Source organism: Festucalex cinctus, chromosome 5, assembly GCF_051991245.1.
Source record: "Festucalex cinctus isolate MCC-2025b chromosome 5, RoL_Fcin_1.0, whole genome shotgun sequence".
Lineage (NCBI taxonomy): Eukaryota > Metazoa > Chordata > Actinopteri > Syngnathiformes > Syngnathidae > Festucalex > Festucalex cinctus.
The window spans coordinates 28,240,650-28,309,320 of record NC_135415.1 but is presented as its reverse complement, the minus strand read 5'-3'; the positions used below and the strand labels follow the sequence as shown (position 1 = coordinate 28,309,320).

The window sequence follows — 68,671 nt, the reverse complement described above, 5'->3', positions numbered from 1 at the left end:
AGGCGCATTTCGAGGCCGGAGTGGTTTTAAAGGAAATATTCACTCACTGGCTCAAGTATTTGGAAGGAAACTTGCGAGCCCGAGCCGCCTTTCTGGCTTGGCTTGCGTGTAACGTGCTTATTAACTCGAGCCGGGGAGGGACGCGGCTTAATACAGGGGTGTCCAAACTTTTTCATTTGAGGGCCACATGCAGAAAATCTGAGGGACGCAAGGGCCACATCATGTTATGAAGAGAAATTGTGTTTAGTCCTAAAAATTGTACAAATTTACTTGTGCTTTCGCATATTTAGAAAAATGGTACAAAACATAAGCTAATTTATTTGTAATATGGTAGTAGGGATATTATAGTTTCGGAATTTTTTTATTTTAGTTATTTTGTTTTGAGTTTTGTTTTTTAAATGTAGTTAGTTTTAATTAGTTTTCAGGGTGGTTCTGTTAGTTTTTATTAGTTTTAGTTCTTTAATAAATGCTTAGTTATAGTTTAGTTTCAGTATTAGTTTTTTGTTTTTTGTTTTTTAAATGTGTATTATTTGTGCGCAATATTTAAAAAAACACCATGGGAGTGATGTCATCTGAAGGTGCTTTTTTATTGGCTGCTGCTTGATGACGTCACTTCTGTGTGACATACTTTCAAACGTCATCATTCCGGTTTATATCAAAATAAATCTACTAAAAATCACATTTAAAATCATCCCCAAAGGCTCATGCATTAAATTAGTTACCAAAGACTAAAACGAAGGAAATGTTTGCTATAATTATAGTTAGATTTAGTTAGTTTTGTAAACATAAAATGTAGTTTGTTAGTTTTTGTTTTTTAAAAAGCATTTTCGTTTTTATTTTATTTGGTTAACAAAATTGTTTTTTGAATTTTCGTTTTAGTTATTTCATTACTTTTAGTTAACTAAAATATTTAAATATTTAATTTATTAAATTTAATGGCACCTGTGTTTTTCGACACCCTCCCTTCTTACTTTGACCATCTCCAAACATTTTTATTTTTGTTAATTTACTTTAACTGAGTCAAATGCCATTTTTAGCATATGTCGCGGGCCGCTAAAAAATGGACGGCGGGCCGCAAATGGCCCCCGGGCCGTAGTTTGGACACCCCTGGCTTATTAGGATACGTACTCATACGTACATGGCGCTTGAACCAGAAGTTTGCAGTTCAAGTTCACGAAGGGAGCGACCGGTGAGGAGTGAACAAGCCAGGACGGCCCGGCAAGGACGGATGGAGCGAGCGAGTGAGGATGGAAGAAGTCGACGGGGGTTGAGAGATTTGAGGGGGAGGCGGAGAACGGGGACGTTTCTCAGCCCTAAAGCCCCCTCGGCCAGAAACAACAAGCGGGCCTTCTCATATTCAAATAAATACCAGGCCAGTGGGGAGCAGATAAGGAGGAGGAAAAAGGGGGCGAGAGCTCGCCTCTTCCCTCCACTGAAGTCTATTTAGGAACACGGACGGCAAGAAAGACCAAAGCACTCGGTGACGTATTTATAAATGTCCTTGCGTTTAATACCCGCTTTAAGACGTATGAGAGGGACAAAGGCCCCACCGGATCAGGACGAAGAACGCTCCCGAAGAACGCTCCCGAATTAATTTGGGGAGATCACGGAGGCCCCCAAGGACCACATCATCGGCCCTTTGTGGCAGGAATGCCAACTATTTACCGGCGCTCCAAACGGGCTGCGGAAAGACGCCAGGTGATGACGTCTGGGCGGCAGATAGGAAAAAGGAGACTTTTCAAAACGCTAAAAGCTTCCCACTTTTAAAACAAAGAGGAAAAAAAAAAAGGGAAGAGAAGGACTCGTTTTTTGAAAAGTGATCTCAACTCAAGACATCTCCGCTTCCCAGCACACGCACGTTGCAGTATCAATTCTGTACAGCAGGGGGGGGTCCAAACGACGGCCCGGGGGCCATTTGCGGCCCGCCGTCCATTTTTTTTGTGGCCCGCGACGTATGCTAAAAATGGCATTTGACTCGGTTCAAATTAAATAAAAACAAAAATGTTTGGTGATGGTCAAAGTAAGAAGGGAGGGTGTCGAAAAACACAGGTGCTATTTAGTAAACTAAAACTAACGAAAAAACTAAAATTCACAAAAACAATTTCGTTAATAAAATAAAACAAAAACAAAGATGCTTTTTAAAAAAGAAAACTAACTGAAACTACATTTTATGTTTACAAAACTAACTAAAAGAGAACTATCATTATAGCAAAAATGTCCTTTGTTTTAGTCTTTGGTAATTAATTTAATGCATGAGCCTTTGGGGATGATTTTAAATGTGATTTTTAGTAGATTTATTTTGATATAAACCAGAATAATGACATTGCGCACGAGTAATGCACTTTTTTTTTAAACAAAAAACTAAAACTAATACTGAAACTAACTAAACTAAAACTAAGCATTTATTAAAGAACTAAAACTAATTAAAAAAAACTAACACAACCTCCGTGAAAAATAATTAAAACTAACTAAATTAAAAAAAAAAAAACTCATAACAAAATAAAAACTAAAATGACAAATTCCAAAACTATAATAACCCTACTGTCATATTACAAATAAATTGGTTTATATACTGTAGCATTTTTCTGAATATGCAAAAGAACAAATAAATTATTTGTACACGTTTTAGGACTAAACACAATTTCTCTTCATAACATGATGTGGCCCTTGCGTCCTTCTGATTTTCTAGATGTGGCCCTGAAATGAAAAAGTTTGGACATCCGTGATGTACAGTAAATTTTACTCTAAACTGAGACTGACTTGGTCCCACTCTAAATGGAGTAACATTTAAACTTGGAAGAGTAAAATGTTCAGAGTCAATTTTACTCAAAGTATTTTTAGTGTGTACGAGAGAATTTGGTCTATCACATTAAAAGCAAACAAACAAACAAACAAACTATTAAAGATTTAGTAATGTAATTTTTGCATCGAGAGGGTTAACCAAATTTTACTCGACAGACGGGGGTTGATGAATGAACTCACAACCTTCGGCTTGGAAGACTGCCACTCTACCACCTGAGCTATGCCACTCTTACTGTTTGGTTACATCTAAGAGGAGACCAGACATCATTTTTGGTCTCAGACTCCAGCTGACACGTGCAATATACTAACACACAGCAGGAACTCAGAGACTCGATTGGCCGTCTCCCAATCTGAAAGTTGTGGATTTGTTGAGTGACTTTTTTATTATTATTATTATTTTTTTTAACTCTCATCATATTTACATAAAAATTTTGTTTTTTAAATTTAGTTAGTTTTAATTAGTTTTCAGGGTGGTTCTGTTTTTATTAGTTGTAGTTCTTTAATAAATGCTAAGTTCTAGTTTAGTTATTTTCAGTATTAGTTTTAGTTTTTTTTTTTTTTTTTAAATGTGTATTACTTGTGCGCAATATTTAAAAAAAAACACCATGGGAGCGATGTCATCTGAAGGTGCTTTTTTATTGGCTGCTGCTAGATGACGTCACTTAGTTATAATTTCGTTAGTTTTAGTATTAGTTTTAGTTTTAGTTTTTTTTTTTATTTTTTTTTTTTTTTTTTTTATGTATATTACTTGTGCGCAATATTTAAAAAAAACACCATGGGAGCGATGTCATCTGAAGGTGCTTTTTTATTGGCTGCTGCTAGATGACGTCACTTAGTTATAGTTTAGTTACTTTTAGTATTAGTTTTAGTTTTTTTTTTAAATGTGTATTACTTGTGCAGAATATTTAAAAAAAAAACACCATGGGAGCGATGTCATCTGAAGGTGCTTTTTTATTGGCTGCTGCTAGATGACGTCACTTAGTTATAATTTCGTTAGTTTTAGTATTAGTTTTAGTTTTTTTTTAGTTTTTTTATGTATATTACTTGTGCGCAATATTTAAAAAAAACACCATGGGAGCGATGTCATCTGAAGGTGCTTTTTTATTGGCTGCTGCTAGATGACGTCACTTAGTTATAGTTTAGTTACTTTTAGTATTAGTTTTAGTTTTTTTTAAAATGTGTATTACTTGTGCAGAATATTTAAAAAAAACACCATGGGAGCGATGTCATCTGAAGGTGTTTTTTTATTGGCTGCTGCTAGATGACGTCACTTAGTTATAGTTTAGTTAGTTTCAGTATTAGTTTTATTTTTTTATTTTTTTTATTTATTTTTTTTTATGTGTATTACTTGTGCAGAATTTTTTTTTTTTTTTAAAACACCATGGGATCGATGTCATCTGAAGGTGTTTTTTTTTTTATTGGCTGCTGCTAGATGACGTCACTTAGTTATAGTTTAGTTTCAGTCTTTGTTTTTTTGTTTTTTTTTCATGTGTATGTGTGTAATTTTATTCTACTTAGAGTGTGACCAAATAGACTCATCTTAGAGTAAAATGTACTCTACAGAACATACCGCGTGATGTGCATTTCTCTGTCGATATAAAAAACATAAATAAAGAAAAGACAACGAGCCTGCTGCTCGCTGGATCTCCAGTGTTGGTTTGGAGTATGGCAGCAGCAGGGGCCCATCTTGGAGCCTGTTGAAGGGCACAGTTGGCAGCTGTCGGGCTCGCATGTGGAAAGAGAAGCCGCCCCACACCCTCAAAAACAAACAAACATGCAATCCCACAGCCAGGTATCTGCAAAAGGGGGATGCCAACATGGTGCACTTTTCTTTCATGTGTGAGAAAATAGATTAAACGGCTTGGAAGGTTACATTTCATACAAGAAAATATCGGAATAGGCTCATTTCGGTGACATTAAGCAACATGAACGATTAACTATCAGTAAGTTTTTTTTGTTTTGATTTTTGGTTTTTTAAATACAATCAAATCTATAGTGATCTTATGTGTGGGAATGTGTGCTGGAATTTGCCTTCAACGATCACCAGGGAATGATGATTTTCACCTTTGCTCAGCCATTGTGTTCATTTCTATTGTGTTTTTATGCACGTGTCCTTTTATGATGACCCCCCCCCCCCCAAAAAAAAAATAAAAATACAAAGCGAGCTGAACAGGAAAGCCACCTTTATATGCCAACAAGGAAATGTGTTTCAGGCCATTTTCCCCTCGTTTCATTTCGATCCTTTTTTTTTTTTTCCACAGAAATGACGAGAAATTGTTCTGGCAAACAGGATGGGCGTGGCCTATAGTTTTCCCAGAACGCTCAAATTAAAATGTGCTTCGTGATTTTAGCAAAATGTTACCTTTATTAATATACAGTATTTATCTGTCTTCATAGCTCCTGCATTAATTTACTTTTTAAAATAAAATAAAAAATCAATCAAGTTATGATTATTTATTAATATCTGAAGAAGAGCACATGCTCAAGGAAGATTGGCACGTACGTTGGAAACTAACAAATAAAGAAAAAATATATAAATAAACATCAAGATGTGCTTATTTTTCTGGAGCTGTTGGATATGTTTGACTGTTTTTTTCTGTCACACTTTTATAAATTAATTTATTTTCACTTCTCTTCGCTGGTGAATGAAAGTGTTCTTAATTAAAACAGTTTAATATTTAACAACAAAAACATTTTTAGAATACAGTACCAACAAATGAGGCGGTGAAGATTTAAAGTAAATATTTTTTGTTTTGTATTTGTGTTAAGCGGGTATTTGTTTATTTGTAGTTGTAGTTAAAGAGTAATAGCAAACTGGGTATAAGAGAACTATTTTATTTTGAAAGATAACTAACTTTTATTTTCTTGACAGTTTATGTCGATTGGATTCTTGTTAAGGTGAATAACTGAGTTTTTGAAAGGTACATTATTTTTGCACTCTTATTGTTACATTTGGGGACAAACTTCTAAAAGAGAAGTGATGTAGCAATATTATTTGGTTATATCCTGACGCATTAACATGTCGCGCAGTGTGACGTCATAAGTAGGAGACCGACGCGCTGTTCGTTCGTAATAACGTCTATGAAACAGTTGAGTGTGTCCTCGTACATATAAAACAGCGAACTTTAACAAAGATGTTTTCTAAATTTCAGGTGATTAAAAACAACAATGAAACTTTACAACTTATTTTCTTCTGAAAATGACGACACGAATCACTTGAACGGAGTGTTGCTTATTTATTGATTTTTTTTTTTTTTTTTTCTTCAAGCCGATGACCAAATGGAGAGCCGATATTTCCCCTCAGCACATACCTGCGTGTATTTCATGCATCCCGGCGGGGATCGGGGACACCCCATGCAGGACCCCTTCTGTCAGCGGTCAACTGTTCACTTCCTCTCCTGCTAATTCTGGGATGTTGGACTAATATTTGGATATAGGCTTGGGTGATATCGGCGGAGCACGTCGCCCGGCTTTATGTTTGTGGGGGCATCATCAATTGCGACCTTTATTATCCGACAACATTTCATGCAATTATTATCTGACAGGTTTCAATTAAATTAAAGAAGTGGAGCGTACACATGATCAAATATTCATCCAGGGAGATTTATTGTCAGATAAGAGTAGAGCGACAGAATACAAATCCCTCCCACTGGGTGTCTTTCATGAGACTATATTCTGTTTAATGAAAAATACAACGAAAAAAGTAGCAGCCAATGAGCCTTGACGTTTACGAGATACGCGTCGTTTAATGAGGCATGAATGGGATCTGTCATGTTAGCACAACAAGACGCACACGGGAGTCCCAAACCTGCCTGATGATGGCTCGGCCTCGCTTGGAAAAGACAACACGATGAAATTCAAATGAAAGAAAGACATTTAAGAAAGAAAGATATTCCACACATGTTGCAGATTTGACTAAAATATAATTGAATCATTATTTCGTGCGTAATTACGCACACAAAAAAAAAAAAATGGAGAATAGTCCATGCATCCAAGTTGTTTTAAACCAATATTGTACTGTATTCTAAATGATTTTTATTTTGAGGGATTTGATGGTTAAAAACAACGCCAAAACTTTATTATTTAAGCAAACAGAAATCCGAAATATAAACCAAGGGTAAAAATGGCTCACTATTCAAATTGAAATATTTGATAATTGAAATTATCATCTCATTCTTGCAGATAAATTTATGTATTTATTTATCTCTTTATTCACTACTTCTTATTTATTCACTGATGTAAAATGTATTTACTTGTTTAAAAACAAAAAACAAAAAAACTATTCGCACTTCAAAATGTTTGCTTTGCTCTTGTTTACTGCAAAACTGATGTTTATGTGCAGCACTTTGTATACAGCAACGCCTGTTCTTAAAGCGCTTTATAAATAAATTTATTATTATTAATAAAGTTGAGTTGAGTGTTTAGTCGTGGCTATTATTATTATTATTATTATTATTATTATTATTATTATTATTATTATTATTATTATTATTATTATTATTATTATTATTATATTGTTGTTGTCGGTCGGCGGAGCCTTTTTTAATATGCTGGCAGAACGACATCAAACAAATCTATCTATCTATCTATCTCGTGTGGTGTTTGTTGATGCTGTCTGCCTCCTATCCAAAATAAAGCGAGCTAATCCTCGACCTGCTTTATCCCATTAGAACCCCGCTGTTGCATCCGCACTTCATGCATGTGTAAATTAAACTCGATCCGGTTAATGGCCAACAAAACACTTTTCGGGTTTGGACATCCAAGTCCAACACGGCCGAGCTGAGAAGCCACAAGACGAGGCGAGGGGTGCAAAGAGGTCAAGTCCAGCTCGCTCCAAGGTGTCACATGTGTTTAAAAAAAAAAAAAAAAAAAAAAGTGTTTACTGACTGCCACGCGTCTCCGTTGCAGGCTTTACGCAAAAGTAGAACAGATTGCCGCGTAAATCTCACATAAATCCTCATTGAAATGATGGGAAATATCATCATATGGCGTCTGCATCACTTTTCCGTCAATGTAGCTATTGCAATTAATTTTCGAATTATTTGTTATTTTTGTTTGTTCAATTAAATCATATTTAAATATATAAATTGTGTGTTTATTTCACCCAAAATGTTTTTAAGTGCAGTGCACGACGTTTTTTTTATTTCAGTGCAATTTTGTGGAGAGGCCAAATAAGGTTTTACTTTTTTTTAATTATTAATTTTCTATTGCACCCTATATGTTCATATAATAAATCCTGCATGAATAATGTATTTAAAAAAACATTATCAATACAGACGTGTGCCAAAGTAGCAATTTAGCAAATTCAGTTATTACAAACTCAAGTCATAAAAGTTGTACAGTTAAAAAGTGGGCAAAAAAAATCAAGTTAAACAGCTCAGAAAAATACATTTTCAAACTACACAAAAATTCTGACATTTCTTAAAAACGAGGATGCAAATCAATTCAAAAGAATTGCATTGGAAATGCACCTACACTTTTTTTTTTTTTTATAAAAAATAAATTAAAAAAAGGAAAATAAAAAAATATATATAAAAAAAGGAAATGCACCTACACTGTCATACAAATTTATTGAAATGTTGAACTCGTATTTGGAGGAGAGTCCCAAAATTTAAGTATCATATAAAAAAAAAAAATCCAAATACCATTTTGATAAATGAATATTTGGGGATCGTTTTACCTCCATGTTAAAAAAAAAAAAAAAGAAAGAAATAAAAAGGGGCGCGTGCGCTCTAGCCGGTCATTGCAGTGAGGTGGACGCCATCCAAAATGAGTGGCAAACTTTTTTTTTCTTTTTTTTTAAATAAAACACGCCGAGCTGCACACACGCACGCACGCACGCGCACACGCTCGCTCGTCTTCCTCGCAAGGGGTGGGGGGTGGGGGGGGGGGGGCGTGTATGTGGCTGCTGCCTTTCTGCCATTCTCGTATGATGCAGTTTGTGCCGGAGGCAGGCTGGCTTCAGCCTTCGCATGACGACACCCGCAACCGCACACACGCGCGCACGTTACGCCGAAACCGAACACAACACGGAACTCGGATCTCGGATCTGCACGACATGCTTCCACACCGGCGAACCTGCACTCCAGGTTCTTTTAAATGAACCTGGGGACGTTTTGGGGATTCATTTCCAAGCAGACGTTTTGGCCAGTGCGGGCATGTGAGAAACTTTTTTTTTTTTTTTTTTTTCTCGCATGTTCTTCGCCTTCTCCTGCTGCTGCTGTGTGGAGAAGGCGGCGGACTGCTTTGCCCTATTTAACTTGAGCCCCCCCCCCCCTGCCTATGGACGACGGTGGTCCGCTCTCTCCCAGGGCAAATGCTTTCAGTATTGCCTCTCTGATTTGCGCCGCAGAGCAAGCAGCAAACGCGGCGTTTGTCGTCAAGCGGAGCGTCGACGGGAACAAGCAGAACTGCCGCACGATGCATTACAGCACCGTCACCCGGGAAATGGAAGGTAAACGAGTTTGTTGATGATCTTTAGCACGCGTGGCGGAACGTGACATTCACAGCCCAAACTTGTTTTTTTTTTTTTTTACTTATTACTGTCATTCGCTTTAAAAATATTCGATCATGCTGCAAGTTTAAAAAAAAAAAGGAATTTAAGCGGTCACGTTTAGGGGGGAAAAAATACATTCAATAAACATCTATATAGTGTTGTTGAAATCGTTTTACTTTTCCAAGTCTTAATTGCGCGGTGTTTAATTTAAAATCCGCCCAAAATGAAGCCGAACTTTCGCTTTCAACGCCATTTTAAATGTCGACACAATCCGAGTAATAAAATGAAAACAAAACAAGAGGAGAAAATCCGTGTTATCTTTTTTTTGCAATTATTTGCCCACCAAGCAACATTCATCATCATCATCATCATCGTTTTCATTAATTTCAGGCAATACTATTAGAGTTGAACACAACAGCAACAAGTCATACTGTAGTTTCATAATATCAACAGGAAAAAAATAAATAAAGAGAAAAAAAGAGGAAAATTTGATTGGGAAGAAGAAAACTTATTTAATCCCCCCCCCCCTCTCTAATCCATAAAAATACAAATATACAGTACTTCCTGCAAGTTACAGTATTTCTATCTCAAAATGTTTTTATCAATATAATGGCATACCATTAACTGAATTATTAAGTGCTAATAATGGTGATGTTATCATAGGTAACAGATATTACATTCTTATGGTTCACACCAACAATGGTAACACATTCATTATATTAGGGCTGCACAATATATCGAAAAAATATCGATATCGCGATATTGGCCCTTGCAATATGCATATCGCAAAGGCATGCATGCAATAAGTTTCATACGGAATTTTATGCTTTTTATATGAATTTGACCAGTCAGATGTTAACTAAAATGTGCATCGCCATCCAATAGTTGAAAATTATCAAGACATAATTACAATTAATTAACTAAGATTACATTAAGGTTGCTTATTTTGTCGCATGAAAAATGTTTTTTTTTCTTTCATTAGATAATCAAAATGTAATTTCTTTAGGTACATGTTAAATATCGCAATAATATCGGCAAGTATATCGCATATCGCATGTTTTTCCAATATTGTATATAGCCTTACATTATATAGTCCAAGAATAAGACATAAACATACATATCAACTTTTGTAGCAATAGTAGCAGCAAGGACACATTTGAAACAAATATTTATACATTAAAGGTCCTCAGCTGCTGCATTTTGTTTATTCATGTAAATCAATGTTGATCGACTCATGCAGTCACTTGTTTACACTGCTCACCTCCTATTGTTTTTTTTGTGTGTTTTTTTTGTCAACTGGGGGTGATGCGCCCCCCCCCTCCCCAATCCAAAATAGTCCCGGAAAGCTCATTAAAAAGAATGGGGCACACTCGTGTGTCAATCAGGCGAGGAGAAGGCGCGTTACCTTTGCCAGTTCCTTATCTAAATAGAAATAAGAACCGGTTTTATCTGGAAGGGGGGGGGGTGCTCCGCGTCAGATAAGAGAGCAGTCCAACTCGCACATGCGCGCACACGCGTTCAGCAGTCAGCAGCAGCAGCAGCACAACAAACAACACCGAGGAGAAAAAAAAAAAAAACACATTGCGGGATTCGCTCCATTTTGGACATTTGGATGATATCTCAGGGGATTTATAACGGAAACTTGACATCTTCATTCGCAACATTTCTGCTGTTATATTTTTTTTGTTCTCTACTGAAGAGCGATTAAGTAAATCAATCTGTTGTTTTTTTTCTGTTTTTTTTTTTCTTTTGGGATGATTTCAGCCATATCCAGCCCGTGGCTGACGCAGCTGTCCCATTTTTGCGATGTTGCAGCCTTCACGACGAGCAGCCTGAGCAGCCTCAACAACACCCCGGGGGGCTACCACCTGTCCCCGTCCCCCGGGGACCCTTACAGCCAACACGAGGCCCACTTCGAGCCCTGCCCGGCCGCTCAGCCCAACTACGGCTACGCGGCCCCGCCGAGCGAGCCCCCCGAGCCCGCCGGGACCCCGACTTGCTCGTCGTCCTCGCCCAGCAGCAAGAACGTCGTCAAGAAGAACCCCAAAGTGGCCAACATTAACGTCCAGCTGGAGATGAAGGCCCTGTGGGACGAGTTTAATCAGCTGGGCACCGAGATGATCGTCACCAAGGCGGGCAGGTGAGAAGCATGATTTTTTTTTTTTGTGTGTGTGTTGCATGCGTCAAATCCAAATAATGTATTTTTAACTCGTTCGCTGCCTTTGACAAGTATACTTGTCAATTGTCATTTTTTAGAGCGGGAGATAAATGGGGGCTAATCTGACTAATGCTCCACAGTAAATATCAAACTTGGAAACAACTTTACTGATGCCCAACCGCCTTCCTTTCCTTACAGGGTACTTCTGTGCCCCGCCATGTTGTGGTTTTCATGTATTTGTTAAGTTTTGGGTGTGTCTGATCCTGGGGGGGCTTTTTTATTTTTTATTTTTATTTTTTTTATTGTATTATGGATGTCCAGCACTTTGAGTTGCATTTTGAATGTATGAAAGGTGCTCTATAATTAAAGTTGATTGATTGAGATGACATCATTGCCCCATTTTATACGAAATAAACACAATTTCAGAGTCCAAAATGGCAGTATTTTGGCAAACCTACATTTTTCTACTGTCAATTATTTTAAAAAAAAACGGGACGGGACAAAATGTAGGGAGTCTATTTTGGTAGATTCTGTTTATATATAATTATTGAACCTAATATATTAAAAATGTTGAAATGTTCTCAATTTGGCTGGCAGTGAATGAGTAATCGTTTAAATCTGCATTCTAAGTTGTTTCCTATTAATTTTTTGATCTTAAATTAATTTGTGAACATTTTTGTTTTTTTCAAAATTAAAACATATGTAATCACTTTGGAGGTTTGCAAGCATGCGTGTGAGCAGCAGCATGCAGGGGCAGCGCTCGGGAATCATTTTTGGTGATCTAACCCCCCCAGTTCCAACTTTTAATGCTGAGTGTCGAGCAGGGAGGCAATCGGGCCGGGGGATTAAACCCACGACCTCCCAGTCTCAGGGTGGACACTCTACCACTAGACCACTGAGCTGGTCAATTACAAGTTGCTGATTTTTGCATGCAGTGTTGTTTATTTTTAAATATAATTGTCATTTCTTTTTTTGGCTTACTCCATTTTAATTGACTTTTAAAGCCTCTTCAATTGTGGTAATTGACAGTATAGTTGTGCCAAAAAATTGATTCATAAAAGAATCGAGATTCTCATTTATTAATCGAATGGATATTAATATCCAAAAATCGATTTTATTTCAATTAGAACTGAAGAAGAAGGGGAAAAGGCAGTTGTGGCCCACATGCTGTTTTTGTGGAAAAGAGCACTTACAATACAAAATTAATAAATGTTTTTTAAAAAAAAAAGACACTTTAATGTCTCTATTTGTAATTTTGTCTTGCAAAGCAGACTGGAGTCGATCATGACAATGTTGTGCATATCTGTCAATTGAAGCAGAAATCATTTGTCAATCAAATCATTTTGAAACAAAAATCGTTTGAATCGAGAATCGATTCTGAATCGTAGACCCAAAAATCGTAATGGAATCGGGAGACAGTCAAAGATTCCCAGCCCTAATAGTTATAGCCTATATAGTTTTTTTGCACATCATTCATTCCGACCTATAGGGAGATCAATTACAAGCGTATTTTTGATGTTCAAAGAGGGACAATAAAATATAAGGCCAATATTGCAAATGGATGGTAAAGAGAGAATCATGTTCAAGATGATATTGAACGCGAGGCTCCTCTGCGTGGTGCATGCAGTGTGACAAGTTGCACTTTAAGGCTCCTTCAGCCCCAAGCAGCCTAAACAGTGACGTCAATTGAGCGTCGATTTCGGCGTCCCTTTCACTGACACGGACATTAGTCAGCTCGTTCAAATGGTCGAGCAAACAGCGCACAGGTCGAGGAGGAACAATTCAAAATCCAGTTGGAAATCCACTCAATGCACTCGCGGTGTGGAAATGTTATGTCATAAATCGACATGTGTGGTCATGTGCGTGGAAAGGAGAAAATGTCAATGCGAGAAAGTGAAAAGTTGGCTTGTTTAGCGAGGGCATATGTGTCTGGAAAATATCAAAAAGTTTAAAAAAAAAATTGGTAATTTGTACTGCAAAATGGCAAATTAAAACACAACAAACTATCACGTCATTTGCATTCACTTTTGGACCTTTTCTGCTACTTTTCTTCTCCAAATAAATGCTTGCAAGCACAGAAACAATTTAGATTATATGTGGAAAATGTTGTTGACTTCTTTTTCTTGCACTCATGTGCAAATGAAATTAAATTAAATTGTCCACCGTGCCATTGTACTCTATAACTCCTCACTTGGGGGAGTGCACTTCACTTCACAAATATGGCACTTTACTGTACTTTAATTTATTTAATTCAGTCTCCGGTGTAATAACCTTATTTATTGATTGATTGAATTTTTATTTTTTTTTATCTTATTTTTCTTCTTCTTATTATTATTATTATTATTATTATTATTAATTCAATCTCTGGTGTAATAACCTTATTTGTTTATTTATTGAATTGTTATTTTTCTTTTATTATTATTATTGTTATTATCATTATTATTATTCATTCAATCTCTGGTGTAATAACCTTATTTATTGATTGATTGAATTTTTATTTTTCATTTTATTATTATTATTATTAATTCAATCTCTGGTGTAATAACCTTATTTATTGATTGATTGATTTTTTTCATTTTATAAGTATTATTAATATTATTATTATTAATTCAATCTCTGGTGTAATAACCTTATTTATTGATTGATTGAATTATTTTTTTAATTTTATTATCTGTTCTCATTGCTGCTGGACATGTAAATTTCCCAGAGGGAGCCATCCCAAATTGATCAATAAAGTCTAAGTCAAAATTATCCTCCGTGTTTACATTCACCTAAATGAATATAGCAACTTGAGAAATGAATGTACATTTTCTCTATTTGTGCTCTTTTTCAGGCGAATGTTTCCAACATTCCAAGTGAAAATATTCGGGATGGATCCCATGGCGGATTACATGCTCCTAATGGACTTCCTGCCAGTCGACGACAAACGTTACAGGTAGCTTGAAATTCAGTCTCAAAAACTGCACGCGTGCAAAATATGCATGCAGAGAAAGAAAGAAAGAAATCAAACTTCCATGAACCGATTTGAAGAATAATCATAATAAAAGAACTGTGGTGATAAATGGCCGCATGGGTCCCCGCCCTGCAGGTACGCGTTCCACAGTTCCTCGTGGCTCGTGGCGGGCAAAGCTGACCCGGCGACCCCGGGAAGGGTCCACTACCACCCGGACTCTCCGGCCAAGGGCGCCCAGTGGATGAAGCAGATTGTTTCTTTTGACAAACTCAAACTCACCAACAACCTCCTCGACGACAACGGACACGTGAGTGCAATTCAGATTGGAGTTTTAGTTGATTTACTGTACTTATATGCTATACTTGCTCAAATGTATTGATTTTTCTTGTTAGTTTTATGATCTTTATTTTATTTTTGTTTTACCTGGCTTTATTATTGCATGTCGATTTTTACTGCAGAGCACTTGATGTGCCGCAATTTATTTTAAAGTGCTTGAACAAATTCAATTGAATTAAGTTGATGCATGTCGTGATCAAATCAAATCAAATATAGCCGGGGTGCATTTTATTTATGGATTTGAGATTCTAATAACCCTTCAGTCTGACTCATTGTATAAGAAATTATACATTATCTTCCTTATTGATTATTATTATGATTAATGATTTATTATTATTATTATTATTATATAAATATTATTATTATTATTATTATTATTATTATTATTAGACTTGACTTTATTGATCCCTTTAGGATGGCTCCCTCTGGGAAATTTACATATTAGTTATTAATAATAATAATAATAATTATTATTATTATTATTATTATTATTATTATTATTAGTGGTAGTAGTGGTAGTAGTATTAGAATTACATTATTATTAGATATTATTATTATTATATAGATTATTATTATTATTATTAATGATTTTTTATTTATTTATTTTTTTTTAGAAAAAAAACAATCATTAATTAATTAATTTCCAAAGCTTGGATTCGAACCCGAAACTTCTCCATGCATTTCACGTGAGACAGTCTTGCTCACCACTCTGCTGCCATAAAATGTGAACATTATGTTTATTCTGAATATTCACTGAAACTGCTTTGTTGCAACACTCAACTGATTTTTGCCGTTGTGTGTTATCGAAAAAAATACATCCTCATATCTTTAAGAAAGTTTTAATATAGGCATAAAAAACATTCCATCCTTCCAGGATTTCTTTATTTTATTTTATTTTTTTAAACTCTCCTTTCCTGTCAGTGTTATCTCGGTCAGATTGCTCATGCGTTTTTTGTTTTTGTTTTTGTTTTTGCAGATCATTCTCAACTCGATGCACCGTTACCAGCCCAGGTTCCACGTGGTCTACGTGGACCCTCGCAAGGACAGCGAGAAGTACGCAGAAGAGAATTACAAAACGTTTGTTTTCGAGGAAACTCGCTTCACGGCGGTCACGGCCTACCAGAACCACCGGGTGAGAAAAATCACTCGTTGTAACGTTGAAAGCTTCCGAGAAACTTGATCTGACATCTGCTGATAAAAACAAATCTCGCGATCAAACACTGTGTGAGATTTGATGACTATCAAGCGCATTTGGTGCTTTATTTAAACGAACCGATCATTGACGTGCAAATAATGACATCATTTGAGCACATAATTTGAGTCATAAACTTACATTTATAGTTATGATAGCCTATCTTAAAAGTTACGTTCACTGAAAATAAAGTAGCAGTAACAACTGTGCCTTAAAAATTACGTTTAATATCATGTGTTTGATTTTCTTTCTTCTTTTCTTTTCTTTCTAATACTTTTACACAAATACAGTAGCCTACTACACACTAACACTTAAAGCAACTTTGTGTCTGAATAAATAAATTAATTCCAGATGCAACATGAAATGCAAACAAAGTTTCTATATAAAAAGTTAAGCTTGTAATTAGGGATGTTCGATACCACTTTTTTCAGACCGATACCGATACTCAGACCCTCAGTACTCACCGATACCGATGCCAACTGCCGATACCAGTAGTACATTTTGACAAAAAAAAAAATCACTCAAAGATATTTTTAAACAAATATATTTCATTTCATTTTGACAAAAAACAAACAAAAAAAAAACAAAAAAAAAAGCACAGTCACTCTTCAATAGTCTTAACGTGTTGTTCCGATACCGTTTTTGGCTCCCGATACTGATACCGATACCCAGCTTTGCAGTATCGGCCGATACCGATACCATCTCCGATACTTTAGTTTTTTTTGTTTTTGTTTTCCTCAACATGAAAAAGCTGTCCTGCCATTGGTTCAGAGCATTCAATGGCCAATAGGATATCTTAGATCGGCATGCAGTGAACATGTCAGTGAATGTCCTGCACGAGCAAGACACAACATGCTGCACCCAAAGTCCTATATTAGCTTTGGAATTAATGGTATCGGCATGTTACTTGTGAGTAGTCACCGATACCGATACCACTGTTTTAATGCAGTATCGGCGCCTCTGCCGATACCAGTATCGGTATCGGAACAACACTAGTCTTAACGCTCAAAATAAAACACAAAAAATGCTCTTTTAGTTCAAGATTCACAATTTTGAAGTATTTCCAAACCGGTGAAGTTTTGGTGAAAAACTGCTGCAAGCTAGCTAGCGCCACTTACAGGCAAGGAGGACTCACTTAACGTCTTCCCCCTCTGCCATCGCTTGCTTGTACTCGTCTGCGTCACGAGTACTCGAGTACTTGAAAAAAGGCTGGTATCGGCCCGATACCGATACCTGGTATCGGTATCGGGCCGATACCGATACCTGGTATCGGTACTCGCCCATCCCTACTTGTAATACAGTCTTGTAAAGTCTGTGCAAATTACGCAATGGTTGTTGATACTTTAGCTCCAATTTTGACACGTGACTGCATGAAGTCATTTGTTTTGATTTTGTGACTTCAGATCACCCAGCTGAAGATCGCCAGTAACCCTTTTGCGAAAGGCTTCCGGGACTGTGACCCCGAGGATTGGTGAGTTTTTGTTTACACTTTTACAACAAAAAAAAGTCCTTTTGACATGTTTGTACATGATACGAGCAAAAGTGGACATTTGCAAGCATTAGGAAAAATAGTCGAGTGGTTTGTTTTAACATACGTGTGCGTCCCAGTTGGGTGGAACTCGCGTGTTAAAAGTACACGATGAAGGCTGTGAGCTTTGGAAACCACCGGATATTGTTTCAAAGATTATCATCCGCTTTTCAGTCATTGATAGATTTGCAAAAATTTCTCCATACACAAAAAAGGTCCGCACATCTGGTACGGAAACAAAGTGACTCCATTTCTTCCAAATGCTGTTCATTTTTCCCCTTTCAAGCTTGAACTAAACAGATTCCTCTGAAGCGTAGCCTTATTAATCACTGAATAGCATCATCTGACTGACTTTCGACTTTCATCGTTCTATTAAGCATGTGCCTCCTTGTACTTGGGTCCTCAACATGACACATATGGCTTTAAAACAATAAACCTATTTTAACAAACTGGATTCTTTTTATTTCTTTATTGAGCATTTCATGCACAATTTCACACCATTATTTTAGTCATTTGAAATGATAAATATAACATATACAGGACTGTCTCGGAAAATTAGAATATAGTGATAAAGTCCATTATTTTCTGTAATGCAATTAAACAAGCGAAAATGCCATACATTCTGGATTCATTAGAAATCAACTGAAATATTGCAAGCCTTTTATTGTTTTAATATTGCTGATTATGGCTTACATCTTAAGAAAATTCAAATATCCTATCTCAAGATGTCAGAATATTTCCTCAGACCAAGTAAAAATAAATAAATAAATGAATGAATCCAGAATGTGTGACATTTTTGCTTATTTAATTGCGTTACAGAAAATAATGGACTTTATCAAAATATTCTAATTTTCGGAGACAGTCCTAAATATAAATATAATTTTGGTTTACATAACGTGCCAAACGGACGTCCACATGACCTAGTTTGAACCTGATTTCAACTTTGGATAGACGTTTTATATATGTCACCCATCTACGTTGAAATGACGTTGACGAATGTAACGTCTTTTCTACGTATGCCCACTACGTAGAAACGACGTTGTTTCAACGTCGGCTTGCTCGTTGGGACGGAAGATCGGATATTGCAGGAGGATGCGAGACGCACGTTGCTGTTCGAACTCACATCATCCATATATAACCATCTGACGAAATTGTGGCCATGGCGTCCATGAACTCATTCGCTCCCAGCCGTTTTCACATTGCGCAATCCCGTTCACTCCCGGCCGTTTTACTGGATTTTGACTGATTTTGCAAGGCCCACAGAATATTGTGTTCTATTGCTATAAAAGCATGGAACCTATCAAAAGAAAGATTAAAGTCTCTTCTTTCATCAGGAAATTATGTTTCTATCTGTTTCCGTTTTGCAGCAATTAGCATTCGAAGAGAGCTAAGTTTCATCAGTTTTCACAAATCTATTTAAAATTGTAAGTTATTTAGCTTTTTTTCTAGATGGCCCTGGTTGATCTCCTTTGCTCTGCTGCCACCTGCTGGCCGTTTGTGTAATAACTACCATTTCTGCAACCGTTCTTTGCAGTTGAGTGGCTGCTCCATAAAAAACAAACCAAACCCCCCCCCCCCAAAAAACGTATAAATACGTATTTGGGACACAACATTAAAAAACAAAAAAAAAACAAAACGTATTTACATGTTATTGGGAGCAAATGAGTTTAATGACTCTCGTCTTTCCTTCCCGCCAGGCCCAGGAATCACAGGCCCGGCTCCCTGCCAATAATGAGCGCTTTTGCCAGAACAAGAAACCCGATGTCATCTCCCCCTCAGCAGAACGGCACAGAGAAAGGTCCGCAGCTTCCCTCTTTGTTCCAACGTCAGCTTCTGCCTGCCAGGCTGCTGACCGACATCAAACCAAGTCGGCTTCTGTCTTCCTTGCTGTCAGCGTGGGGGCAACCTTACGTCCAATTTACGGCTTCAAAAGTGACATTATTATTATTATTATTATTATTAACTTTTTCATCTACTTTTTGAATATTTTTTATTGATTTTTATTAAACCATTAATTAATTTGAATAGAATTAAATAATATTTTATCTAAAAATAAACATGTAAAAAAAATTAATAATTTCTGCAAGTTTTTTTTTTTTTTTTTAATGATCCACAGGGAGCCACAGTAGAGGCACTGAAGGGCCACATGTGGCTCCAGAGCCGCAGTTTGCAGACCCCTGGTATATGCAAACAAGTGCTTGCTGGTACCTCATGTGATAAGTTGTTCCGTTTTTCAGATGACAGCCGGCGGGAATACGAGCGAGAGCCCGGCGGCACCCCCATCCACGCTGACCCGGCTCACCAGCTGATGTCCCGAGTCCTCAGTCCCGCCCTGCCCGTCCCGGGAGGCCTCCACGCCGTCCCGCTCACCGGCGGCCGCCCGAGTCCTCCGCACGACCTGCGGCCAGACCCGCACGCCCTCCCCCCGGACACCCTGCACCACCATCCCTACAAGTACCCCAGCACCTATGAACACTACCTGGGAGCCAAGACCAGGCCGTCCCCTTACCCTTTGCCCGGCATCAGAGGACACACGTACCACCACCACATGAACCCGGCCACGGCTAACATGTACTCGGCAACCAGCGGGCCCGCGAACTACGACTACGGGCCCAGATAATGGCTGCTAAGGGCGCACTGCATTGTGGGAATGGAGCCAGCCTTGAAACTTTTTGATGCAACCTGCAGGGTGTGTTCACAGACTGAAACTCGGACTCGTAGAAACTCCTTTCTGCTGAATAAACCCTGCTGTATTTATTTGAAGAATCTGCGCAGGAAGCACGGACGCAAAGAGGTCTTGTGTTGACCTATGAACTCAACGGCAATTGCTCCGAATCGGCCAACCTGGGGCAGTTCAGTCACTGAGTCAGCAGGCCGAGGAGAACACGTTTGATCACAGACTGGAATTGAATATTTTTTATTTTTTTTGTGTTGAATGCACTTTTTGATTTGCCTTGCTTCTAATGCTTTCAAAAAAGCCATATGTCATATAATCCCTCAACCTTGTAGGTAGACAACACGTTTGCATGCCGGGCTCATCGGAGCGGCTGTGGAACCACATCAAAATGTTTGTCGTCTGCTGACGAGGGTAAAAAAAAAAAAAAACAAGTTGGATCATCAGAAGCTTGTACCGTGGCACTGACTTGCAGCAATTCAAAGGAAATAAATGAAGCAGAATGACTGTTCTGTGTCTGTAAAGTGAATATTAAATTCTGATTAATCTAAACATGTTTTGTGCGGAGCTTCCATTGAATTCTATCCAGTTAGCTAGCACAGCTAACTGGATAGCTAGAGAGTTCGCGAGCTATCCAGTTTGCTAGCACAGCTAACTGGATAGCTAGAGAGTTCGCTAGCTATCCAGTTAGCTAGCACAGCTAACTGGATAGCTAGAGAGTTCGCTAGCTAGATAGCGCCATAGCGATGTCTCGCTAATTGATATTTAACAGGCTAACTAGCTAGAGCAGCGTGAATACGGCCCACATCAGGCCCACAAAGGAGGATAATAATCTTCTGAAAAGTAAAAAAAAAAAAAAAAAAAAAAAATTAAAACATAAATTCATTATTTCACAAGCAATTCTCAGCTAAGCAATGCAGCCTGTGCCCTGGATGTCATTAGTTGACACACAACCTAAAAGTTACGGTTGGTTTACAAATAAATAAAAATAAAAGCATAGATCATCATAAATCAATACAGTAATTGGCTAAATACAACACATTCAACAACTGGTAACACAAACACATTACAAATAGAAACGTCCTTATAACTTCATTAACGGTGCCACACAATGCATTCTGGGAAAAAAATATATATGCAAAACCGGTAGATATATCACGGATCATAGTTCCATTTGCATTCGTGTTACTTTTTGAAACAATGTATTTACAGTTGAGCCCAGCAATCTAGGGCTCACCCACAAATAGCGAAAATCTGCGTATGATTGACGCCAATTGTTTTAAAGTTATATACCTTGATTTTACCTATCCAGCCGTGCACTATTTCCCCCATGTGGCCCCTGCAGAGCTAATATGACACCCCCGAGCTTGATAGACAGCTTAATCAACATATACGAGGGGTGCACCATATATATATAAAGTGACTACAATTGTACTGCATATCGTGTGCTTCCACCAAAGCCAACATGTTGTTGTTGTATTCATATGTGCCATAAAAATGTTAGCATCACCACCAGCCTGACACCAAGCAGAATGATTGTTCTGTGTCTGTAAAGTGAACATAAAAGTCAAATTACTCTAACCACGTTTTTGCGTGGAGCTTGCAATGAATAACAGCTAGCTAGCTAGCTAGCCGGATAGCTTCAGGATCTGTCTGTTATTATGATGCAAAGAGAAATGTTTCATTTTCAATACTGCATTTTTATTTTTGCTTTGAGGTCAGGTGCCAATTAGGGGAAGCCAAGTAAAAGAGCCTGAGGGCGTCTGACCTCTGACTGTTTAATGGCTTGTAAAGGTGTCAAGAGGTTAAATAATGTTTCCATTCATTTAAACTCAGGCTAATTGGTTGTATCGTTTTCTGTTTTGTTTAGGTTTGCTTTTACAAAGGCTTTCGTGCTATTTTCCATGGCTGAATTAATGTCACCTTAGCCACCAAAATCCACGCAAGTTTCACCTTGCGTGATTTAACATGATTATTTTTTACTATGTTCAATTTGAAGAAAATCATATTTATTTATTTAAAGTTTTATCGCATCCGATTTTATTCGCGGGCTTACCATCGCCGTCCGGGTTAGCAAGCAAGGACACACGCTGGTCAGCACAACATGCGGAACCTGTTTTGTCTGGTCAGGAAGCGGCGGTCTGGAGACGTGTTGGCCGCCTGGCGCGCTCTGTCGCCGGCTTGCAGCTCACGCTGAGGCTCGCGCCGCCGGATGGTGCAGTAACAAGAATCCCATGTAAAGGTATTTTTCTCAGTTAAATGACATTGGTCAAAAATATTTTTCAATGACATTTTCAGACTTGTGAGTTACCAGAGTTGCACAAAAAAATGTTTTATTTTTAAATAATATGAATTATTTCACTTTCATTACTCCACATCAACTTACATTTAAAAAATATATATATAGTCGTAGGTCGAGTAATCACTATATTACATGTCACAGCCAGATTTGTTAAAATTGAAAAAAACAAATTGACTTAACTTAAAAATGAATAAATACTCTAACTTCCCCCAAAAACTAATTATACAAAATAAAAACTACTTTTCCAATCCCATGTTTTCAACTTGTATACATCGATTATGCCTGTATCATTTAAAGTACTGCATATTATTAATCACCCATGAAATCTGATTGAGAAAAGAGAGCTGGGATTTCTGAAGTTGCCGGTGACAGGATGCCAAGGATGTGCCATTGAAATATGAGGAGATTGATGATGGATGACAAAGCAACTTGAAGCATCATGTCACACTTATATCTAAATGTGGAACATCTGCATGCAGCCGCTATCAGCAGCACCACAATATGTCTGGACTGTTATTTAAAAACTAGTCCTTATTATATACTTATATCTGGCACATGGTTCATTAAATATAATTGAATGCATGAAAAAAACATTTTGTTCTCCCTAGCTCACATGAAAAGAATATATATATATATTAGGGATGTAACGATAAGGTCAATATCGTGATATCGTCCATTTGTGCAGTTCTAGCACCCTATAGTGGCTGGTTTATTAGTGCAATTTAATTTTCATTAGGGATGTTTTAACCTTCTATCTATGCTAATTGTCAGATGAAGGGGAACCTAATTTGCTTGTGAAGCGATCAATGTGTGCTCGCATTAGCAAGCGAGTGTCTCAATATTGTTATTAGAGATTGTAGGTGATTTATATGCATTGCCGTTATGTACAAAAGCACAATATTGTGATCTTATTTAAATATCTCCAAACCCCCCACAATATTGTGATAATTATAATATCGTGACACTGTCGTATCGTGATGTTTGGATATCGTTACATCCCTAATATGTCCATGTATGACATCTATATAAACTGAATGTTTGGTACACAAACTGCAACACCACCCTCGCGAGTAAGTCCTTCCCCAAAGTTTAGCTGAACTTTGACCCTCAAAGCCAAAGACGACACACGTTGGGCGATAAGTGAAGCGCTCTATTGTAAGCGGGAGGTGTCCTTGTCCATTTATTGACTTCCTAAAAGATCCATTATGAAGTGATTTACGATGTCCACCGGCCTCCAGTCCGACCGAGCAGCAGGTCGCTCGCTGTCTGTTCCATTCACAAGACGTCTGCACCAATGGACCCGCCGTTTGATTTATCAGACCAAAGACGGAAGCTGGCCCTCGCCGCCGCTGCTGTTTGTTCAAAGCCAACATGAGACGTAGGAAGTGATTATGAATGGGAGATGTCAGCGGAGAGGTCAGGGACAAAAGGCATGGACGGACACCTCTGCGGGGTACAAGGAAAACATGTCCTGAAAACCAATCGAGTGAGGGCGGAGAGAAGTTCATGCGTCCTTTATGATATTTACACTTGCTGAGGTATACGACGAATACATTTGCTTACCTTATTTTGCCAAACAAAAGGTGGAAATACATTGATTAAAAAACTAACTAGGCATTTTGATACAAGTGATTTCAATAGATACAAAATAAAATGTTCAAAATCAAGAATAGATTAAAATCTTTAATAGCCTACATTGAAATTCAGTTTTACAGTCAAACGTACCATCATGCAATGGAGCAAAGCAGCTTGTTGGTCAACTTGTTTTTTGCTCCTCCCTGCGGTTATTATGCTGGTCTCACTATTTGAGTTTCCAGGCCAAAAAAAAAGGCCCAAAAAATGAAAACAAACTGAAAATACGCTTTATGTTTAAAAAACTGTAATTATAGCAAAAATGTCCTTCGCTTTCGTCTTTGGTAATTTAACTCTTTGACCGCCAAAAACGTTTAATGACGTATTCTAAAATCCTAATGAATGCCGCCAAAAACGTTAATTTACGTTTTTTTTTTTCTCTCTCAATGGGCAGCGCAACGTCTTGTGCAGCGCTAAATTATGCTAGTAATTAACTGATTAGAAAAAGAGGAGGATGAGCGAGTGCAAATGTAAACGTCCAAAGAATTAACACATAGGTGCTATTAAACTTTGACGGGTAAGAAATGTTGATTAAAAAAAAATCCTTTTTAACTAAACGATTAATCCTGATTAATCAAAATTCTAACAAGTGATTCATCTGATACAAAAAAAAAATGTAATCGTTTGTCAGCTCTAATATTAAAGCAAAGTCTCTCTCTGCTCTCCAGCTGTGATTAACCTTGTTTGACAAATACGGCTGCGACGTCTGTGCTAAGCAAAGTCCTGTTACAATAACAACACGGGATTACATCGCTGCTCTGGTGCGTCTTACGTTTCATATTCAAGTCCATTGGAGCAAATCAGGTTTGTAAATAATAATCACATAGTTTCATCTGGTTGGCATATTTTGCTGTGACGTGTATTCAAGGGAGGTAAAGTTTCACCGGCATTATGAAGAGTTAAAAAAAAAATATATATATATTATTAGCGGCATTATATACTGTAGATTGGGCTTAGCCAGTGTCAGGCCCGTCATTGTATATTGACCAGAGGCTGATGCGTTGGTCTTTGGATCCGGCAGCCAGAAGTCTTTCGCTGGGGTCCTCGTGGTCGGAGAAGGCGACGCTGAGCACCATGTCGCTGTGGTACTGCAACACCGCAAGAGGTCGCAGCTTCTTCCAGCCAAATATTCGGACCCGGTGGTCCCAGCCTGCGGACGCTAACAGTTTAGCGTCTCCTCGAATGCTCAGCTGGGAAACGCCAGGGTTGGTTAGAGTCACGCAGTCTCGCGGCTACAAAGGAAATAGAAATGAAGTCAGTCAGTCAATCAATCAATCAATCAATCAATTGCAAGGCTTTTCAGTCAAAAAAAAAAATCATTTTGGCAATGCAGTTGGAAATGAATTGTTCAACCTCTGTTTTTCATGGTAAACACTTTTTCGTGATTTATCTGTTTTTTTTTCTTTCCCCCCCCCCCCAAGTATTTTGGGGACTTTAAAATTCTTTAAAAATAAATAGAAAATTTCCAGTACATGTATAATAGCTGTCAATTATATATGGATGTTTTAGTGGGCCGGCCTGGGCCGCATCTCCCGTGAGTTAAGTTTCAACGATTATTTCACATGAAGCATCTTCATAGTGTATTGTGAACCGTATTGTGTGTGAAAGTGAAAGTGGGTGGATCAGTCTTGACAGCGAGACCTGTTGCGGCCCAATATTGATCCATATATAAGGCGCACTGGATTATAAGGCGCGTGGTCAGCTTCTGAAAAAATTGAAGGCTTTTAGGTGCGCCTTATAGTGCGGAAAATACGGTAATCTATTTTTTTTTTAAAACCCAACACTGGTAATAGGTAAGTAATGAATTAATGACAGCCAACTCTAAGCAACCCAAACAATGACAGCGAGATGATCAGATGTTGCGATGACAGAGGTCCTGATTTCTGCTGATCCTGGCCCGTAAACTCCCGAGTCTCAATCATCAAGCATAAAACGTCACTGCGAGGGCCATGAGCAAAATCTGGTTTGGAGTCGCGCGGGTGGGGGTCTCCAACCGGGGCTTGGGTTACCCTCGTCACGGTTTGCAAGCGGGACAGAACGCCTTCCCGGTGAAATGCTCGTTTGCGGACGACTTGTTGCTTTAAGCGCCTCTGATCAATTACATTTGCACTGAAAGGTCTGCTCAGCAAAAAGAAGCCCACCTGATTAATACGCATTTGGCAACGTCTGCCTGCGAAAGATTAGCCACAGCTATTTTCCCTGCGTGAGCTACAGAGTTTCAAGCAGTCTTGCTAACGTTTGACATCTTCTAACAAACGATCCCAATCCGAAGGACCTTTTTGGAGGTGGGCATTCCTCGCGAGAGAAACGTGCTCTTTCGCTAGCTGGGTCGCTCTATGCAGGCCGCACATCTGGATTTGGTGGGGGGTGGCTGAAATCCAACTGGACAGCGTAAAAATTGACTTCATGGATTGTGTCTAAGGAGACTAATGGCCTCGCAAAGAAAGATATGTTGCCGAATTTATCTGCTCCTGTTCCGGCCTGGAACTATACACAAAGCCGCATGTGGGAGATATAAGCCAGGTACTCACTGCCCAAGTGGATAAAGAGGAATGCAAGTGAAAGAGAGCAGAGAGGAATGTCATTGATCAGAAAAAAAGCAAGCTTTGCTCACAAGTGTGATTTCACTTTTTTTTTTTTTTTTTTTTTCCCCCTGGATGAAGATATTAATCAAGCCATCGTCACTAGTTCCAACAGTGTCAGCGTGTGGCTGCTTGGAGCAAACAAGGCAAGGCCCACTGATGCAGAGAAAAGTTGGGGGTGACAGATTGTTTGGAGCTTTGTTATTACCTCAAGAAGTTGGTATGCCGCGACCTCTCTCCATCTGGTTTCAATTACAGGCCTGATAATGATGGCTTAAAGTGTCTGTTTGTGTTTGTTTTCCATCCCAAAATTTGCGCCGGGAAAGGGCAGTTGTAAGCACTAAGTATTAGTGATGCAAGTAATGGACATTTAATCAATTTCTTTATTTTCAGTGTGATGAGAAGACTTTGTTATTTACAACTGAGCTTATTTTTTTTTCTATCCCGTAACAAATGGAAGACTATTCTAACTTCTTCAATTAGCATACCATTGTCAATATAGAATTTGGCTTTTTTTTTTGCCGTTATCCATAAGGGATGTCATGATAAGGGCAATATCGTGATATGCTGATATTAAAACTGCCATAATATCGTCGTCGTCATGTTTACAATATTTAAAAGGAACACATCTGCTAAAAAAAAAAAAGTCAGGTTGATTTCCATTTGTGCAGTTCTAGCACCCTCTAGTGGCTAGTTTATTAGTGCAATTTTCATGAGGGATGTTTTGGCCTTCTATGTTTAAAATCTATGCTAATTGTCAGATGAAGGGGAACCTAATTTGCTTGTGAAGCGATCAATGTGTGCTTGCATTAGCAAGTAAGTGCCTCAATGTTGTTATTAGATTGTAGGTGGTTTATATGCATTGCTGTTATGTACAAAAGCACAATATTGTGCATTTTTTTTAGTATGAGCTTTTTTTTTTTTTTTTTTTTTACAATATTGAGACTTTTTTTTTTTTTTTTTAAATATCGCCAAATACGTTCTATTCTAAATGTTACGTGTCCCAAAGACGTAGTTCTACGTTTTTGTTTTTGAGATTTATTTATTTTTTTTTATGCTAGAGCACAGAAGGCTTTGATGAAGCCTCTCAACTGCAAACAACAGTTGAAGAAATAGTAGTTATTAAACAAATGGCCAACAGGTGGCAGCAGAGCAAAGGAGATCAACAGGGCCATGATGGAAAAAGCTCAAATGCTCACAATTCTAATTAGATTTGTGAATAATGATGAAACCTAGCAATATTATAATGCTAATTGCTTCAAAACGGATGCAAAACAGATAGAAATATACTTCTTTTTTTTTCCTGATGAAAGAAGAGACTTTAATCTTTCTTTTGGTAGGTTCCACGTTTTTATAGCAATAGAACACAATATTCTGTGGGCCTTGCAAAATCAGTCAAAATCCAGTAAAACAGCCGGGAGTGAAGGTGATTGCTTCTGTGAAAATGGCGGCGAGTAAATGAGTTATGATGGAACCCAGGGGCAGTAATAACAATGAAAACAGCAGAGGCCCCAGAATTGAACCCTGTGAAACACTCTACATATTATACATGTGAATTCACATTGCATATATTCGTCTGACCACTTTCTTTTTTTTGATCAACGTAGTTAGTATGAAAGGATTACAGCATTTCAGCTGAAATGTTCAGCTTCCTCGCTTGTCTTTGGGCTACCAGTTTCTGAAGACATTCTTCAAGCCACTAACACATCCAACATAAACTCACACTTGATCATCTCTCTGTAGCATCTCCCGGACATAAGAAACATTCAGGAGCGTCCAGTTGGCAACCATCACTCGAACCTTGCTCCACTTTTCTCCCCTCATCTTCCATGCTGGTCCACTGAAACATCCCATCATCGCTCACTCACTCGAGCCTATCGACTTTTCACAGGCATTTCTGACACACCCTGGCCCTGAATCACACTCAAAAAGGAGGAGGAGGAGGAGGAGGAGATTACAGCCTTTTGTCACCTTGCCTGTCAGAGCTGTGCTCCGGTTGACAGGAGATGGATGTGTCAAACAGGTGAGACGTTCCATTCAGAAAAAGACGTATGGGCTCTCAATACCTGTAATTTTTATGACGGGTCCACCCGCCGATCCGTTGGCGGCTAAATGAGCTTCAATTTGTGCACGAGTCTGATTCCTTAACTACAATGCGCTACAAGAGATCACAACAGGTGTGCCGTGGGATATTTTCGAGTTATTATTGAAGACGTCCGTCCGCGTCTTTCTTCCATTTCTTGTGATCAATGAAACCAAATTTAGTAAGTGTGAATTTGTGAGTACATTCAGACAATATCATATAATTGCAATACCAGTATGAGTGCTCAACTCTTGAGAAGTCACTGATACCAAGTACTGATACACTAGTACTTTTCATGCCTAAAATAAAACTAAAAAAAAAACAACAAAAAACAAAACAAAACAGCGACAGACAATTTTAAAGAAATATCTATTTATCTCAATATAGCATTTTAACTTAAAATTTCATGAACTTAATGGCAAATTTCTAATATCTTTTGTCCATATTTTACATAGAATACAGAGTACAATGAATTGTAATAAATAAATACATTAATAAAATGTAACTAATAATCCATTAACCAGAAAAAGTTCCAATCAAAATATGTGGTTGTACATTTTAATGGACAACTGTCGGGCATGAATGACGGCCTTCAGGTCTTGATCGTAAAATGGCCACAAGAGAGTTACTGATATCGGCTACTGTCGTGAGTACCTTGAAATAAAGCTGTTTATCTATTGGTCCAATAGAATCTCCAATTTAAACATACTGTATGACTACAAGACTACAATGCTTTTAAAAATACTTTGAAAAAAAAATTATTCTAGGTATTGAAAAACGGACTAGTTTAGCTTTATTGGTATGTCTTAAATATTTCTTCATATTATTCACTCTGATAATAAAGAATACCAGAAAATTGGGGGAACTGTATTATTCACAAGTACAGAGCAAAGAAAAAAAAAAGTTTTTAAAGTGTGTTTTTGGGGGTGCATTAAACATGGCTGCGTGTTATTCACGTGATTTTACCGTATAAATACTTTTGTAAAATTCTTGTTTGTTAATACCGTGTGATTTTCTAATGTGAAAACACGTCTTTGGTCAATAAAGGTTGGAAAATACTACATTATAGAAAGTGAATATTTTGACATTTAACTCATTCTCTTCTAAAAGAAGGCTTGCTGTCAGTAAAGCGTGATTTATACGTGTCGATTCCCGCTGTCTGTTTCTAGCCGGCAACCTTTTTCTCACTCCCCCTCCTGGAGGAACCTATCACTGCTCCGTCACTGTATTTGAGTAACCGCCTAAATATACGTCTATCCAACTTAACAGCTTGTAAATCCTAACATGCACACCTGTGTAGTGTAGTCCAACAAACGCAAGGTCACGGGCAGAAAAAAAAACTGCGTCGAAGATGATGCTTCATTAGGACAAGCATCGAGCGGCCGGGTCATACGGCAGATAAAGGCAGTTGGGAGCCATGTGCATCGCATTAACCTCAATTCCAGAAGATATCCGTCTTTATCTGGCCTTGATAAGGTCCCTTCAAAAAAAAAAAAAACACACATTCGGCTTCACTAAATCACAAGTGCGCTGCGTTGTGTCTCATTAAGTTTTCCCTTCATTTCACAACTAGGAACATCTATCTGCCCTGCCAGCCGACTCCGCAATGGAGGCCATGTTGAAGCAGTAATTCACGGCGAGCGGGGATATACTGTGGCACTTACGGCCTCGTCAAGCTTTATTGCAGCTTCCCACTGAGTCTACTGTTCCCTTTACTGCAGATGTGTTTTTTGTTTGGTTAAGGGGCCTCCGAGGTTTTGATATTTTTATTACCTCTCAGGGGTCGTCCGTCAGGACCTGAGGCCCGGGTGCGCCACCCAGCAGTTCCCTCGCTGCCCACCCTCCGACCGCTGCCACACAAAAAATACTTGTGTGGGAGGAACTGAGCATTGCTGTCTGGACTTCACACTGAGCTGCACTTAGGAGTAATTTAAAAGCCCCCGGTGGATGCTTTTGCTCTCGGTGTGCTTTTTTCCTGTCGTCTTCATCCTGGATTACATACTGAATCAATATTTTGTTGCTCAGGCAAAATAAACAAAATGATCAGTCTTTCTCCTTTGGTATAGCAAATAAAATCCACAATAGAATATTTACAGACGGGGGAAAAAAAAATAAGGCTTTGCAAATATTTCAAATTCAAGCATTCATATGCGAAAAGCCCTGGAAAGAAAAACACCCTTCACTCTACTGGAGTGTATTTCATCAGGTCCAGGTTTCTCACCGGCTCTGATTCATGAGGGTTGGCTTGAAAATGGAAGCATTCCCTTTTGCTCATGAAATGGAGAGAATATATGGCTTCTAATGAGTTGCTCCGTCTCTGAGGTGTTGACTGTTACGTCAAATGAATTATGAGCTCAAGTGGGCTTTTTGATGCGATAGCCTATGTATTGGTAAAAAGTGCGGTTGTCTGTGTGAAAGTAAATGGATGCATTATAAGAGGCTCTTTTCTCCCATTCCAGTGTTCCCTCTCTACTTCGCGGTTCAGTTTATTGTGCATTCACTCTATCGCGGATTTTCATTTGCAACATTTCTGGTTGAGTGAAGCCATTTTAAGATTAAAAAGAAAAACATGAGCGTAGTTATTAAGATGCCGTTTCGCTATTGTCGTCATGCGCTGCCAGGGCAAACGCACACATTAATTTATGAATGCAGCCTATAATCAGTAGCTCTGTATTTATTCTACATTTTGCATTTATTTATTTTACATTACATTACATTTTGCATTTATTTATTTTTTTATTCTACTGTACATTTTATTTAAAAGGACACTGGGTTTTTTTGGTCTGACATCGGCATTAAAAAAAAAAAAAAAAAAAAAAAAAAAAAAAAAAAAAAAAGGACACTGTTTAAATTACCACATCTGATTTCATTGGTTGTTATTAGCTAAGCTAACTTACCTTCCATCCATCCATCCATCCATCCATCCATCCATCCTCTTGACTGCTTACTCCTCACCAGGGTCGTGGGGGGTGCTGGAGCCCATCCCAGCTGGCTTTGGCTAGTAGGCGGGGTACACCCTGAACTGGTTGCCAGCCAATCGCAGGGCACACAGAGACCAACAACCATCCACGCTCACAATCACACCTCGGGACAATTCAGAGCATTCAATTAACCTGCCATGCATGTCTTTGGAATGTGGGAGGAGACCGGAGCACCCGGAGAAGACCCACGCGGGCAACGGGGAGAACATGCAAACTCCACCCAGGAAGGCCGGAGCCTGGACTCGAACCGGAGTCCTCAGAACTGTGAGGTGGACATGCTAACCACCTACTCACTGTGCGGCAAGGAAACTTACCTAAAAGCTGAAAAATGCATTTCTGCAATTTTTGCACTTTTTTGGCAAAATGTTCAATCTGATGTGTTAGTCCACCATGTTGGCTACTATTCACAGAAATCACGAGTGTGTCCATTTGCATAACACTCCTTTGAATGACAAAAAGGATTTAAAAAAAAAAAAAATTCCAAAACAACAATTCCAACTGTTTACAACATTTTGTAGTGTTTCGGGCAGACATAACTCTTGGCATGCGTGCAGGTGCTGTCCTCCATGAAAAGGATGTCAATGTAAACCACCAGCGGTGGTGTGTGATCTTTTTCATAAAAAAAGAAAAAAAAGAAAAGAAAAGAAAAATCCTCTTATGTTTTTAGTTTTGGTAGTACTTGCATAATAATATCCATGCCAAATGAGTGCCTGTGTGAGTTTATGTGGGTGGTTGCAGTCCTGAATGACATTCATAGTACCCCCTCACTTGGCCCCTGGCCTCACACAAACTGCATATCCAGCAGCTGAATTATAGCTAAGGCCCTCCCTAAGCATTCTGAGTTACACCCCCCCACAATTCCCTATCATTCTATTATATAAAAAACATTGTAATATATTAATGGATTCAGAATCACCATTGCTCTCGCCTGAAGTCAGATGTGAGAGGCTCCAGCTCACCCTGTGACCCGAATGAGGCTAATCAGATGGCTGGATCAAGAATTCATATTCGCATCGTGATGCATTTAGGAATTTGAAGCAAAAAAGAAATATGACTACGGATAACCTTAACTGCCGATTATCTTGGCCTCCACTTACCTGCAGGTTATTCTGCCCATCCAGCATCCACGAGGCGAGCTTATTCTCCGAAGAAGCCGATACGCCCCTCAGACTTTCTGGGTCGAAGGTCAGGCACATGACAGGCTCGAGGTGGACTTTGGTTTGACTCAATATGGACCTCTGGGTTATGTCCCATAACAACAGTGATCCGTCCTCATACCCGGCCAGCAAGAGGGGTCCAGGACCTGATTGTGGCTAAAGGTGAGGAGAGAGGATGATAACAGACAAAGAGAAAGTCAGTGAAGATTCAGCCTTAAAAGAAGCGCACCGGCAAAATGACCTTAACCGCTGTGCGATACTGGAAGCCGAGCAGAGCAGAGGTTATCTTTCTGGAAGCTTCTGCTGACACCCACAGAGTCAATGTGGGCTCCATTCGTCAGGCTGCTGTTCTCTCTTAACATCACTCCATTACACCACTACTCACTTTACTCCTCGTCTACAATACTGAGCTTGGTCCTGAATAATAGTATGAAGTCAAACCTTTCTTAGAAGTATGTTTGTTTTTCCTTAAGCATTTTGTTTATTGGCCAAATTCACTAACACTAAAAGTTTCATTTGAAAAAACTGCGCTCGTATCTTGTGTCGCTCTTTAATGATCAATGAATGATCAACCTCTACTCTTTATTTAAAATTATTGCAGCAAAATTTCATCCTATTATGAACTCTTTTACTGCCAAACGTTATCCAAAAAACAACCCCTAACCTACAGTGCCAGACGATTACGAGCATTTTCACTCATCTTTCAAGGCAAACAGAATATTTTGAACTATGACTACATAAACATGGTTGATACCATATGAAAGACTTGATTTTATTCTTTCATTAGAAAAAAAAAAGTATGATTCTAAAATATGTAATTTGAGAAAATAGGTAATTTGAGTGACACCAAGCGAAAATGAAAAAAAAATGAGAAAAACAGCTTTTTGCAAAAAGATATATTTACTGCACAACAGTGACTTTAACACTAATATTTTTTGTTTAGTGACGTTCTGTGAATTAGATTGAACGTGACAAAAAATGTAATCATTCACGTCATCCTTGAAAACGGTCCATTTCCCAAGATCCGCCATGTTTCCATGCAACTTGACACACGGGAGCCCATTGAAAAGCAATACATTGCTGCCATCCTCTGTCCATAGTTAGTGGGTGTTTTTTTTTTTTTTTTGCACCCAATTCAAAAACCAGAGCTGCACAAGATGTTGCACTGCCCATTGAGAAAAACCAAAAAACGTAGTTGACGTCAACTGACGTTATTGGCGGCAGTCGGTGGGCGTGTCCTTAACGGCAATTGACGTTTTTGGCAGGAAAAGAATGGGTGCAATTTTTTTGTTCACTATTTCACAACAAATGGACCACAAGCAATCTCCATAAATTGCGAATTAATCTCTACCCCAACATTTGGAAGACAACAAATGGCACCGATTGAGCAGATATGCAAACAAGATACATATTAGACAAAGCTTGAGAGGATGATGAAGTGACGGCCCTCTGTAGAGGGCAGTCAGTGATAACCTCTCAGTGCTTTCTGCCCTCTTTAATAAATAGTGTGTGTAGATCAGACAGGCACAGGGATGGTGCAAAACTGCCAATGCACAGCGCTTGTAAATTACATCAGTGAAAGAGAATATACAGGTGAGCTGATAAAAAGCTGAGCTTCAGATCTCTCTTATGGGAGGCTGGGGGGGGGAACAGAGAGTGGAAGAAAACAGAATTAACGGTAATTGAGAATGAGTAAATAAAGGTACAACTTGAAGCTGTTTTTGCGAAACGCCACAAAAAAAAAAAAAAAAACATTCACAGAGCACATTTTTACATCACTACATATAGTATCAGACATACGACTACTTCACAGCACAAATGTGCACCTTTACACTACCAGCAACAAGGAGAGAAGGAAATTTTTTCCATATGTGCCAGAAGGGGAAGATATTTTCATCCATCTTCACGTCCTCCTCTCACTTAACACAATATATTTCTCTTGTTCAAGCTTTAAACAAATTATAGACAGAGTCATGTATTCCCTCCAAACACATCATCCAGGATGAACACGATGGGATTAAGAAAACAAATAAAAAACAAGTGAAAATCAGTGGCCCCTACTTGCCACCAGGGTCCGGTCGAAGCGTTCCAGGCTTGGGGCCCACCGTTTCACTTAAACGTAGGACCTCCTTGATTGACGACGTTATGGGCCAGAGGTCAGGGAACCCTGGGTAGACACCTAATTCATTATATCCTACGCAGGCTTTTCTACACGAGGGCTCTCTGCTGGAATGGGGCTGGGGCTATGGGACAAGATTCATCACTGCACAGCAGCTGGAAAGATGGATGGATGGTGATTGGTGGGAGATGCAAACCAAGTTACATTGGATTTATCCAACACGGCATTTACAGAATACGGTTTTGAGCAACCGGTAAAGGGATCGCAGTCATTTTATTATCTCTGCCAGGCGTGCATTGTAGGATTTTATGTGTGAATTGATGAATGTTGCTTTGTTTGTTTGTTCATTAGTTACTTCAGTCAACATATAATGCAAAAAGCTTCTTCTCATTCTCTGAGAGCAGAAGGTGTCTTTCGGGCTTCTTCCATCTAGTGTCCAAATGAAAACGAAGGGCATATATGGAAAAGTGTGTGCTCTAAAAATGTGTCTGTGAGGCTAATTAACATAATAACCGCCACCACACGGAGTTTCCAAATCTATGACATGAACTAAAGACACTTTGACATGACTTGCCGAAGCACCTATTAGCCACCGCCATTATCGATATATTGGTTTGGTAATAAAGCCACAATAATCTACGATAAAACTACGGTAAACAGGATATAAACTGATGTGTTTTTTTTCAATGAGAAATTAGGTTTTTTTTGTACCATCACTTCTTCACAGTGAGTATTTTAGTGTATTTTGTTTGAAACAAATACAAATGTCTTCTTAACAGAGACAACTTTCTGTGAACAAATTTGTGTCTTTCTTCAACACTACTGTCATGCAACATGTCAGTCAGTCGCATAGTCAATCGTTTCATTTTATAAACCGTGACAGTTTTTTTGTGCAACTTTGCAAAAGTAAATAAAACTAAATAAAATGACATATTAAATCGAGTTAAATCAATATTACTTAATATTCCTCAGAAATTGTGTGCTTCAAAAAGTCGAAACAAAATAGGTTATAAAATTTTACAAGTGAAGAAATAATAAAGATTTTTCATAGAAACATATGCAAAACGGAGTCACTCGCTGGACAGATGACACAAGTAAAAGTAAGCTCAGCGACCTGAGTGAGAATAATTGGCATACACAATGGATGGACTGATGGATACTTTATATATTCACATACAGTATATGATAATTATGTTGCAGCACATTAATGACATACAGTGGAACTCTCTGAGGAAAAAAATTGAAGAGTTTTTACCAATAAATAAAAAAAAAAAGAAAAAAAAAAAAAAAAAAATTGTGATTATTGTCTTTGGCTTAAGTAGGGAACCTTGGCCTTCCATTTGATCCAAATGTATCCTTCAACTCCCACATCCAACCAATGCCAAGAACATTATTTTTTCATAAACTTGCGTAAGGTGAAAAATAAATCCTTGCCACTCGCTCAAGCTGACAAACCAGTCCATGCTATTTGTGAACTCTAGGCAAGATTAATGATTCAGTAAAAGTAAAATGCGCTCTAGCAAGTTTCGAAAGATTGATCGCTTTTTCTTTTTTTTTTTTACCAGCTTCGTTCAAAATGTTGCTGCTTAAGTACTGACTTGAACTATAGGAAAATATAATATTTTACAGTAATGGCTCCGCTGAATTACAGTAGCCAGTTATTCGTAGCTAGTTATTCGTCCTTGCTTGGCGCATTTCTATCTGTCTGCAAACCAGTTAAGGCCATCGGGCCACACATTCTCACGTGGGGAGGCTGAGCCATTCGCCCATGTGGGCGGACGGCCTAGACAGTATAAGTGCAGGGACGATTTTGAATACATCAGTTCCTTTTCCGCATACTAATAGAAGAGGGCTCTGCAGCTGTGTACTCGATCTTTCTGGCATCCAGTAAACATTTCAACTGAGAAAATGCAGTCTTCTGGTTATTACTGCTAGTATAAAATCGTGAGCATTAAGATACAAGAACCAGTGAAAGTTCCCACCCAGAACTTTACAGGTTGTCGTCATAAGGATGGTTTTGAACTCCGTTTTTCTTCTGCAACATTTGACTTGAGGTACCACAGTAAACAATTACATATAGTAAAGGCTTTATGCAGTATTAGCAGCACTATGATTGATAAATTGATAATATCCTCACACATTGATCTGGTTAATGGTAACTTTACAGCAGTGTCTCGTACGTGTGGTAATTTTCTTTATTTTTCTTGCATAAAAGACATCTGCTTCAGCTTTTGCAGTTATGGTGATAGTTAAAGGCCAAGGTAAAAAAAAAAAAAAAATGACAACAATACAAAACATCATCATGTCATAAATATTAGATGTGAATGCCATTTCCTGTTATTTTTGTATTTTTAAGATAATCATGCACAATCCCTCCATCATGTTTTGGATATATCCGGTATTTCTATACCATCTATACCATTTGTACTATATCAATACCAACGAATTGATGAAATTGTTATCTCCAAACTATGAATGCATCCCGGTCTCAATGAATGGTTGATACACGACATTTCCACTTCAGTCAGGTAACACCCCTAACATCATTTTGTCCTGCTGCTGCTGGTTCTGTCGAGAATCATCAACAGCCAAACGAGCGACAGGCGGCCTGTCTACTATTGTGGCCAGTCGAGGCCCAGCGCGGCACTGTTCCAACATACGGAACGAATCCGTTTTCTTGGGTTTGTGTCCGCTATGTTGTCACGGCTACGAGGCATCAAGGTGATGAGCTGAGAGTGACGAATATCTGTATAGGAACATTTCCTCTTCCTCGCCGGCCTCCGTTCACAACAAAAGAACCTTGCAGATAATACATCACTAACTGTTCCCCATGTCGAGCTCCCACATATGGAGGCACTTTCTTCCCACACTTTTCAAAGCTCTCACTTTCACAGCAAATCAGCGATAAATAGTAAGTTCTGTCAGCTTCAGGATGAGTTTCACATTAAGGCTTTTTGAAGGGATACACAAGTCAGATCAATGTGCTATTATTATATTGCCTTGCAATCGTAACAAGTAAAACTGTCATTGTCACAGTTTCATGATTTACTCTACTGGTACCGAAGATGGTACTTTTTGTAATATGGACCAATTTGGGTCGGTACTTCCAAGCACCGATTCACCTAAAATCAAACAGTGACATATTTTACAGTTGACGATTTTCCATGGTGCACTCGAATGCAACATGGAGCATACGCCAGCGTACTGACGTCACCCACTCACGCTGGTTTTTATACGCTAAAAACGCATTTCTTGGGTTGAAAGAGAGCGAGATTCTTACGATGCCAAGCCAAACAAAATACAACTTTTTGAACACAATTATTTTAGGATACGAACTAAGAAGCACACGTTGACATGTACATGACTTCAGTTGTATGTGCCAGACTGTGTGAATGTTGTCCGTTGTATGAGAAACAAATTTGCCAAACCTTGTAAGGTTTGTACTGGTAAGTTCATAAAATAATTCACATATTAATTATTGTTTTAACCGTTATTACTGTTAACTCATTCAAACCCAAAAACGTGTAAATATGATTTTAATATGTTGTCATTCACTCCCAAAAACGTATTCATATGTTTTTTATGCAAGCACAAACAGAAGGGTTTGATGCAGCTTCTGACATGGAGGTGGCTTAAAGCAATGGTAGTTATTACCCCCCCCCCCCCCCCCCCCCAAAAAAAAAAAAAAAAAAACGGCCAGCAGGTGGCAGCAGAGATCAGAAAGGGCCATGTTGCAACAAGCTCTTTTCCCCACTGTTTTCACCAGGAATGTGAAGAATGATGAAACTTAGCTGTATGCTAACGCTAATTGCTCTAAAACGGAAACTGATACAAATATATGTTTTTCCCTGACGAAAGAAGATACTCGAATCTTTCTGTTGGTAGGTTCCATGTTTTTATAGCAATAGAACACAATATTCTGTGGGCCTTGCAAAATCAGTCAAAATCCAGGAGCTTCAATGAAAATGGCTGCTGGGAGTCAATGAGTTAATAACCTAGCGGGGTTAATCACAAATGTGTGTTCAATTTTTATTCAAATCATTTTGCATTCCACTGCACAAGTTTACATTTGACCTTTTTTTGTATGACAAACACATTTTTCCAACTTACGTGTTTAGAATTGGAAGGTCCAGTCACAAATGTTAATTCTACAAATGTGCACACAGTGTTTCCTTCCAAGGGTTTTGCCCGAGGAAGTAGAAGAGAAGAAATATAATGTACCGCTTCTTTACAAAGCAACAGCCTAAAATTATTTTGAATCACGAGGGGCTTTCAACTTTGAAGTTAGATGGTGGTATGTCCTTGAGGTCAACATTATTTATAATTCATTATGAGATAATTGATCATTATACTTCCTGGTATTCAGCATTGTGAACAAAATAGTAAACAAAAGTAAAATTTGATTAATTAAACACCAATGGGGAAAAAAAAATAATCGATAATATTAATCAAATTGAGAATATCTGTTATGTGCTTATTCAAACGCAATGTTCAAAACAACCCCCCCACAAAAGTTCAAAATTAAGCATGTCACTTATTAACCATGAAAATAATTACAGGGACTCTGTAAATTACAAAACAGAATGCAAACTTGTGCTGGGATCAGATTGGATGTACAGCTGCAGGCTGATATATGACTGAGAACCCCCAGCCATTCCAAACACGCTAATTACAGTGTTGGGAATTTGCAAGTTGAGAAGAAACGCTTGGAAAAACGGCCCAGGACGAGCTGTCGGGCTCTAAATTATGTGCCGAGTCTTGCGTGTTCATTTTTGTTGACTTTCCTGTTAGTGCCCCTTTATTATGGGTTGCTAACCAATCAGAGTGAAGCATAAGCATAAAAAAAAAAAAAAAGGTATAGCAAGGAAAGTGGTACAATCTACTGTACCTCATAAATGTTGAGTGAACTTCCTGAACCCAATATACACTTTGATACTAGTTAGACAGACACGCAGAGGTATTTGGGCGTAAATATATATATATATTTTTTTCTAACTACTGATATGAGACAATTCATGGTTGGTATGTACTGCTTATCTTTTGTAAAAACTGGAACAGATTATGACATCAAATGGAAAACTGCAACTTGAATTGCAGTGAATTCTCATTCTGAAAAATGTCAATACAAATACAAAAACTACACGTCAACACACCTTATTTATGCTAACGGTGTGCAGAAACATTACATGAGGGCAAATTGGTGCTTACCTGCCATAGCTTGACACACATGACCATCCCCAATTTTGAATCTGGTATCAGGCTGCACACCAGAGTCTTACTGGGTAGCTCAACAATCTTGAGCTGCAGAAAACAAAAAAAAGTGCAAACATCCCAATGAATGGCACTTAAGTCATTCACTCCCACATTTTTGTTGTTTTACTGGATTTGGACTGATTTTACAAGGCCCATAGAATATTGTGTCCTATTGCTATAAAAACATGGAATCTACCAAAAGAAAGACTAGAGTCTCTTCTTTCATCAGGAAAAAAAAGCATATTTCTGTCTGTTTCCATTTGGCATCAATTAGCATTAGAATATGGCTAAGTTTCATCACTATTCACAAATCTGTTTAAAATAGTGGGGGAAAGAGCTTTTTGATCTCTTATACTCTGTTGCCACCTGCTGGCCGTTTTTGTAATAACTACCATTACGTCAAGCATTCTCTTCAGTTCAGAGGCTGAATCAAAGCCAAAACGTGTAAATACATCTTTGGGAGCATGGTAATATTTAAAATAGAACGTATTTATACGTTTTTGGGAGTAAATGAGTTAAGAAAATGCAAAAACAAAAACTTGACTCAATTCAGATCAGTAGCTTTGTGTGTCCATCATGCTTTCAGAGTTCCTGGTAAAATGAGACATAACTGTAAGGCATATACAGTAACTTGCTCTCAAATTAGTGTGACAATAATTTGTATTTTTTTTTTAAAGTGTTTTGTAAAGTCTTTCATAGTGCTGTCACTATTGAATACTGTTAGAATAGATTAATCTATCGATTAATGTGATTAATTTTCATTTTGCATTAAAGTGTAGCATAAAAGCATTTTCCCCCCTGACTGCTGTTTATTAACCGGTGATTAGTATTTATTTTGTACTTCGTATTCATATAGTGGAAAAAAAAATAAAATGGTGGATTGATGTACTATATGTTACTGATCAGTCACTGTTTTCCAAAGTAAAAACAGATGCTTGCAAATGTCTTATTTTGATTATCCACAGAAGATAATCAATTTTCTTTCATCAAAGACCCCAAAAATCAGCAAACAATTACTGTCGATATGCTGAAAATAGAGGATTCGGACCATTCTAAATTAAAAAACGTCTCTAAACGATTACTCGATTATTAAAATAGTTGTCAATTAATTTGATAATCGCTGACTTCTCGATTAATATTGACACCGCTAGGCTTTAGGCAAACACATGTAGCTGTTGATAATGGTATTTTCCCTTTCCAGTTAAAAACAATATCAATTTGAGCCAGAAACCTGGAACCTTTGCAGTGTGCATGTATGTTGTCATAATTCCGACTCATTTATACACAGCTGTGCGTACATACAGTACATCAAAGTTCCTGTAAACTGCTTCATTTTGACTGACTGAATTGCTCCCCTCCACAAAAGTTAGGTTGCAACCTGAAGCTGCCGCTGCGGCTTCAGGACCTCCTCAGATCAAGCGCTTCTGCAACAAGCAGTACAAGCACCATCCATCATCACAGAGCAGCCACCACACTGTCTATAATAAATCCAGCTTGAGCTGACACATGACATGCCACGAACGGTCTTTTCATGCACGTGCTGGTTCTGATTTGAAATCGCTCGAGTGAAGCTTGCGGCGATCGCAGGCGTACCCAAATCGCTACGAAACCTCCTTCCTACTTTACCCGTGTTGACGATTTGCGTATTCATTCTCATTAGGCCTCACGTTCAACAGCCCTTTAGGCAATCAATCTGTTTTTCTGTCCAGCAATGTTTACATACACGCCTAATAAAGTGGGACTTAAAGGCCATGTCATCGCCGCAGGATATCTGCTGTTCGCGCGTTTCCTCACCTGGGCCATAAATAAAACAAACAGTCTTGCTGTTAATTCATTTCTCTCTGCCACAATTAGGAGGCAAGAAACCAAAGTCATAATTAGTAATAACTACCGTCGCAAATTATTTTGTTGTAGAGTGTTTCCTCGTTTATCGCGGGTGTTACGTTCCAAAAATTAGCTGCGATAATTGAAAGCCACGTTCATTTTGATTTCTTTTTTTTGATTCCCGTTAATTATATATATTATTTTGTTTATTATATGTTTTTTCACTTTGGTATGATTGTTAGTTTATTATGAATGATTTTTCATTCATCATTTGTTTTTGTTTTTTCATTTAGTCATTTTTTTCCATTAAAAGTATGTTTTTTCAATTATTATTTTTTTATTTACCGTATTTTCCGCACTATAAGGCGCACCACATTATAAGGCACACCTTCAATGAATGACATATTTTAAAACTTATTCCATATGTAAGGCGCACCACATTTTTAAGGCGCAGCTTCAATGAATGACATATTGCTCTAAAGACGATAAAAATACTGCAGACTAAACGTAAATTCTAACAATGAAGATTCACTAGGAATGTAATGGGGTCAAAAGTAAAACGTTCGTCTTTAAAACCTGTAGAATTAAAATAGCTTCTTTATAATGCATCAAGAACGTAAGATTTTTTTTTTTTAATGATGTATCGTGTTTTTACGAACTATCACGCAGGTGTATTTTGTTCTAGTGGGGTTGCCGTAGTTGGCGATCCAAGATGGCGGAATCTTCTGCGCATGCGCGTCACCGATCGTGCAGGGTCACCGCTAGCGTCTTGACAGCGAGACCTGTTGCGGCTCAATATTGATCCATATGTAAGGCACATTGGATTATAAGGCGCATGGTCAGCTTTAGAAAAAATTGAAGGCTTTTAGGTGCGCCTTAGTGCGGAAAATACGGTAATTAACTCATTCCCTCTCAGCCATTTTCACATTTCGCAATCCCGTTCGCTCCCGGCTGTTTTACTGGATTTTGACTGATTTTGCAAGGCCCACAGAATATTGTGTTGTATTGCTATAAAAGCATGGAACCTACCAAAAGAAAGATTAAAGTCTCTTCTTTCATCAGGAAAAAAAGTATGTTTCTATCTGTTTCCGTTTTGCAGCAATTAGCATTAGAAGAGAGCTAAGTTTAATCAGTTTTCACAAATCTATTTAAAATTGTAATTGAGCTTTTTGCTAATTTGATCTCCTTTGCTCTGCTGCCACCTGCTGGCCGTTTGTGTAATAACTACCATTTCTGCAACCGTTCTTTGCAGGTGAGGGGCTACATCAAAGCCTTCTGTATGCTCTAGCATTAAAAAAACAAAAAAAAACAACAACGTATAAATACGTCTTTGGGACACTTAGAACATTTAAAACGTATTTATACGTTATTGGGAGTAAATGAGTTAATGCGGGAAACTGACAGCCTTAATATTAAGACAGATAAAATTCTTTGAAACACTTCATTTATGCAAGTTCCTTTTCGACTAAACAAAATGTATTAAATTTGTTATCTTAAAATAAAAAGGTGCAAATGCATAAATGAAAAGAACTCAAAATTTGTATAACGATTATGCTAATCTTGTAATTGTGGAGTGTAATAAAAAACAAAGAGGTTGCTAAAGATGAACCCGCTATAAACGAGCGAACGCTGTATTGGTTTCACATTCAAGCAACGTTTTATTCATGGCTTTGAAAAACAATGCTGCCGCATACTGACGATTGGCATTGGCATTTATTATCGTTGCTTCTAATCACGGGTGTCATATTTGAGCATGATAAGCATCTGTCTGCACCAGTTATGCCTGTGTAATTGAGTGAGGAGACAAAACGGCAAAACCAACAGTGGCCTCCTTCTTGATCTGGGATGCTGCATGTCTGCGTGCGTTTGTGTCCGTGTCTGTCGGAACAATGGCATTATTGAGGTGCTGGCGAGTCAAAGGCGCCCCGGTGCCTGCTCCACTAGCTCGGGGTTAGCGGAGGCACATTTGCTTGGATCAGGTGACTATTCTGTCCCTTTCAAGTGTGGCTCCTCCAAAAGCAGAGCAAGTAACGTGAATCTGAAGGCAATCAAAGACGCTTGAATAGCGGGCTGCCCTCGACCCACTTTGACACTGGGCCAGCACCAGACATGACAGGCAAGTGGGTGTTGAGCGTGACACATGAGCAAACAAATGAGCAGATGCAACGCTTTTCATCGAGCACTGCATCTCATCGGGTTAGAGCAGGCCAATTCTCACAAGTCCGTTGCCGACACATCGTCACACTGCACATTCGCATCCCTTCAATGTTTGTACAAAAGCGAGTCTCTAAAATTATGGAATACATTTTCATTGTCTGATGAGACAAAGAAGAAACTTCCTTAAGTGATGGAAAGCTTCGAGAAGAACAATCTGCTCATGACACCCAACATAGAGGCTCATTTGTGAAACTTTGAGGAGGTAAACTATTTCAAAATTGTGAGAAAATGTGCACATCTGTCTTAAGTCTTATAGCAAGGGATGTCCAAACTTTTTCATTTGAGGGCCACATACAGAAAATCAGAAGGACGCAAGGGCCACATAATGTTATGAAGAGAAATTGTGTTTGGTCCTAAAAATTGTAAAAATAATTTATTTGTGCTTTGCATATTTAGAAAAATGCTACAGTATGTAAACCAATTTATTTATTCAGGGTGGTTCTGTTAGTTTTTATTAGTTTAGTTCTTGTTCTTGTAGTATGTTAGTTTCAGTATTAGTTTTTTTTTTTTTTGTGTTTTTTTAAATAAATAATGTGTATTACTTGTGCGCAATATTTAAAAAACACCATGGGAGCGACGTCATCTGAAGGTGCTTTTCTTTTGGCTGCTGCTAGATGACGTCACTGCTGTGTGACATACTTTCAAACGTCATCATTCCGGAAATAAATCTACTAAAAATCACATTTAAAATCATCCCCAAAGGTTCATGCATTAAATTAATTAGCAAAGACTAAAACGAAGGACATGTTTGCCATAGTTAGTTTTAGTTAGTTTTGTAAACATAAAATGTAGTTTCAGTTACTTTTCGTTTTTTTAAAAAGCATTTTCGTTTTTATTTTATTTCGGTAACAATATTGTTTTTTGATTTTTAGTTTTAGTTTTTTTCATTAGTTTTAGTTAACTAAAATTAAAACTTACTTTGACCATCTCCAAACATTTTTGTTTTGTTTATTTTATTTGAACTGAGTCAAATGCCATTTTTAGCATATGTCGCGGGCCACTGAAAAATGGATGGCGGGCGGCCATTTTTTTTTTTTTTAAACTGAACTACAAATATTACTATCTTCCAAATATGATGTGGCCTGTTCATAAAAGCTCAACTGTTGATGGCTTTTTTTCAGGCTTTTTTTTTTCTCAATACTTTTGAAGGGAAGAATATATGCACCGAATCCATTGACTAAACTGGATGTTGGAAGCCAGAGTCAAAGCAGGTGTCTGTCAGTCAGTTGTCGATCAAAGTGTGCCTTTTTGCTAATGACGCTATTTGCATTGCATCATCATACAAGCACTGATGAGATCGCACGCTTCTATTCAAACCATCAGCATCTAGGGGTCTAAAATAAACACGATACATGATACACAATAGCGAATCACACAATGACGCTACTAATGGTCAGACTGTACATTTTTTAGACTGACTTTACAGAACACAAAAAAGGAGACGATCATGGCGTCCAATCCCGTGAAATCTCACCTCCTCAGTTTGTTGTCCAGCAAAGGCGAGCAGGCAGGTCCTCGGTCCCTTCTCCAGCAAGGAGCACTGACAGAATCCAACACTTCCTGTAGCCAGAGAGTCCAACGGCTCACTGCCACCTTGACACAGATTCCAAAGACAGACCCTCATGTCCCGTCCTTGACTTATCCATCAAGTGAAAAGTAAGAGAGACAAATGTTCATCATCGATTAATGGAAGGGAACGCGGACCAAATAAGCAACAGCAGCATACTGACCTAATGAGCGTATCTGCCGAGGGAAGTGTATTGACCCAGATGACGGAACTCCCAGAATGACCTTCTAGAATCCTCTCTGCCCTCCTGTTGTTCAAATTCCACACATGGATAGCACCCTTCCCTGACCTGCAAAAAAATAATCATTAAATAAATAAAACCTACATGTAACTGGCTCATACATTTTCAGTTATCTTCCACACAAATTAGGGATCTAATAATTCCTGACCTAGTGTTTCCACACAACCTAATTTAGTAACATACTACAATAGCTGATGCCAAAAAAACATAGCAAAGTGGAGCTCTGTGGTAAGTTCAAGAACGAAAAGATAAAAACATTTAGACAAGAACACGTAAAAGAATGACGAGACAGACTCAAGAGTTAAAGCTTTAACTTTGACACCGCTTTTTCATTTTCACTTCATATTATGTAATTAGCTTCATTTCAACACATATGCTACGTTATAAGCCATGTGTCATATTCTGTATTTTGTTTACTGAATCTGTATTATTTGATTTTCTCTTTGTACCGTGTTTTCACAAGTTAGTGTGACCGGAATAAACTCCAATGTTCAACAATGACCTTGTGCCATTTATGTTATACTATATCTTTATGAAACCTCTTAAATTAAAGCCAAAAGTGAAAGTTAGTATACCGTATTTTCCGCACTATAAAGGCGCACCTAAAAGCCTTCAATTTTTTCAAAAGCTGACCATGCGTCTTATAATCCAGCGCGCCTTATATATATGGATCAATATTGAGCCGTCAAGACGCTATCGGTGACCCTGCACGATCGGTGACGCGCACGCGTAGAAGATCCCGCCATCTTGGATCGCTAGCTAATACTGATACTTTACCTCAGAGAAAATAATCAAACAGCTGTTTATTCATTTTGGGAGTGAATGGAGTTGTCAGAAAGCTGGTTTGTAATCTCTTAATAAAGTCTGACTGACCTATCTGGCTGTTTTGTTGACATTCCCTTGAGCGCAGCACCATCTAATGGATGCATAACGTAACCCCAGCCTCTACTGTAGCGCCTTATATATGGAAAAAGTTTTAAAATATGTCATTCATTGAAGGTGCGCCTTATAGTGCGGGAAATACGGTACCTTTCAATAACATTTGATGGTTTTATTCCAGATCCATTGTTGTCGTGTATAATGGCAAAATTTGACAGTGACACGGCTGCATACTAAAATATACACTTGGTTCTGTTTTTCTGTTATAGCTTCAAAAGGCAATATTCTCCTGGATATACCGTAATAACTTGTTATTGAGGCTAAGTCTCAATTACTGGTAATACGCTACAGCTACGTTGTATCCACAACCCCCCCATATTTTGCTGTGGACGAAATGAGTTGAATAAGTTACCCAGAGAAGAGCAGGGGCGTGTCCCCTCCATGGCAACTGAAGTGGAGGGTGTTGAAGGCTCCACTGGCACCTCTGAGGGTGTAGATTGGTGCCGGAGGTGGCCGAGACATCGCCACAGGTCATGAAGTCACACAAAGCTATATCCTGATACTCACTAAAAGAGAAAAAAGACAAAAAACAAAACAAAATTTCATGTAATATTACTGGTAATATTAGTATCAAACTGTTCGAACAGAAATACAATGGGACCTATTAACCAGGCACGCCAAGAATTGCACCTGCACAAAATTAGGGGTCCTTTTTGCATGTTCTTGGACACGTAGCATGTGCAATGCCAATGTGATTGATCAAATCTGAGTTCAATAAACCGGTAAATTTAGTATCTTGAAATACCACGTCTGAAAGACGGGTGCAAATCGGCCAATGTGGCGCAGGAAAAATTTCACCTAGTCAGCAATGAAATATTGGCGCTTGTCAATGATTATTTAACTCATTTGCTCCCAATAACGTGTAAATCCGCCGTTTTTTTTTATGTTCTAAGTGTCCCAAAGACATATTTATATGTTGTTGTTTTTTTTTCTTTTTTTTTTTTTTTTATGTTAGAGCATACAGAATGCAGCCTCTCAACTGCAGAGAACGGTTGCAGAAATGGTAGTTATTACACAAACGGCCAGCAGGTGGCAGCAGCGCAAAGGAGATCAACCAGGGCCATCTAGAAAAAAAGCTAAATTACTTACAATTTTAAATAGATTCGTGAAAACTGATGAAACTTAGCTCTCATCTAATGCTAATTGCTGCAAAACGGAAACAGATAGAAACATACTTCTTTTTTCCTGATGAAAGAAGAGACTTTAATCTTTCTTTTGATGGGTTCCATGCTTTTATAGCAATTGGACACAATATTCTGTGGGCCTTGCCATATCAGTCAAAATCCAGTAAAACAGCCGGGAGCGAACCGGATTGCGAAATGTGAAAATGGCGGCGAGTGAATGAGTTAATCGAAAGCCTGACTAAGAGACAGTCACATGAAGGAGTCATGACTTAGGACAAAAATATTTTCAAACCAGCACTACCTTGTGCCAAAACCAGCACAACTGATTCATACTGTATATCAGTCAGTTATGCAGGTGCCCTTCAGACCAGCGATAACAAACAGAGGCAACCTGTGCAACTTGGTGGAAACAGCTCGCTCGCATTTTAAGGAGACACTGCTACAAAACATCACACCAGACGGTTTCCTCTAATGTCTGTATTTTCCCTATTTTTAGTGGCTACAAACCCCGCAGCTATATGCTACCGAGGCTTTCGTTCTTGTTGACTTCCTCTTTCCAGTCTATAGGATAACACCTCTCTTACTCAGTATGTCATAAATCACAACTTGTGACAGCTTAATTACAGTAAACAGATTCTGGCTTCTCACTCCTTAGAGGCACATGTAAGAGCTGAGGCTTTTATGTTGTCTGTCAGTTTGGGCAGCTGAGGAAGTCCATCCGACCGCAGGTAATCGGCCAGAAAACTATACAGCTGCAGTGATCAATAAAGCCAAGTCTAAGTCTAAGTCCAAGTCCAAATGTAGACAAATTTGTAGATTGCATTGATTTAATTTGAGCAAACCTGACAGGAAACCTTTCAATCTAACTGTATGTTAGATTAACTCATTCACTGCCAGTCCAGGACAAAAAATAATAATCTTTGACATCTAAAACCGTCGATGGCAGTGAATGTGTTAAAGTTGGATGTCCGCATGTTTTGAATATTCTTGTAGACTACACAAAAGTTGTTTTTTTTTTTTAACTATGTGTAGTAAACGCTGCAATTTACTGTTGTTGCTTTAATACCAAGTTGATGCAAAACGAAAAAGCTTTTTTGCACATTGTTTTATTGCGTGTGCAGGAAAAAAATGAATCTTTGACGTCTAAAGCCGTCTATGGCAGTGAATGTGTTAAGGATCTTCATGACTAGATAGATGACTTGAGCTCAGCCGTTGTGTCGCTGTTATTTGCCCTTGCTTGGCGCCTTTCTATCTGTCTGCATTCTGATATACGTATCCAGTAAAAACCAGTTAAGGCCATCAGGCCACACATTCTCACATGGGGAGACTGAGCCGTTCGCCCATGTGGGCGGGCGGCCTAGACAGTATAAGTGCAGGGACACAAACAAACAGTTTAACTGAGAAAATGCAGCCGTCGTCTGGTTATTACTGTTAGTATAATATCGTGAGCATTAAGAAACAAGAACCAGTGGAAGTTCCCATACAGAACTTTACAGCTGGTGCCGAAACCCGGGATCGAACCAGGGACCGTTAGGCCAGTTCAACAGGGGGAAATTTCAATTTTTGTTTTAGTGTGGTATGAAGAAAATGGCAAAAAAAACAAAAACAAAACAAAAAAAAACAACAACGGTGTTTTTGTGAGGGTCTATCGCTTTAAACTCATGGGTGTTTAAATCTGCATTCCGGGCCAGACTCTCGTGTCTGTATGAGTGTGTGACAGGGGCAGGCTCACCCTGATAACAGGTGGATTAGGCTTTACTCGTTGTCCTCCTTACAGAAGGACCATGGAGGACAGAGTAGCTTGTTTTCACTGTCTTAAGACATAGCGGGGCTCAACTTTCCATTGGCAATTCCCTGCTCCCTTTCACATAAACAACAGGAGGGCAAAGTGATGGAGGGTGTCACTGCGCTAGGGGCCGCAACGCAAGCTGCCAAACCAAACTATGTTCACGAGATGAGTACAATGGCCACTTTCCCCCTGCCATGACTTCCTGGTGGACTGCTTCTTCTGTTTAACCAGGCGTCAGCGTTTCCATTTGCTGAGCATCGCTGAACAATGACCCTGCTGTGGTGCCAGCTCCAGTCACCCACAAACCCAAATACAAACAGCTCTAGTAGGACCCACACAGATGTAAACAAAAAAAAAAGCAGCAGTTCTATTTTAAAGGCCCCAGACAAATAATGCCAGATCCATTTTATTTTATTTTTTTAACACAAAGGGGCCTATTCACTAAAGGTTTGCGTCGCCTTTGCACCACGCTAACCGGCAAAAAATGGAGCAATTAGGGAGCACCTAATTCACTAAACACACGCAGATGGGAAAATCCGTCACTAAGTGCGCGGCCAAACACGGTGGCGGCGGTGTTATTTGCGCGGAAATTAGGTAATTTGCATACATTTGACGCTAAATATGCCCACCCCAATGCAAATGAGACTCATTGATATGCAGCGTCAGCGCAAATAGCCACACCAGCGTTTGTGTGACGCAAATAACGTTTTTGGAAAGCATGTATTAACCTGACGCAACCTCGATCTCCGGCAGTGCATGCCATTTGCCGCACAACATGCGCGGCTGATCACGCAGAGAGGAGAGAAAGACAGAGGTGGGGGGGGGGGGGGGGGGGGGGGAATATTTCCGTGTTAGTTTAGGACACATAACATAACTCGGGCTGATCGGCAATGGCGGGGAGGCATTTTACGATCATTCTTACGTGCCAGATGCATACTGTACGCCCACGTGGCCAACCTCTGAAAATATATTTTTTTTTAAAAGATCACACTATATATAATTTGTACTTTAGGAATGAATGACGTCGTTGTCATCCTCTCTGCTCTGCACAGCTTAATGGCGCTCTCAACGCTTACTCTCGGTCCAACCTCGCTTTCTGATAATGTCATCTTTCTCGCAACTGTTACTATAACAACCATGTTTTCTCCATTTTCTCAAATTTGCTCCAAGCTGTCAGTTCTGTGAGCGTGTTTGCGCCGGTATATGATTCGAGCAATATCCTTCGTGAATAGGTGGCTAACTGGGCGCAGACTGCGGGTGCAGTTGTGGTGCAATATTTCGCGCTATTACCGGATTCTTAGTGAATATGCCCCAAAGTAACTTTACAGCTATAGATATTCATCATGTCGCAGGTCAATAGTAATTTACAAATAAAATACATATGTACGTAAAGTAATAATGGGCTTTCTTCGTATCTCATTAAAGAAGCCAACATATTAACATGTCAAAAAGGGGCAGAAGGCACTCCAGGAGGGTTGAAGCTTCTGCTGCCTGTAACTGATGAGACAGCTCTGGGTAATCTGAGTCTAAGTCTGTGGATAAAGGCAGTTTGTCTCTTCTTGGGCTGTCTGTCCACACCTACTGTGTAATTAGGCCTAATTATGAGAAAAAGGTCCGCTTCCCCTTCATGTTATTAAATAAGAGCCTGCCTCATCTGCCAAGAATCTCTCAACGTCAGCAAGGGGCTGGCGACCTTCAGATCAAACATCGCCACTATCTGTGCGCCTGCCCCGCCCTTTCTTCGCCTTACCACATCGGGAGGCAGCGTTACGATGCCAGGCAGTACGCAAGCCTTTTTTGGTTTTGAAGGTAGAAGTGATGGGGGGAGCACTGTCCACATTCCTCGTTTGACTCTTGCGCTGGTATCGCCGTAATCAGCAGCTCCCCACCTGAGCCGCCGCCTTGTCAAAATCTGCCATTCATAAATAACTGCAGGCAGGAGGGCTACGCTGATCACAGGGGATCAAGCTTAATAGAGAAGCTTCATTATGGCCCTGCTTCACAGGCACTATTATGGAGGCATTGGATTCCTAGATCCTCTGCTCTGATATCAGTTCAATCAAGTAGATCTAAGCTACATAATGAATGCCGTATTTTTCGGACCGTAGGGCGCGCTTAAAATCCTTGAATTTTCTCAAAAATCAACAGTGCGCCTTGTGAGATGTGGTTCGTCTTTAATTAGAAAAAAAAATAAGTGCAACTTGTGATTAGGAATGTCACAACAAGGGCGATATCGTGATATCGTGATATTAAAACTGCCACAATATCGTCATCGTCATGTTTACAATATTTAGAAGGAACACATCTGTTAAAAAAAAAGTCAGGTTGATTTCCATTTGTGCAGTTGTAGCACCCTCTAGTGGCTAGTTTATTTGCAATTTAATTTTCATTAGGGATGTTTTGGCCTTCTATGTTTACAATCTATGCTAATTGTCAGATGAAGGGGAACCGAATTTGCTTGTGCTTGCGTTAGCAAGTAAGTGCCTCAATATTTTTATTAGAGATTGTAGGCGGTTTATATGCATTGCTGTTATGCACAAAAGCACAATATTGTGCATTTTTTTAATATGAGCTCTCTTTTTTTACAATATTGTGATCTTTTTTAAATATCGACAACCCCCCACAATATCGTGATAATTATCGTATCGTGACTTTCATATCGTGATAATATCGTATCGTGATATTTGGATATCGTTACATCCCTACTGGTGATCAGTATTGGCCGATTACATTCGCGGATGAACGGTATCAGACTCGACATCATAACATTGTAATCGGAACACCGCCACCTAACATCATGTAATTCATCCATTGTGCCCAACTTGTAAAAGAGCCTCAGTTCAGTGAGTACATGTGAGATGAATGTGGTTCATAATCCAATAGCCAGGATGATCGCTAATCCAATTATTAACTCATTTGCTCCCAGTAACGTGTAAATACGTTTTTTTAATGTTTTAAGTGTCCCAAAGACGTATTTATACGTTTTCTTTGTTTTTTAACGCTAGAGCATACAGAAGGCTTTGATGCAGCCTCTCAACTGCAAAGAACGGTTGCAGAAATGGTAGTTATTACACAAACGGCCAGCAGGTGGCAGCAGAGCAAAGGAGATCAACCAGGGCCATGTTGAAAAAAAACTCAATTACTCACAATTTTAAATAGATGTGTGAAAACTGATTAAACTTAGCTGTCTTCTAATGCTAATTGCTGCAAAACAGAAACAGATAGAAATATACTTTTTTTTCCTGATGAAAGAAGAGACTCAAATCTTTCTTTTGATAGGTTCCATGTTTTTATAGCAATAGAACATAATATTCTGTGGGGCTTGAAAAATCAGTGAAACTCCAGTAAAACAGCCGGGAGCGAACGGGATTGCTTCTGTAAAAATGTCCGGTAGTGAATGAGTTAAAAAGTTAAACTCTGTCAGATTACAATGTTTACAGGCATATTAAAAGCCTGGTTTCAATTGATTGAATGAAATGGTCTGTTTTTTTCATGCAAGTAAGTTCAGACCAGTGAGTACTTCTGCATTGGCTGGTTGGCTTTTCTGCCCTGACCTCCCACCATAGATAGTTCTGAAGAGGAAACCAACTTGCAGAAAGGAGCGGCAGGTCCATTATTAAAGTCCAGTTAGACAAACAACATGGGAAGTGGTTAGGAAGCCACACACCCATTATTGTGTCTTGGTGGGGAGATCTGGACTGGATAAACAGCCTCGTGTCAGATAGATGCTGAAGTCAGACACAAGTGCACCAACACCCACTGTCAGTCACAGATCCACTGAACGGGAAGAGGTGGCATTGTTTGCGTGAATAGCGTGAATGCTAAGCAGGGGCCATAGCAGATAAGGCCTCAATGCCTTGTGGGTGTCATTGAGGCAAGCATTGATGGAGCACCATGTCATAGGGTTCCCGATTTAGCAGGTCCTGTCTGTGGTCAACTGGTACCAGAAGTGCTTATCTGTTTGCATTATCACCCATTTCCTCCATAAAGTCATTTACCTGGACACAACGGGGGTAGAGGAACACAAGAGGGTCAATAGACACACGTCAACACTTATTTCAGTGTGACGGCCTGAAGATCAGCAGAGATGTGGCTGTCAAAAAATTTGAATTTCAATTATTTGTAAGTGCCTTTTTCCACAAAAACAGCATGTGGGCTACAACTGCCTTTTCACCTTCTTCGTCATTTTTAATTGGAATAAAATCGATTTTTGGATATTAATATCGATTCGATTAATAAATGAGAATCTCGATTCTTTTATGAATCAATTTTTTGGCACACCCCTAATTATTAGCATAATGTACAACGTTCAGATGACCTAAGAACTAAATTGTATTTATTATGCTGTTTTGATTCTTTCATTTTTAATAAAGTACTAATACAAGTGCCTCTTGACTGTTTAAAAACATTCATCGACCATTAGACCAATTAAGTCCAATTTCTGTTCATATCGCACTTTTGCCTTTGCGGGCAGATTTTTATCGTGCTCAAATGCCATTTCACCGCATTTTATAATAAAAGTAACCCACACAAAATCCAAAATCAAATTTGTTTCAATAAGCAGAGAGCTTGTATTCACGGAATCAAACCGCCATTTTGACTTGTGACATAATTGTGTCGTTAGCTTGGAATTGTCCATAGTTGGCCATGAGTGCATCTTTTACATATTGGACATATTTTCTTTTTGCATTACTTATACTGCTCAATATATTACCTGCCTCTGTTTTTATCTTTCATTATTAAAAGTGTTTATTCATTCATTCATTCATTCAGTTATTTAAATTATTTAAGTAAAGGGTGAGAACAGCTAGGCAAGAAATGATTACTCACTGCTATCGTTGTGTTTTTAGAGTACATATAAGATGCTCGTTCCTGGCTACAAGCGAGGTGCCTTTTTTTTTCTTTTCTTTTTTTTCCCCCCAGCTCTGGTTGTGCGCCCCTTTCACTCATGTTGCATGCTGCATGTTTGTGCCTGCGTACACAAATGACTTCAATGAGACAGAGGTACTATTTCAGAGACGCTGCGAGATTCATAGAAAGGCAGCCCAATAGCAAACGCATAAACGATTTCAAGAGATTCATTTTCGGTTTTTAAAGATCCATTACAAACCATAATGTTAGTACATTAGGTCATGTTAACTCCAAAGTGAGGCAGAAAGAGAAACTTCACATTATTCTGTATCGATACTGACAGGAGAAACACCGAACAATCTTAGAAGAGAATTAGCAGATGAATCATGGAACAAAAACGCGCTGACAGCATGACACAGCCTTCATATTTAATAAATGTATGACGGCATGAAAGAAACTTGAGTACAATACCATTTGTAAAGGCCAAAGCTGTTTTGACAGTTGTCAGGAGCCGGTTAGCGCGGCTAGGCTGTGATACAAAACATGCGCCGGTTTTCGAAGGACCTTTGTTTACATCACGTGAGCTGTCCGTCCTTACGATGCCTGTACAAAAATCTCTGTCGCACTACTCCACTTCTCTTGTGAAGTGTTCTCAAATTCTTTGTATAACTTGTTTAAAATTATACAAAAAACAAAACAAAACAAAACAAAAAACTCCACTTCTCTCGGCCTGTAGTGTTCTTTTTTTTCTCTCTATTTTGACTTGTGTGCGCGTGCGCAGGGGCGTACGTGCGTGTTTTAGAGAGCGAGAGTGGAGAACCACAATCACCATATTTTATGCTAAGCACTTTTGAGTTATATTCTAATGTATGAGAATCACTGTATAAATACATTTTGATTGATTGCTTCATATTAAATACTGTATATTAAAAACAATAATAATAAAATGTGTGTGAAAATAGCGTGACGTGTGAATGATAGCGCTTGGCTGGTGGTGACCTGCACATCCAGGTCAGGGTTGTACCCACCTCTCGGCCGATTTGTCCAAAGCCAGCTGGGAGAGGCTTCCCAAATGTTAGACCTATGAGCATGAACCTGATAGAAGATAGATGGAAATATAAGCATTTTTTTTTTTATATATATATATCAGTCTGACTTACATTTTCTGTTCAACGCCTTTTTTCATTGCCTGATTTTGGAGCATTATAACCTGTCATTTGTTAATACTACAAGCTCTTGACATGAGCAGAGGCACACTATGAACAGGTGAGTCATTTTCCATTCTTTTCAGTCTAATTGAGAAAGAGAGACCAAGAAAACACGCGCAGCCCTTAATCCACAGAGCACACAGACCCCCTTTCACAAGAGTTGCGGCAGAGACCTTTATTTGTCCATTCCGATCGCAGAGAAAGGAGCGTTTCAAGCTTGGATTGGTTTGAGCTGGAAGATTAGATGAAACCAGAGTGTTTTAAACCTCTTCTGTGGCCATGGATTAGAGTCAGCCTGTACTCCGAAAATGAAACAATAAAGGGTATGGGTGGATCAGTGGGAGATGGTGCAAGGCATGGACAGCTGGAAAGCTGAAGGTAATATCCCAAGAAACATAAAAAAAAAAAACTTTAAAAGGGGCATATTTGGGTACATCAACACAATAAGTTAAATAAAATGAAACTGGCAAAAATACATACATTTTCACCTCAATGAACACCAGGTTCATCGTTTCAGAGATGTTGAGTATTTCAACACATCATGCCACATAAAAAGATATGCTAATCTGAAGCGCTAGTCAATTAGTGCAAATGGAGTGATCAGAACCAAAACTCCCGAGCGGGAGGTAGCAGGAAGTGTTGGCAGCCCTGCTAGCGAGATCATCATCAATTATTCTTGGCATCTCGGTTTACTCGAGGCCAAAGACGATACGTGGGACAATGTCGGCGTGCGCCTGAAAGACGCAGAGCCCCCTTAAAGGCCTTGAGCAGCCACTGACATTGAGGTTCAGGGATTGGGGCGCGTATAAATATTCACTCAAGGGAATGTACCGGATGTAAGGAAATCTCTGGAATGGTACTTCTCCCACACAAAGTCACACAGTCTGACAACACAGGTCACTTTACAGCTCATCGCCGAATTAGAAGGATGAGTAACAGCCGGACCACAGTGTCATACATTTAGATGGGCAAGCGAGAGTTCAACCGTTAGCTTTGGCAATTTGGAATTAAATCATTAAACGGCAGTGAGGGAATACGTCCAAAGAAGGAAAAAAAACAGACTGCTTGTCAGCTCGGAGTTTATGATTTCATTAGATTGTGGATGTGAGGCAGATGAGGATTAAGATCCGTCCATCCATCCATTTTCTGAACCGCTTGCTCATTTTTAGTCATTAGCGCAAGCTAGCAAGCTAACGCGAAGATATAACTGTCACTCCTGAAAGCACGGGCGGTCAATTCAATCTCTGTGTCTACCATGTTTCTAACAACAGTTTAGTCACGCTTGTTAATTTTAACAAAAAAGCTTTGTAAGTTTACGCACCATTTTGTTCCGCCTGTGAACGACACACAAGGAAATTTAGTCCCACAAGCAGCATTAGTTGGGTCACACTCCAACAGCTGGCTAATCAAGCTAGCTAGCTCAATACTGTAAATACTGTATTCTGTTGAATAATGCTGCAATCAAGGATGGTCGGAAGTCGGAAATATCCGAGTTGAAACTTCCCAGTTCTGACCTCAAAGCGTTCGAGGTGAAAGTAAGCAACCAAAATGGCTAAATAATAGTGATAAATTTTTTTATTTTGGTCCTCGAAACTCAATTTGACCTCCAGGAAACTTACCTTTTTGCAAGTTTGCTCCATTTATTGTTTTAATCTTATTTCATAAGCATTCCATACAGTTAAGTAGTTTAGGTGAATATTTATGAATGAAGAAATCTATCTCATTTTATACTCGAGTAAATTGTGTTTTGCCATTCAGAGTGACGTCACATCGTAGTCCGCCGGTGAAGTCGGAGTCCTTGTTTTTTGTCCCGACATCGCGAGTGGAATTTCCGAGCTCAAGGGGGCGTTCCCGGACGCACTTCCTGGTTTGAACTCGGATATTTCCGACTTCCGACCATCCTCGAATGCAGCATTACTGGGTTTTTTTTTATATCCATCCATCATCTATATCCCATCTGCCTTGAGCATGAAAGTGGGTTCACCCTGGTCTGGTCGCCAGCCAATTGCAGGTTACATAATAGAAAAGCATTTACACTCACATTCTCACCAACGGACAATTTAGAGCCTTAAATGAACCTGACAATTTTTTTTTTTTTTTTTTTTACTTTGGATGCGTTCATGTCAATTACATGTGGTAGACACCACTTTTGCATAAATAAAATATTTTTAAAACACTATGCATTAGCCTTATGATTTAAACTTAGTTTAAAAAAAAAGAAGACATTTTTTGACTGACCATGTCAAACCATATGATACGGAAAAATGAAATTACATAAAATCAATAAATAATAAAGCATTCAAACTGATCACCAACATTAACCCAGGAGCACAATATTAAAAAAAAACAAAAAAAAAACACTTTAACCGGCAAAAATATGAATGCGAATGCTCCCTGCGCACACTCTGCCAATAATGAGCGCGCCACTGCCCCCTAATGTAGTGGAGGTGCAATTGCACTTTATTCTAGGACGGTAAAAAACAAAAAAACAAAATAAAAAAATTAAAAAGCATGTTCCCCGAGGTCAAACGCGCCCCCCTTGATGGAAATAGTAGTTGAGAAGCACTGGATTACTGTAATGTGAATAGCGTACATCCTCTGCTTTTGACGCACTGTACCATAATTGAGACACCAGAGTAATGGTAGCTTTCGGGGAGCCTTGCTCAATGGTAGCACAGCATGACTCAATAGTAGTGAGTTGAAAAGAGCCTGTGAATATTGAATATTTTTGTGTTGTGGTGAGATTAGTATTGTTTGCTCACATGCACAAGACTTGTGCTGACAAATTCCTCCAAAGGTAAAAGATAACAGCTTGACTTTTCATATTCTCGTGAAAACGAATGAGAAAGTAATGCGAGGTCACGTTTATCTCCATAACTGGAAATCTAAATGACACCGATAAACACTCAAATACTTTGTATGGACTTTCTTCCCGACTCCCTGGGAAATAATTTGCAATAACGCACACGTGAGCAGAGCAGAACAGGAAGCGACGATAGCGTGCGTGCTGGATGAGCGTCGTATCATCTCGTGATTTTCAAACACTCCCTTTTCCTGTTTTGCTTGGGGAACTTTTCAGGTGTGAGTGAGGAGAGTGAGGAGTGACTGGCCTGTGAGATAATCACACGACTTTAATAAGTCGATATCTTTTGCAAGGAAGGAGGCAGCTTATGCACGGCACTATCAAGCATGGCTCAACCATCCTCCCTTGCAATTGTAATCAAGGAGTCAACCCAGTGAACTTGACTTTAATATTTGTTATCCGCTTTTTTTTTTTTTTGTAACCCTCCCCCTTTAAAGATGAAGCATTTTCTCATGGTCAGATGATTTGACTTGGCTCCTGTGAAATTGGCTTCAGACTGCTCGAACCACTTTCTCGGCAATGAGGACATTTGTTAGAGTGTGATAAAACCCTTTTTGGTTACATTTTGCAACACATTGCATGCACTGTGATCCAATACGTTTTACTTATTCCAGAACAGTGGAGGCTACAGAGTGGTGTTAAATTTCATCAACAAAAACTAGACAAAAATAATTTGGTCAACACTCATTTTTCACCGGATTAAAACTAGACTAGACTAAAACCCTCATTAACTCATTCACTCGCCGCCATTTTCACAGAAACAATCCAGTTCGCTTCCGGCTGTTTTCCTGGATTTTGTCTGATTTTGCAAGGCCCACAGAATATTGTGTTCTATTGCTATAAAAGCATGGAACCTATCAAAAGAAAGATTAAAGTCTCTTCTTTCATCAGGAAAAAAAAGTATGCTTCTATCTGTTTCCATTTTGCAGCAATTAGCAGTAGAAGAGAGCTAAGTTTCATCAGTTTTCACAAAGCTCAACTGTTTTCTGAGTGTGGTCATGTGACACTTGCAAGGTGAGCTGTGATTGGTCGTTACCTGAGTACTATTATGTGATTTTCAGTCGACAGCACGACAAGCGCAATAATAATCAGAATGCCGAGTTTTAAGGCTATAGTCACTGTTGATTATTTTTTTTAGAATTGATTATCCTATCAATTATTCCGTCAATCAAATAAAATGTTATTTTGCATTAAACTGCATTACAAAACTATTTTTTCCCTATTGTTTATTAACCAATTTTTGTTGTTCCTTCAGTATTTTTTTTTATTTTTTTTTTAGTGACAACAAAACATCAATTCAGCATTATCAATGAGAGGAATTGTTGTACTCACCGACCTTTTTTATATAATATATAAAATCTATAAAAATATAAATACATAAAAATCGACTCTGATTAACTCTTTTACTGCCACACGTTATCAAAAAAAACAAAAAAAAAACTTTAATATGACAAAGGCTTCGATCATTCACATCATCCTTGAAAAAGTTCTATTTCATCAGATTTCGTCATGTTTTATTGTAATTTCATACACCGGCAATCCAGCTGGCCATAGTTAGTGAGTGTTTTTGATTCCACAACCTATTGACCAGGCAGCTCTGCACTTAGATGTTGCACTGCCCATTGATTAAAAAAAAACAAAAAAACATAGTTGATGTCATTTAACATTTATGGCGGCATATATCGTGATTTTACGAATCGTTATTAAACATTTTTGGCGGTCAAAGAGTTAAGGACTACAGAAATCAGAGAATTGCTGTTGAGAAACTGAAATTGGCGGATTTTATCAATTTTGATTTAAACAATAACACTAAACAATTACTCGATTAATTTGCTAATTGTGGATTCATCGATTAAAGGGATACTTTACTTATTTAGCCGTTTTTGGCAGTCAAACATGAATATTTTGCCTATAATAAATGTGATATTTTCATTATTTTTCATGTACAATTAGTACCTTTAAAAACACATTTTGCAACTTGCTGTCAACTGAAAAGATTGGCAAAACACCTTCGTCGTTAGTTGAGGCTGGCAGAATAATTACGTGCCGAGATCAAAACGGCGACGTGTGACATCTTGTTGCTGGCCCAGCGGCCGTGTTGTGTCGGAGCCTTCCCGATAGGCCGAATCCGACCACAGTGAACCAACTCCTTTTCAAACACCCACATCCCCTCTGATAAAAGCCGCATGTGTATTGAATTGAGAGCATTCCTGAGGGTATCCTGTTCTTATCAGGGGGTCAGATAAGCTCATTTCACAAGCCCTCAGTTGACCTCCACTGGGCTACCAAACGGGATCGCGCGCTGACAACAGCTGACCTTGGACAGCGTTTGTGGTTGGAGGAGAGTCGAGAGGGGATGTTGGTTGTTGGCTGAAACTTTCTAGGGGCGACCATTGTAGCGTATTCTCATTTGCAGCCCGTAGATCAAAGACAAACAAGAAGGGGAGGATTCTGTGCAAGTGTTAGGCTGCTCAACAGCTTTGTGACCATGTTTTTTTTTTTGTAATCTCACCATTAGAGTTTAGTTGGATGATTTTCTTGGGTCTCTCCAAGAGCCCCATTTCTTAGGATGACCGGAACCTTCCTGTTGAGCTTTCCTGAGTCCTGGCGGATGGTGAATGTTAAATAGTCTTTTACTTTTAAATGATTTTGTTCTGTCCCAATTTCATGCAGTTCCCATCCCTGTATTTGGCTTTTTTTTATTTTTTTTTTTTATTTATTATAATGTAATTACGACAGCTTATTAGGGCCACGTTTAAATATTTTGTTTTAGAGGGCGGGGGCAATATTCTGAAAAAAAAAAAAAAAAAAAGCAAATTTGCCACTTTAGAAAGTAGGGATGTAACGATACCAGCAATATCGTGATATTAAAACTGCATAAATTAAAAATTTATATGTGACCCCAAGTAGTGTACTACTTGAATGTTTGCGCCAATACTTCAGTCGGGTTTTCAAACGAGGAGATAGAGCACTTAATAAATATTTGCGCCGTATGAATATTTTGTGGTGTCATTTTGTTTTCATTTTAAATTATGCAAGTAATTAACTGATTAGAAAAAGAGGAGGAGAGTCTGTCGTCAGTGGATCAAATGTGAAGACGTCCTTATAACATTAAATGTCAAAAGAATTAACACACAACAGGTGCTCCTCAAATTTGGCGGGCGAAAAATGTTGATAAAAAGCCTTTTGAATTAAGTACTTAATCATCTGATTTAAAAACATTCGACAGCTCTAATTTATTTATATCCGATGATACTTTACTGTACAGTATATTCGTTTTTAATCGAAATTGTCGTGCCCCAGTTTTTACTTTTGAGAATGTGTTCATAGCATTTCATATCAAGCATCCCATTCCCAGGCACCTTTTCTGGGCCCTGAACACATCTCAGACCGACAAGCCTGCACTCATAATTGGCCCCTATTCATTTCTCAAGGATAATCCTCGCCTCGGTTGAGCCTTTTCCACTCTTTGCGTCATTTTGGCTCCCGTGTTTACATAAGGTATGTCTCGCATTCTCCTCCACCTCCGCCTTTTGCGCCGCGGCGGATCTTAACACCGCCGCGAGCGCGTGTGTGTCTGAACGTGCGTCTGAGGATTCCCGCTCTTTCGCCGGAGCTGCTCCGACTCCAAAAGCTGGAGGTGACAAAGGCACCAGTGAATGTCTGACTCACAGACAAACTGTCAGCATTCAATGGGCCGGATTAAGACGGAACGTAGTACCCAACTGAGACTGACATGTTGACATGTTCTACTAAGTGCATTTTCAAGGCGGATTTAGCCCGTTTGCGCCATTGTGGAGGAACGTTAAGCGATACAAACGCAAAATGGCTCGCCTGTTCTCTTTACTCCCGATGTCTGGATCGGGGGACCGACGCTGGCTTGACGGAGGCCGCTGTGGATCCCGAAGAGGTTCAGGGGTTTTCGGAGAGCCGTCCTTAAGCAAACAAACATGCTGGAATTTCTGCCCATTGTTGGTGCACGGGGGTTGAGTGACAGGGCCGCATAGCAGAGGAACCTGTCAGCAGAGACGAGCCGGGGTCAAAGTTTGACCACCCCTGGCGGCACAGATTCAATATGAAGGCAAATCTGTGTAGCGCCAGTTAAGATTACACGTACTAAACCTTGGCGAACACGTTTTCGTATCCACAGTGGTGACAGTTTCGATTGCGCAATTCAATTTGCAAATCTGATATGAGTGTAATTGTGCGGTAATTATGACGCAACAGAGTGACTAGCAACATGTGAGATACAGTTCAAATGATTTGTCAAATCACGCTCTGATCGATGAAATATAAACTGCCAAACAGCACATTTGAGGTTATTTATTATCTATTATTTGCACTTCGAAATGTTTGCTTTGTTCTGCAAAACGGATATTTATGTACAGCACTTTGTATACAGTAACGCCTGTTCTTAAAGCGCTTTATAAAAAAAAGTTGAGTTATACAAAATACATTTGAAAATACAAAAGATTATTTTCCCATAAAAAAAAAGCAATCTTCTCAAAAATGTATTCTTCTTTATGTCGTTCTTACAGTGATTTAGAACCATGTCAGTGCAGTATTAATTTATTATGAAGACTCTCACTGATTCCATTATTTAGCATATGAATCTTCTTGAGTTAAGCATGTGAAAAAAAAAATGCACATATGTTGAAAATATATATGAAAATATATTTCAGACATAAATTACAGTATACAGGATTATCTTCCCATATGTTTTAGTCATTATTGAGCTGCTGAAATCTAATGTTATTTATTCCCAGAAATATGGTAATTACAGTACACAATAATTTACACAAAAGCACACTGTATGTCATCTTTAATATGGCCACTATGCATTCCAGTGTTATGACTTCACATATACATTATATGTAACAAAGCTTTTTTTTTTCTTTTTTTTTAATGGAAAATGAGATCTCCCATTTTTTGTTTTACAACTTTGAAAGTTTAAGTTGGCAGCCAGTAGACATCAGCCCGGCACTCCTCAGTTTTGAGTTTTAGTGCAGGTCATCATTAGCTGGTTACCTGAAAGTTGAACCCTGATCCCCCCGTGCTGCTCAGAGGAGGGGGGCGGGGGGCCTCACTACTCGTGTTGGGATGAGAGAGCCCAATCGACAATATCGAGTTCCCACTCCAATTTTAAATTATTAGAACTGTAGGGCCTGACCGATTTGGATTTTATTTATTTTTATTTTTTATTTTTTTAGACCAAAGCTGATTTTGGGCAGAAAAAAATACAATTAATGACAATGAATATTTATATATATATATATATATATATATATATATATATATATATATATATATATATATATATATATATATATATATATAATGCAAAAAAAGCAAATTAATTAAATTGGTCAATGGATTTCAGTTGGCATGAATTATATGCAGATTTTCAACATTTGCAGGCCATAAACATCTTGTTAATTTAAAAAAAATAAATAAATAAAAAAAATAAAAATAAAAAAAGTTGAATGTGTGTCAAATTTCATTTAAGAATAAGGATACATACATTAAGACTGTGTGTAATAAATAATGAGACCAGTGCCATAATCGTGAGGCTAATTAATCGGTCGGGCCCTACTTAGAACCGAAGTAATTGTCATGTTGTGCATGTGATGAACGCAGTTATGTGGATTACTGTGCACACGGAGCTTGGACGTCTGAGGGGAAATGGATGGTAAAAAGCAAACAGACATTCGAGTTACGCTGTCAGACTGAATGACTTCCCTTCCACTGCCTTCGCCCTAACCCGGGGTCTCCGAAGTGCCTCGTTAAGCACGGCAATATAGAATCAATTAGCGGCTCGGTGCCCCGTGTTGCTTTGCTGGGCCGGCGCTACCTCCGTCTTCCAAAACCCACTCGGCCCCTGCCGCGCTGCACCGGAGCATGTGAGCCCTCCGTCCTCTGAGTGACAGAGTCAAGCTGTTCCTGCTGAGCGGAGGTCAGGGTTCTTCAGTCAGCACTTCGGCCCTGAACAGAGCACACAGGAATCCCCCCACCCAAACGATCTTTCCCCAACCCAGCTGAAACTCAGCTCATACTCTCCCAGGCCAGGTCCAAATAAACCTGGTAGCCCGCTCTCTCTCTTTTTTTTTTTTTTTTTCCATCGCCAGGCACGCTGTCACTCCCCTCATCGGAATCATTAATCAGACCGGACAGATTCAAAATAAACTACGCCCACCATTTTGGTCCCCAAATTTGTGTAGCCCATTTCTCCCAATAAAACCCCGTCGAGGATGTCCAGTTCCGTCAGCAGGTTAAACATTTGAGCACTTTAGCAAACTCTTTTATCCGCGATTACGGTTATTGATATAAACAACTTAGCTTATCGCCGAGGGTGACGACTACTGAGCGTGAACCTTCCATCCATGTAAATACACCAGAGATAAGGATTAGCAGTCGGAGCGCAAATCAATCCAGTCTACTCTCCAAATTCAACAAAAAGCGTATCACTTGTGGGGATTAAGGGAATTAAAACCTACAAGACAAATGTATTGGAGTTTAGGTTTTATCTAGTGACAAGTTATCCTCTCTTTTACACTCTAAATAAATTGGCAGGCAATAGTGCCACCTTTGGGTAACACAGAGTAATGCAGCTCTTGCAGAGCAACTAGTGCAGTGATGGCCCATAAAGAGCGCTTTATGCTCAGCTTGCAGTATGGTATTGTTTAACTCATTCACTCACAGCCATTTTCACAGTCCTGTTTGCTCCTGGCCGTTTTACTGAATTTTAACTGATTTTGCAAGGCCCACAGAATATTGTGTTCTAGTGCTATAAAAGCGTGGAACCTATCCAAAGAAAGATTAAAGTCTCTTCTTTCATCAGGAAAAAAAAAGTATGTTTCTATCTGTTTCCGTTTTGCAGCAATTAGCATTAGAAGAGAGCTAAGTTTCATCAGTTTTCACAAATCTATTCAAAATTGTAAGTAATTTAGCTTTTTTCTCTCGATGGCCCTGGTTGATCTCTTTTGCTCTGCTGCCACCTGCTGGCCGTTTGTGTAATAACTGCCATTTCTGAAACTGTTCTTTGCAGTTGAGAGGCTGCATCAAAGCCTTCTGTATGCTCGAGCATTAAAAAACAAAAAAAAAAAAAAACGTATAAATACGTCTTTGGGACACCTAGAACATTAAAAAAAAAACCGTATTTACACGTTATTGGGAGCAAATGAGTTAATGCTGGGTCAAGAAGTATATCTGGGCCATTGCAGACCATCCGAGAGGCTCGTCTCTCTGGTCGAGCCTTTCCAAGATGGCCGACCAACTGTTTGTGTCTGTGCATGGGAAATGAGGTGGTGTCGCTGCGGCTGAAGGCCCAGGGGCCATCCATCAGTGTCATGGAGGGCGGAGAGTTGGGGGGGGGGGTTATGGTATGTGTCACCTTAAAGACTAATGGACAGGAAGTACAGCCACAGAAACAACAATATTTGTAGAATATATTTTCAGAGAAATGTTCGAACCTGCTCCGTGTTTCTCGCATAATTTCAGCGACACCCTGAGAACAGGCTTTAATCCTGATTTATGGGGCCTTTCCTTCAAAAGTCTCTCTGCGGCCGAGACTTTCACAAACCTGATTTAGAGACTTGAGAATAGACTGGTTCCACTTGCAAACATTCAAAATATTGCTGATTTTTTTTTTTGATTAGTGATTTGCATGCCATCAACCACATTTCGACAGAACAGGAGAGGAAATGGATGGAAAAGAAAGAGCAGGCTAAACCAGAATTAGAATTTGGACCCAACTAGCCCTTTTTTCCCCGTGTGTGCTCAGTGTTCACAGACCGGGACTTTAACCTCAGCAGCCGGTGACCGTGGCATCCAATCCAGAACGTTTCGTGATGTTGGCCTTGGTTATTTCCTCAGCGCACGTCGGGTGGATCCCTACCGTCCCCAACAGGTGAGAGTACCTGGCACCACACCTAACAAACAGACAGTAAGTTGATTTAATTGACCTGAGAAGCCATATTTCGTAGGGATGCAACGATAAGCGCAACATCGTGATATCGTGATATTAAAACTGCCACAATATCGTCGTCGTCATGTTCAACGATATTTAAATGCAACACATCTGTTAAAAAAAATAATAATTAGGTTGATTTCCATGTGTGAAGTTGTAGCACCCTCTGGTGGCTAGTTTTTTTTGTGCAATTTAATTTTTATTAGGGATGTTTTGGCCCTTCTATGTTTAAAATCTACATTAATTATAAACATAATATGCCTGTGAAGCAAGTCAGTATGTGAAAGAACTCAATGTGTGTGTGAATTAACAACAACAACAACAACATAATAATAATAATAATAATAATAATAATAATAATAATAATAATAATAATAAAATAATAATAATAATATAACGATGTTATGGACAAAAGCACACTATTGTGCTTTTTTTTAGTATGACCTCATGTTTTTTTACAATATTGTGACCTTTTTTTGAATATCGCCAATATCGTGCTAATTATCGTAGCTTCATATCGTGACAATATCATATCGTGACATTTGGATATCGTTACATCCCTAATATTTAGTCCTGACTCTTTTAAATAGTTTTAAAATTGATGTATCTATCGATTATTCCATCTATGAATCAACTAATCTGGTTCATTTTAATTTTGCATTAAAGTGTTTTATAAAAGCCCCCCCCCAAAAAAAAAAAAAAAAATACTGTTTATTAACCAGTGATTGGTGTTTATTTTGAAATTCATATAGTTATAAAAAAAAAATAAAAAAAAAGGGATTAATGTACTATGTTATCGGTTCGGTCAATGATTTCCAAAGTAAAAACAGATGTTTGCAAATGTCTTATTTTGGTTAAACAGAAGATAATCAATCTTCCTTCATGAAGGACTACAGAAATTAGCGAATAATTACTATTGATATGCTGAAATCAGAAGATTTGGACAATTTAATATTAAAAATGGCTCCAAACGATTACTCAATTATTAAAAATAGTTGTCGACTGTACATACTGTGTCATACTGTACAAATAACAGCGTTTATAGTAACTCACTGGAGGCCCATTGCAAAGCCCTGCGTGACTTCCCCTGCATTGGGACCAGTGAAGTGCAGACCTAATATCTTCTGGTCTCCATGTCGCTTGCATATCACCTAAGATGGCAGAAAATGATAATGACAGAACACAAACTTCAGTTTTTCACTAAAATTACCGGTAACTGTGATTGCTAATTTTGTCCAATGGAGGGAGCACTAACAACCACTTAAATGACATTCTGAAATTTTGCTGTTACTTATGATATGATGCTAAAATTTTGCATTCATTATTGTTCAAAAATGACAGATTACTTTGTAATAAAATAATAATCAAAAAGTGGGAATATTTCCAGAATGTAATTGTTGTATTTGCGCCAAAAAAAAAAAAAAGAACATTTTGACACATTATTTATAGCTTATAGGCCATGGACAAATTGTTCCGGTCCACTTGAGATCAAATTCAGATGAAAGTGGCCTGTGAATTAAAATGAGCTTGACACCCATTAGGACGTGTTTGCGATTCTGTGACCTTAGCTGAGGTGAACAAGAACGTACTCCTTTTTCAAAAGATTTTGCATAGTTCACAAGCCTACCTTTAAGTAACACTGGCTGGCATCACGCTCTGCCACAGTGAATTCCAGAGGCTTGTAGAAGGCGTGGTAAACCTGCAGACAAAAAAAAAAAAAAAAAAAAAAAAAAAAAAAAAAAAAAAAAAGACTTTTTTTTTTTTTTTCTCAAGAGTTGAATAATGATGAATAGTGATGCACAATGTCACTATTGTATACACCACGCCAGCTTTT

The 68,671-nt window shown here is 38.7% G+C and overlaps 3 protein-coding genes across 7 annotated transcripts in view; 1 reads left to right on the top strand and 2 right to left on the bottom strand.

Moving 5' to 3' along the window:
• Positions 1–8,764: 8,764 nt before the first annotated feature.
• tbx1 (T-box transcription factor 1) lies at positions 8,765–20,646 on the top strand. 2 transcript variants are annotated; one of them, XM_077521960.1, is made up of 8 exons: positions 8,765–9,256; positions 11,114–11,438; positions 14,290–14,391; positions 14,545–14,716; positions 15,722–15,877; positions 17,341–17,408; positions 19,163–19,263; positions 19,703–20,646. In XM_077521960.1, the coding sequence occupies exons 1-8, from the start codon at positions 9,085–9,087 to the stop codon at positions 20,083–20,085; spliced, it is 1,479 nt and encodes a 492-aa protein (XP_077378086.1). In that variant the 5' UTR covers positions 8,765–9,084; the 3' UTR covers positions 20,086–20,646. The 2 variants fall into 2 exon arrangements, with proteins under 2 accessions (XP_077378086.1, XP_077378085.1); XM_077521959.1 differs by having other exon boundaries at positions 11,063–11,438.
• A 1,914-nt stretch (positions 20,647–22,560) lies between these two features.
• On the bottom strand, positions 22,561–55,355 carry gnb1l (guanine nucleotide binding protein (G protein), beta polypeptide 1-like). Of its 4 annotated transcripts, XM_077522981.1 has the most exons (8): positions 55,272–55,355; positions 47,389–47,542; positions 46,020–46,145; positions 45,764–45,926; positions 40,204–40,296; positions 32,817–33,032; positions 25,061–25,305; positions 22,561–23,887 (listed from the first exon to the last, which is right to left on the bottom strand). In XM_077522981.1, coding segments are annotated over exons 2-8 (954 nt in total). In that variant the 5' UTR covers positions 47,499–47,542; positions 55,272–55,355; the 3' UTR covers positions 22,561–23,886. The 4 variants fall into 4 exon arrangements, with proteins under 4 accessions (XP_077379107.1, XP_077379105.1, XP_077379106.1 ...); XM_077522979.1 differs by lacking the exon at positions 22,561–23,887 and having other exon boundaries at positions 23,897–25,305; XM_077522980.1 differs by lacking the exons at positions 22,561–23,887; positions 55,272–55,355 and adding an exon at positions 54,780–54,921 and having other exon boundaries at positions 23,897–25,305.
• Positions 55,356–65,210: 9,855 nt separating this feature from the next.
• Positions 65,211–68,671, bottom strand: part of txnrd2.2 (thioredoxin reductase 2, tandem duplicate 2) — a 21,494-nt gene continuing 18,033 nt past the window's right edge. The window contains exons 15-17 of the mRNA XM_077521022.1: positions 68,465–68,536; positions 67,891–67,988; positions 65,211–66,799 (exon numbers count right to left, since the gene is read on the bottom strand). Coding sequence (XP_077377148.1) covers positions 66,676–66,799; positions 67,891–67,988; positions 68,465–68,536 — 294 coding nt within the window. The 3' untranslated portion in view covers positions 65,211–66,675. The remainder of the gene's footprint in view (positions 66,800–67,890; positions 67,989–68,464; positions 68,537–68,671) is intronic.

Bases quoted from the DNA above. Each gene is read 5' to 3' on its own strand.
- tbx1 (XM_077521959.1), top strand. From the start codon at position 9,085: ATGGACGACGGTGGTCCGCTCTCTCCCAGGGCAAATGCTTTCAGTATT. The intron at 14,392-14,544 runs GTAGCTTGAAAT...CCCGCCCTGCAG, and splicing joins GTCGACGACAAACGTTACAG to GTACGCGTTCCACAGTTCCT. The intron at 17,409-19,162 runs GTGAGTTTTTGT...CCTTCCCGCCAG, and splicing joins GACTGTGACCCCGAGGATTG to GCCCAGGAATCACAGGCCCG.
- gnb1l (XM_077522979.1), bottom strand. From the start codon at position 47,498: ATGTCTCGGCCACCTCCGGCACCAATCTACACCCTCAGAGGTGCCAGT. The intron at 45,927-46,019 runs GTCAGTATGCTG...TTGATGGATAAG, and splicing joins TCGGCAGATACGCTCATTAG to TCAAGGACGGGACATGAGGG. The intron at 40,297-45,763 runs GTGAGATTTCAC...TGTTTTCTGCAG, and splicing joins CTGGACAACAAACTGAGGAG to CTCAAGATTGTTGAGCTACC.